Genomic DNA, 72,089 nt, shown 5'->3' with positions numbered 1-72,089 from the left:
TCATATGTGACTGATATCAGCCCCTCTTATAACGCTCCAGTACTGATATAACCCCAGACATTACACCACATGTGACTGATATCAGCCCCTCTTATAACGCTCCAGTACTGATATAACCCCCAGACATTACACCATATGTGACTGATATCAGCCCCTCTTATAACGCTCCAGTACTGATATAACCCCCAGACATTACACCATATGTGACTGATATCAGCCCCTCTTATAACGCTCCAGTACTGATATAACCCCAGACATTACACCATATGTGACTGATATCAGCCCCTCTTATAACGCTCCAGTACTGATATAACCCCAGACATTACACCATATGTGACTGATATCAGCCCCTCTTATAACGCTCCAGTACTGATATAACCCCCAGACATTACACCATATGTGACTGATATCAGCCCCTCTTATAACGCTCCAGTACTGATATAACCCCCAGACATTACACCATATGTGACTGATATCAGCCCCTCTTATAACGCTCCAGTACTGATATAACCCCAGACATTACACCATATGTGACTGATATCAGCCCCTCTTATAACGCTCCAGTACTGATATAACCTCCAGACATTACACCATATGTGACTGATATCAGCCCCTCTTATAACGCTCCAGTACTGATATAACCCCCAGACATTACATCATATGTGACTGATATCAGCCCCTCTTATAACGCTCCAGTACTGATATAACCCCCAGACATTACATCATATGTGACTGATATCAGCCCCTCTTATAACGCTCCAGTACTGATATAACCTCCAGACATTACATCATATGTGACTGATATCAGCCCCTCTTATAACGCTCCAGTACTGATATAACCCCAGACATTACACCATATGTGACTGATATCAGCCCCTCTTATAACGCTCCAGTAGTGATATAACCCCCAGACATTACACCATATGTGACTGATATCAGCCCCTCTTATAACGCTCCAGTACTGATATAACCCCCAGACATTACATCATATGTGACTGATATCAGCCCCTCTTATAACGCTCCAGTACTGATATAACCCCAGACATTACACCATATGTGACTGATATCAGCCCCTCTTATAACGCTCCAGTACTGATATAACCCCCAGACATTACATCATATGTGACTGATATCAGCCCCTCTTATAACGCTCCAGTACTGATATAACCCCCAGACATTACATCATATGTGACTAATATCAGCCCCTCTTATAACGCTCCAGTACTGATATAACCCCCAGACATTACACCATATGTGACTGATATCAGCCTCTCTTATAACGCTCCAGTACTGATATAACCCCCAGACATTACACCATATGTGACTGATATCAGCCCCTCTTATAACGCTCCAGTACCGATATAACCCCCAGACATTACACCATATGTGACTGATATCAGCCCCTCTTATAACGCTCCAGTACTGATATAACCCCCAGACATTACATCATATGTGACTGATATCAGCCCCTCTTATAACGCTCCAGTACTGATATAACCTCCAGACATTACACCATATGTGACTGATATCAGCCCCTCTTATAACGCTCCAGTACTGATATAACCTCCAGACATTACACCATATGTGACTGATATCAGCCCCTCTTATAACGCTCCAGTACTGATATAACCCCCAGACATTACATCATATGTGACTGATATCAGCCCCTCTTATAACGCTCCAGTACTGATATAACCCCAGACATTACACCACATGTGACTGATATCAGCCCCTCTTATAACGCTCCAGTACTGATATAACCCCCAGACATTACACCATATGTGACTGATATCAGCCCCTCTTATAACGCTCCAGTACTGATATAACCCCCAGACATTACACCATATGTGACTGATATCAGCCCCTCTTATAACGCTCCAGTACTGATATAACCCCAGACATTACACCATATGTGACTGATATCAGCCCCTCTTATAACGCTCCAGTACTGATATAACCCCAGACATTACACCATATGTGACTGATATCAGCCCCTCTTATAACGCTCCAGTACTGATATAACCCCCAGACATTACACCATATGTGACTGATATCAGCCCCTCTTATAACGCTCCAGTACTGATATAACCCCCAGACATTACACCATATGTGACTGATATCAGCCCCTCTTATAACGCTCCAGTACTGATATAACCCCAGACATTACACCATATGTGACTGATATCAGCCCCTCTTATAACGCTCCAGTACTGATATAACCTCCAGACATTACACCATATGTGACTGATATCAGCCCCTCTTATAACGCTCCAGTACTGATATAACCCCCAGACATTACATCATATGTGACTGATATCAGCCCCTCTTATAACGCTCCAGTACTGATATAACCCCCAGACATTACATCATATGTGACTGATATCAGCCCCTCTTATAACGCTCCAGTACTGATATAACCTCCAGACATTACATCATATGTGACTGATATCAGCCCCTCTTATAACGCTCCAGTACTGATATAACCCCAGACATTACACCATATGTGACTGATATCAGCCCCTCTTATAACGCTCCAGTAGTGATATAACCCCCAGACATTACACCATATGTGACTGATATCAGCCCCTCTTATAACGCTCCAGTACTGATATAACCCCCAGACATTACATCATATGTGACTGATATCAGCCCCTCTTATAACGCTCCAGTACTGATATAACCCCAGACATTACACCATATGTGACTGATATCAGCCCCTCTTATAACGCTCCAGTACTGATATAACCCCCAGACATTACATCATATGTGACTGATATCAGCCCCTCTTATAACGCTCCAGTACTGATATAACCCCCAGACATTACATCATATGTGACTAATATCAGCCCCTCTTATAACGCTCCAGTACTGATATAACCCCCAGACATTACACCATATGTGACTGATATCAGCCTCTCTTATAACGCTCCAGTACTGATATAACCCCCAGACATTACACCATATGTGACTGATATCAGCCCCTCTTATAACGCTCCAGTACTGATATAACCCCAGACATTACATCATACAGGTGCTGCTCACAAAATTAGAATATCATCAGAAAGTGACTTTATTTCAGTTCTTCATTACAAAAAGTGACTCTCCTATATTCTATAGAGTCATTACACAGAGTGATCTATTTCACGTGTTTATTTCTGTTAATGTTGATGATTATGGCTTACAGCCAATGAAAACCCAAAAGTGATTATCTCAGTAAATTAGAATACTTTATAACACCAGCTTGAAGAATGACTGTAAAATCTGAAATGTTCCCTACTGAAATGTATGATCAGTAAATGCCCTCAGTACTTGGTCGCGGCTCCTTTTGCATCAGTTACTGCATCAATGCGGCGTGGAGGCGATCAGCCTGTGGCACTGCTGAGGGGTTATGGAAGCCCAGGTTGCTTTGATAGCAGCCTTCAGCTCGTCTGCATTGTTGGGTCTGGTGTCTCATCTTCCTCTTGACAATACTCCATAGATTCTCTATGGGGTTAAGGTCAGGCGAGTTTGCTGCCAATCAAGCCCAGTGACACTGTTGTTTTTACACCAGGTACTGGTACTTTTGGCAGTGTGGACAGGGGCCAAGTCCTGCTGGAGAATGACATTTCCATCTCCATAAAGCTTGTGGGCAGAGGGAAGCATGAAGTGCTCTACAATGTCCTGGTAGACGGCTGCGCTGACTTTGGTCTTGATAAAGCACAGTGGACCTACACCAGCAGATGACATGGCTCCCCAAACCATCACTGATAGTGGAGACTTCACACCAGACCTCCAGCAGCTTGGATTGTAGCCTCTCCGGTCTTCCCCCAGACTCTGGGACCTTGGACCACTGACAACAGTCCGGTTCTTTTTCTCCTTGGCCCAGGTAAGACGCTTCTGGCGTTGTCTATTGGTCATGAGTGGCTGACACAAGGAATGTGACACTTGTAGCCCATGTCCTGGACACGTCTGTGTGTGGTGAAGCAATGACTCCAGCAGCAGTCCGCTCCTTGTGAATCTCCCCCACATTACTGAATGGCCTTTTCTTAACAATCCTTTCCAGGCTGCGGTTATCCCGGTTACTTGTGCACCTTTTTCTACCACACTTTTTCCTTCCACTCCACTTTCCATTAATATTCTTGGATACAGCACTGTGTGAACAGCCGGCTTCTTTACCAATGATCTTTTGTGGCTTCCCCTCCTTGTGGAGTGTGTCAATGACGTCTTCTGGACATCTGTCAGGTCAGCAGTCTTCCCCATGATTGTGGAGCTACTGGAACAGACTAAGGACCTTTATAAACGCTTGGGAGCCTCTACAGGTGTTTATTGTTGGTTATTCTAATTTACTGAGATAATGACTTTTGGGTTTTCATTGGCTGTAAGCCATAATCATCAACATTAACAGAAATAAACACGTGAAATAGATCACTGTGTGTAATGGCTCTATAGAATATAGGAGATTCACTTTTTGCATTGAAGAAATTGGAATAAATTGACCGTTTGATGATATTCCCATTTTGTGAGAAGCCCCTGTATGTGTGACTGATAGTGCAGCGCCCTAGGGTCCTGGTCGTTGCAGTAATGTCATTTTCCTCTAGGGGGGAGTGATGTTACGTTTGGAGGTAATGAAGGAGAACTCTTTGTCAGGTAACACAATGCATGCAACATGTTCACACTCCAGACCAGAAGGGGGAGCTCTAAGCCGGTTTAAGGTGAACTCCCCTATAAGAACATCCTGATCTGGAGGGAAAGGGTTCAGTTCCTGTCAGGAAGACAGAGGGAGAGGAGCCCTGTGGCATGAAGTGCTGCAGCTCATAGGAAACAGACAGATAGAAAGCAGAACATATTGCAGCAAGCGTGAAGGAAAGCAGAGCAAAGGAGAGGATATCTGAGGGAGATCAGCCAGGAGCAGGCTGCTTCCCTCTCAGGCGCAGAAATCCGGTAGCCAGAATACCGAGGGAGTAAGGATCTCTACACTTTACTTCAGAGACTGGCAGGACAGCTAATTGCAAGTTAGCTATCCACACCTATACCCAGGAGGCAAGGTGGCAACTCTCAGAGGCCGGGGCGTGCTAGAGTCCCTGTAAAAAGCCTCAGGCCACCAGTCATACGGGTTTGTCCTATTCATCAGGGGGACAGAGAGAGACATAACATCTACAAGTTGTGAGGACCTCACCGAGAAGCTCAGCAGGGAGGTACTACAACACCCAGGCGCTAGAGGAAGGCTATTGCATTCCACCTGATAAGGGGACTCTGGATTTGCCTTTGGACCGGCCGGACTCTGCCTGCCCTGTGATCTGCTGCTCTGGACTGTGGATGCTGAAACCTTCAGTAAGAGGTAAAGAGACTGCAACCTTGTGTCCTCGTTCTTCACTGCGCCTCACACCATCCACCATCTACACACTGGGAAGCCCTGGGGATACACTTCACCTGTGGGAAGGTATACCATCTAGCTGCCATCACATCACCCCTGACCGAATACCACAGGTGGCGTCACGAACACAAACTATCCCTTTAAAGACCTTTCCCCTTTAACACGAATGTCCCATGGACCGGGTCAGCCACCGTGACATTCCCCCTGTGAACCGAAGGACCCGGTACCGAGTTCCCCTAGCCCTTGGGGGCGCTCCAACTTTGGTGTCACAAACAGGATCTACTTAAGCCTGAAAATCGGGTCATGTGCGCCTAACGAACTGTGCCTAACTGTGATTTGTGCTAAAAGACTGTGCAATTTGCATTGCAAAACTGCCGCCAAAATCCGCCATTTCCGCGCCGCGTAGAGTACGAGGGGGAGGAGACTACCTTCATGGGCGGAGCTAGCCAAAAAGAGCGTGAATCAGGAAGAACGGGTGCCGCGTACAGCGGAGCCGAAAGAAGAGACGCTGCAAAGAGCGGAGCACCGGAGGAACCGCTGCTGATTCCAGAGAGGAGCCCCGACTTCCACCAGATTAGCGAGGGGGAAGAGTCAGGTCTAACTCGGGAGGAGAGTTGGCGGCAGTCGCAGCCGCAGAACTAATGGCACCCCCAGGCCTCGTCGAGGACGTGCTCGCAGGCCCCGCGATAGACGCAGCCGCAGAACCCATCGCTCCCCTCAGCCAGCCGAGCACCACCCCAGCTACAGCGGCCATCATGCCCCTCTCCATGCCGTACATACCTGGAGCAGCCTGGCTCCCGCAATATTATGGCGAATCGCATACGTTAGCTGTCTTCAATGAGAAACTCTGCAGCCTGCTTGAAGTTTAGCATCAGAAAGTTCATATGGTAACAGGCCAACTGCTTGGAGCGGCCCTGAGGGAGGTGAAATCCTGGCCAGCTGCGGATAAAGGGACTGTGCAGCAAATCTTTGACACCCGCACAGCTACAGAAATCAAATTGAAGTTTTATGGGTGCAAGCAGAGGCCGCAGGATAGCCTACGGGACTATGCCCTTAATCTCCAGGAGACACTGCGGGCAATCAAGCAGGTTGATCCAAACAGCATGCAAGATGAGGATAAACTCTTAAAGGAGCGGTTCATCGAGGGGCTCCTGTGCAATAACCAAAGGGCCCAACTGCACCTCCTGGCCATGCAGAATCCAGACCTAGCCTTTGTGGATCGCCCCCAAGGGCGGCGGGGAACTCGTTACCGGGCCCTTCGGTTCTCAAGGGGGATGTCACGGTGGCTGACCCGGTCTGTGGCCCTCGGGAGGTCCGTTGATAAAAGGGGAAAGGTCTTTAAAGGGGAAATGTTCGTGACGCCACCTGTGGTATTCGGTCAGGGTGACCGACGCTGCTTAGGGGTCCGCTGGGGTGATGTGATGGCAGCTAGATGGTATACTTTCCCACCGGTGAAGTATGTCCCCAGGGCTTCCCAGAGTGTAGATGGTGGAGTCCCCTTGTCCAGGTTGAAATTAGTAGCCTTCCTCTAGCACCTGAGTGTTGTAGTACCTCCCTGCTGAGCTTCTGAGTGTTGTAGTACCTCCCTGCTGAGCTTCTCAGTAAAGTCCTCACAACTGTTGTAGATGTTCTAGATATTATGTCTCTCTCTCTGTCCCCATGATAGTAAGGATAGGACAAACCCGTATGACTGGTGGCCTGAGGCTTTTTACAGGGACTCTATCACGCCCCGGCCCCCACAGTTGCCACCGTGCCTCCTGGGTATAGGGTCGGGCAACTAATATGGAACTAGCTGTCCTGCCGGTCTCTGGAGCAAGGCTTGGAGACGATGACTCCCTCGGTGTTCCGGCTACTGGATCCTGCGCCTCAGAAAGGAGGCAGCCTTTTGCAGGGCAGAACTCCTTCTGGTTTCTTCTCCTTGTGCTGTGACTTCGTTTCTCACCCTCTACAACACAATTCGCTGTTCTTGTCTCTTTCTTAGGATGCTGCTGCACGTGGGGCAGGCGCAGCTCCGTGGTCGTCTGTCTAGGCCTCTGACAGGATCCCACCCCTGTCAGGGACCAACTACCTGAGCGGAGCCCAGATAGCAGCTAACTGGGTGAAGTCCAGCTCGCTTCTGCCTAACTTCCTATCCAGACCACCAGTTTTACCTAATTGTGAAGAGTGCCCTAATAGATAGGAGCAAGGCTCCCCCTGGTGGACTGGAGTGTGAAGTGTGTTGTGTGGTTTGTGATATCTGGTAGGAGGATCTCCTTTATTGCCTTCAGGCGTAACATCACTCCCCCGGTGGAAGAATGATATTACTGCAACAACCAGGACCCTGGGGCGCTGCACTTGCGCAATTCAAATACAAGGCCATCCAGGTGCTACAGGAATGGCAGCTCAGCCGTGCAGTTCCCCCTAGGCGTCCAGCCCTCATGTACCACCAGGAGGTGACGCCAGATCCTCAAGTTTCTGCTGAGGCCGATGCTCAGATCCTGGAAGATGATTCTCCCGCAGGACTTTGCCTCCAGATGCAGGAGCTGACCAAGAACTTTGCTGCGTTAGCCCGGACCATGCAGTCCCTACAGGAGGCCCCCATGGAGAAGATCAAGCTGGCTTCCAGACCAGAGGATGTTCCCTGGCGATGACAGAGGAGGATCCCGCCGACCAGAGGAAGAGACGACGATCGCTATTGCAGCGCCCCAGAGTCCTGGTCGTTGCAGTACTGTGGCTCCGCCACTATGGGGAGCTATGGTGCGTCCGATGGCACTGAAGGAGTTCATCTGAGCAGGTATCACAGACACCAATACATTTCACAGCTGGGCCTCCGGGGGGAGCTAAGGGTACTATTCATTAGGCCACTCCCCACCATAGTGGGTAAACTGGGGGTCAGGCAGGAAGTTAGATCAGAAAGCTGACTGGATTGGACGAAGCAACACCTAGTGGCAGAGGGTGTTGTGGAGGAAGAGACAGTAGGGTCTCTGTCAGGGGTGGGATCCTGACAGAGGCTTGGCATTGAAAAGAACGTAACGGGTCCGCGCCAGCTCCGGGAAGCGGCGGGACCCAAGAAAGGACTAGAAGCGAGATAGATTGTGCTGAGTGAGAAACGAGATCAAGCAATAGGAGAATACCAGTAGGGGTCGTGCTGTAAGACCGGAGCAACATCCTACTGAGGCGCACTACCGGTGGCCGGAACGCCGAGGGAGTATTACAATAACCAGCTTCAAGCAATACTCTAAACAGCGGCAGGACAGTCAGTCTCAGGCGGGCTGTCTCACCTAAATCACCTATGAAGTCTTGGGAGGCAATTGCGGGAGAGGGGCGTCTCTAGGGTCCCGGAAGAACTCCAGGCCTATCCGACAAACGGGTGCCGTTCCAACCGTAACATCAGGGAGGGACGGAGGATTAGAAGAACATCATTTAATCGAGTTGTGAGGGAACACGAGAAACAGACACAACAGTTGTGGGGTACTTTCCGTAAGCACAGCAGGGAAGGACTACAACACATAGCACTAAGAAGGAAGGCACCGATTTCCACCTGTGAAGTGAACTCTGTAGGTGCCATTGGACCGGCCGGACTTGCGCAGCCTGGTGAACCGTATTCTGGACTGAGGACTCAGAGATCTCCAGTAAAAAGGTAAAGAGACTGCAACCTGGTGTCCTCGTTATTTACCGCGACCTGCACCCCACAACTGCACCGTTACAACACCACTTATTGCACCGGACGTCCCCCACTGACAGACAGGGCCACGGACCGGGTCTAGCCACCGTGACAACCCCAGAACTGATAACTCAGAGGCCCGGCTCCGGGTACCCCTCGGCCCTGCGGCGGTGTGGGGGCGCTCCACTATCATCAGGACGGACAACCCCTCTGCCGCCACTGCAATCAGGCAGGCCGAATTGCAAGGTACTGTCATTTAAACGAGCAACCCCTTGGGCAGAGGGCCAATCCCCAGGAGTAGGACGACCAGGCCCACAAAACTGGAGAGCCAAGTACATTGGAGGGCGACCTGTTCTCCTCATTGTGATCGACGGTATCCCCATGAACGCTCTGTTGGACACCGGTTCTCAGGTGACAACTATGCCTTACATCCTTTATAAACGTTATTGGGAGGACACCGACATTACTCGTGGCCCTGATGATGATTTCACCATAATAGCCAGTAATGGTCAGCCATTGCCACAAGTGGGATACAAAGAGGTCACCATTAAAGTTGGGCGGGTAGAGTTAAAATCCCAAGGGATTGTGATTGTTGATATTGACCGACGTGAACGTAACCCCATGATGACCATTGGTACTAATGTCATAGAAAATTGTCTTGCAGAGGTTATTGTCTTATTACAACAGGTCACAGAAACTGCTGGTTACAGTGAGCAACATGTTTTGCAGAAAGAAATCAGAGCTCTGGTACAGAGACAGCAGGTAGAACTGACTGGTGGAGAAATTGGTCGTGTCACAGTGAGTGATTCAAACCCCATTGCGATACCCCCCAGGAGTGAAATGTTAATATGGTGTCGGGCAGCAATAGGCCTCAGGGGTAAAGACTACCAGGCCCTGGTAGAACCTGTGTATTCAGATAGTAGGCCCACCCTCCTGACAGCCAGAGGGGTGGTTGAAGTCCGCAAGGGGAGGGTGCCAGTACGTGTACTTAACTGTGGAGAGAAAGAGGTCCACCTAACCAAATATGCCACACTTGCCAAACTGTTTACTGTTGATAACAATGTGATACAGGCGACAGAACCCTTGGTCCCGTCCAACCAGGCAGAGGACAATGTCTCTGCAGGACAAACGGAAGATTGGTGTCAGAAATTACACGTAGGCACTAACTCTACCCCATCGCACCAAAAACAAGGGGCTTACAGGGTGGTTCATGAGTATGAGCGGGTATTCAGCAAGCATCCCCTAGATTTTGGGCAGGTAAAAGGGATTCAACATCATATACCCACAGGAGTTCATCCACCCATTAAAGAGAGATACCGTCCTGTACCCCCAGCTCATTATCAGTGCGCCAAAGACATGTTGCGAGAGATGAAGGAGGCTGGGGTAGTGAGGGACAGTTGTAGCCCCTGGGCAGCTCCATTAGTCCTCGTCAGGAAGAAGGATGGCACGATGAGGATGTGTGTTGATTATAGGCAGTTAAATCGCATTACACATAAGGACGCATACCCACTGCCCAGGATAGAGGAGTCCCTGGCTGCCTTAAAATCTGCTAACTACTTCTCTACCTTAGATCTCACCAGTGGGTACTGGCAGGTTCCCGAAGCAGAGGCAGATAAGGAAAAGATGGCCTTCACCACACCGATGGGTCTCTGTGAGTTTAACTACATGCCGTTCGGACTGTGCAACACCCCAGGAACGTTTCAGAGGATGATAGAGTGCTGTTTTGGACACAAGAACTTTAAAACCGTCTTGCAGTATCTGGATGATGTCATCATCTTCTCCAAGACTTACGAGGACCATCTGGAGCACCTAGCCGAGGTGTTCGAAGCCCTGTCCAACTTTGGCCTAAAGGTAAAACCATCCAAATGCCATCTGTTAAAGCCCAAGGTGCAGTACCTGGGCCATGTAGTGAGTGCCGAAGGAGTGGCCCCAGATCCTGACAAGGTCACTGTGATCAGAGACTGGCCGAAGCCCAGCAACCTTCATGAAGTCCGGCAGTTCCTCGGGTTGGTAGGCTACTACAGGAGATTTATCAAAGACTTCACCAAGAAAGCCACGCCACTACAAGACCTGTTAGTGGGCCAATCCAAGAAAACCAAGGGTAAGAATACCCCATTTGACTGGGACGATGGACTGGAGAGATTCTTCACTCATTTGAAGTTGGCTCTGACGGGAGATGAGGTGCTGGCCTACCCTGAATATGACCAACCGTTTGTGCTGTATACGGACGCCAGCAACATGGGATTAGGAGCCGTGCTGTTCCAGGTCCAGAAAGGCAAAGAAAGGGTAATCGCCAACGCCAGCAGGAAACTTTGTCCCACTGAAAGGAACCCTGAAAACTACAGTTCCTTTAAGCTGGAGTTCCTCGCCATCGTCTGGGCAGTGACGGAGAGATTCAAGCACTACCTAGCCTCGGCAAGATTCACCGTCTTTATGGATAACAATCCACTGACACACTTGGACACAGCAAAACTTGGTGCCCTGGAGCAACGGTGGATGGCCCGGTTGTCCAATTATGATTTCACCATCAAGTACCAGGCAGGGCACAAGAATGCGAATGCCGATGCATTGTCCAGAATGCCCAACTTGCCAGAGTTGGGAGAAGATTCAGAAACACTCGAAGAAATAGAATTGCCAGCTTTCCATCGCCCCAAGAAAACTCAGTATTCTCATCATGTGAGGAACCGGCACCGAAACAAGCCAGCAGCCATGCTGAATCCCCTGCCCCACCATGGATGGGCAGAGACCCAGGACAGTGACCCCGCGGTCCGTCGGGTGAAAGAACTCCTGACGCAGGCAGGTACACGCCCTGGTCTGGATGATCCCCAAGAGACGCAACAACTGTGGAAGGAGAAAGGCAAACTATTTATCTACGATGGTAAGCTGTGCCGGAGAAACATCGACCCACACACTCATGAGTTGGTTTGGCAGATAGTGGTCCCAAGGCAAGATGTGCCAATGGTTCTGGAAGCATACCACGATGGAGCAGGACACTTTGGATGAAAGAAGATGGAGAGTCTACTTCGTGGAAGATTCTACTTGATTGGCATGAGAAAAGCCATTGAAAAGTGGAGCCGAGAGTGTGGCCAATGTAGCCTGCGCAGAAAGGACCGTGACAGTCAGAGGGCTCCTGTCATGATCTCTGCAGGCAGAGATCATAGCAAGCCTATAGAGGGACAAGCTCTCGGAAGATGGAACTATACTGACCATGAACTAAGCCTGCCGCGCAACTAGAAATAGCCAGGTAGCATTTCCTATTTATCGCTAGATGCCCAGCTCTGGCCTAAGACCTAAATAGCTAGCAGAGGGAAATATAAGACCTGGCTCACCTCTAGAGAAATATTCCAAAGAAGACAGTAGCCCCCCACATATAATGACGGTGAGTTCAGATGAAACTACAAACGCAGCAGGAAAATAGTCTTAGCAAATTTGAGGTCCGCTTACTAGATAGCAGAAGACAGATAGTATACTTTCATGGTCAGCAGAAAAACACTAACAAAACACCATCCAGAGATTACCTTAAACTCTGGCACTAACTCATAACGCCAGAGTAGCAATCCCTGATCAACGAGAGCTTTCCAGACACAGTAACAAAACTTCAGCTGTGAACTGGAACAAATAGGCAAAACAAAACATGGACAAAAGTCCAACTTATCTAGTAGTTGTCTAGAAGCAGGAACAAGCACTGAGAGGCATCAGATAACATTGTTGACCGGCAAGAAACCACCAGAGAAATGAGCTTAAATAGCGACACCCACTACTGATGGAACCAGGTGAAACAGGAAAGAGGATGACAAGTCCAATACCACAAGCGGCCACCGGGGGAGCCCAGAATCCAAATTCACAACAGTACCCCCCCCTCAAGGAGGGGGCACCGAACCCTCACCAGATCCACCAGGGCGACCAGGATGAGCCCTATGGAAGGCACGAACAAGATCAGAAGCATGAACATCAGATGCATTGACCCAAGAATTATCCTCCTGGCCGTAACCCTTCCAGTTGACCAGATACTGGAGTTTCCGTCTGGAAACACGAGAGTCCAAAATTTTCTCCACAACGTACTCCAACTCACCCTCAACCAACACCGGAGCAGGAGGCTCAACTGAAGGTACAACAGGTACCTCATACCTGCGCAATAACGACCGATGAAAAACGTTATGAATGGAAAAGGACGCAGGGAGGTCCAAACGGAAAGAAACAGGATTAAGAATCTCCAATATTCTATAAGGGCCGATGAACCGAGGTTTAAACTTAGGAGAAGAGACCCTCATAGGGACAAAACGAGAAGACAACCACACTAAATCTCCAACACAAAGCCGAGAACCAACACGACGATGACGGTTGGCAAAACGCTGAGTCTTCTCCTGGGACAACTTCAAATTGTCCATAACCTGCCCCCAGATGTGATGCAATCTCTCCACCACCGCATCCACTCCAGGACAATCCGAGGATTCCACCTGACCGGAGGAAAATCGAGGGTGAAACCCCGAATTACAGAAAAACGGGGACACCAAGGTGGAAGAACTGGCCCGATTATTGAGGGCGAACTCTGCCAACGGCAAAAAAGCAACCCAATCATCCTGGTCAGCAGAGACAAAACACCTCAGATATGTCTCAAGGGTCTGATTAGTCCGCTCGGTCTGGCCATTAGTCTGAGGGTGAAAAGCAGATGAAAAAGACAAATCTATGCCCATCCTAGCACAGAATGCCCGCCAAAATCTAGACACAAATTGGGTACCTCTGTCAGAAACAATATTCTCAGGAATACCGTGCAATCGGACAACATTCTGAAAAAACAGAGGAACCAACTCAGAAGAAGAAGGCAACTTGGGCAGAGGAACCAAATGGACCATTTTAGAGAAACGGTCACAGACCACCCAGATGACAGACATCTTCTGGGAAACAGGCAGATCTGAAATAAAATCCATCGAGATGTGTGTCCAAGGCCTCTTAGGAATAGGCAAGGGCAACAGCAGTCCGCTAGCCCGAGAACTACAAGACTTGGCCCGAGCACAAACGTCACATGACTGCACAAAGACTCGCACATCTCGTGACAGGGAAGGCCACCAGAAGGATCTTGCCACCAAATCCCTGGTACCAAAAATTCCGGGATGACCTGCCAATGCAGAAGAATGTACCTCAGAGATGACTCTGCTGGTCCAATCATCCGGAACAAACAGTCTATCAGGCGGACAACGATCCGGTCTATCCGCCTGAAACTCTTGCAAGGACCGCCGCAGATCAGGAGAAACGGCCGACAAAATTACTCCCTCCCTAAGGATACCTGTGGGTTCAGAATTACCAGGAGAGTCCGGGTCAAAACTCCTAGAAAGGGCATCTGCCTTAACATTCTTAGAACCCGGTAGGTATGACACCACAAAATTAAAGCGAGAAAAAAATAAAGACCAGCGCGCCTGTCTAGGATTCAGGCGTCTGGCAGTCTCAAGATAAATCAAATTTTTGTGGTCAGTCAATACCACCACCTGATGCCTAGCCCCCTCGAGCCAATGGCGCCACTCCTCAAACGCCCACTTCATGGCCAAAAGCTCCCGATTCCCAACATCATAATTCCGCTCTGCGGGCGAAAATTTGCGAGAAAAGAAGGCACAAGGCCTAATGACGGAGCAGTCGGAACCTTTCTGCGACAACACTGCCCCAGCTCCGATCTCCGAAGCGTCAACCTCAACCTGAAAAGGCAGATTCACATCAGGCTGACGCAACACAGGGGCAGAGGCAAAACGGCGCTTAAGCTCCTGAAAGGCCTCTACAGCATGAGGGGACCAATTAGCAACATCAGCGCCTTGTCTGGTCAAATCAGTCAGTGGTTTAACGACATCCGAAAAACCAGCAATAAATCGGCGGTAAAAGTTGGCAAAGCCCAAAAATCTCTGAAGACCCTTAAGAGAGGAGGGCTGAGTCCAGTCACAAATAGCTTGCACCTTGACGGGATCCATCTCAATGGAAGAGGGAGAAAAAATATACCCCAAAAAGGAAATTTTCTGGACCCCAAAAACGCACTTAGAGCCCTTCACACATAAAGAATTAGACCGCAGAACCTGAAAAACTCTCCTGACCTGCTGGACATGAGAGTCCCAGTCATCAGAAAAAATCAGAATATCATCCAGATATATTATCATAAATCTATCCAGAAAATCGCGGAAAATATCATGCATAAAAGACTGGAAAACTGAAGGGGCATTAGAAAGACCAAAAGGCATGACCAAATACTCAAAGTGGCCCTCGGGCGTATTAAATGCGGTCTTCCACTCATCCCCCTGCCTGATCCGCACCAAATTATACGCCCCACGAAGATCAATTTTAGAGAACCACTTAGCACCCTCTATACGAGCAAACAAATCAGTAAGCAATGGCAATGGGTATTGATACTTAACAGTGATCTTATTCAGAAGCCGATAATCAATACATGGTCTCAAAGAGCCGTCTTTTTTTGAGACAAAGAAAAACCCAGCTCCCAAGGGAGAAGAAGATGGACGAATATGTCCCTTTTCCAAAGACTCCTTTATATATTCCCGCATAGCAGCATGTTCCGGCACAGACAAATTAAACAAACGACCCTTTGGATATTTACAACCCGGTATCAAATCTATGGCACAATCGCACTCACGGTGCGGAGGTAACGACCCAAGCTTGGGTTCGTCAAAGACGTCTTGATAATCAGAGAGGAACTCAGGGACTTCAGAGGGAATGGACGACGAAATAGAAACCAAAGGTACGTCCCCATGAATACCCTTACATCCCCAGCTCAACACAGACATTGCTCTCCAGTCCAAGACTGGGTTGTGAGACTGCAACCATGGCAATCCCAGTACCAAATCGTCATGTAAATTATACAGCACCAGGAAATGAATAATCTCCTGGTGATCCGGATTGATACGCATGGTTACTTGTGTCCAGTATTGTGGTTTATTATTAGCCAATGGGGTGGAGTCAATCCCCTTCAGAGGAATAAGAGTCTCCAAAGGCTCTAAATTAAAACCACAACGATTGGCAAAGGACCAATCCATAAGACTCAGAGCGGCGCCAGAGTCAACATAGGCGTCCGTGGCAATGGATGACAAAGAGCAAATCAGGGTTACAGACAAAATAAACTTAGACTGAATGGTGCCAATGGAAACAGACTTATCAAGCTTCTTTGTACGCCTAGAGCATGCTGATATAACATGAGTAGAATCCCCACAATAGAAACACAATCCATTCTTCCGTCTAAAATTCTGTCGCTCGCTCCTGGACAGAATTCTATCACACTGCATACTTTCTGGCGTCTTTTCCATAGACACCGCCAGATGGTGCACCGGTTTGCGCTCCCGCAGACGCCTATCAATCTGAATAGCCATTGTCATGGACTCATTCAGACCTGCAGGCAAAGGGAACCCCACCATAACATCCTTAACGGCATCAGAGAGACCTTCTCTGAAAGTTGCCGCCAAAGCGCACTCATTCCACTGAGTAAGCACAGACCATTTACGGAATTTTTGGCAGAAAACTTCAGCTTCGTCTTGCCCCTGAGATAGTGCCATCAAAGTTTTTTCTGCCTGAAGTTCCAAATGAGGTTCCTCATAAAGCAAGCCCAAGGCCAGAAAAAACGCATCCACATCGCGTAACGCAGGATCCCCTGCTGGCAATGAGAAGGCCCAATCTTGAGGGTCACCCCTGAGCAAGGAAATCACAATCCTAACCTGCTGAGCAGGGTCTCCAGCTGAACGAGACTTCAGGGACAAATAAAGCTTACAATTATTTCGGAAATTCTGGAAGCTAGCTCTATTCCCTGTGAAGAACTCCGGCAAAGGAATTCTCGGCTCAGATACCGGAGCATGTACCACAAAATCTTGTAAATTTTGTACTTTCGTGATGAGATTATTCAAACCCGCAGTTACACTCTGGAGATCCATGATTGTCAGGTGCCCACAGAGCCATACAGAGATTAGGAGGAGAGAGAGAAAAAAGACTGCAGCAAGGCAGACTGGAGGAAAAAAAAAAAAAAAAATTCCAGCAGACTTCTTATAACTCTCCTTTCTCAACATGGGTCTTTAACACTTTATTGGCCGGTCAAACTGTCATGATCTCTGCAGGCAGAGATCATAGCAAGCCTATAGAGGGACAAGCTCTCGGAAGATGGAACTATACTGACCATGAACTAAGCCTGCCGCGCAACTAGAAATAGCCAGGTAGCATTTCCTATTTATCGCTAGATGCCCAGCTCTGGCCTAAGACCTAAATAGCTAGCAGAGGGAAATATAAGACCTGGCTCACCTCTAGAGAAATATTCCAAAGAAGACAGTAGCCCCCCACATATAATGACGGTGAGTTCAGATGAAACTACAAACGCAGCAGGAAAATAGTCTTAGCAAATTTGAGGTCCGCTTACTAGATAGCAGAAGACAGATAGTATACTTTCATGGTCAGCAGAAAAACACTAACAAAACACCATCCAGAGATTACCTTAAACTCTGGCACTAACTCATAACGCCAGAGTAGCAATCCCTGATCAACGAGAGCTTTCCAGACACAGTAACAAAACTTCAGCTGTGAACTGGAACAAATAGGCAAAACAAAACATGGACAAAAGTCCAACTTATCTAGTAGTTGTCTAGAAGCAGGAACAAGCACTGAGAGGCATCAGATAACATTGTTGACCGGCAAGAAACCACCAGAGAAATGAGCTTAAATAGCGACACCCACTACTGATGGAATCAGGTGAAACAGGAAAGAGGATGACAAGTCCAATTCCACAAGCGGCCACCGGGGGAGCCCAGAATCCAAATTCACAACAGGCTCCCCTACAGCCCATAGTCACCAAACAGCCACTTGAACTGGTGGCTTTAGACCACGTGAACCTAACACCAAGCCGGTCAGGCTATGTCTACGCTCTGACCATCGTGGATCACTACTCCAGATTCCTGGTAGTTGTACCTGTTAAGGATCTGATGGCAAGAACAGCAGCCAAGGCCTTCCAACAGCACTTCTGTAGACCACATGGATATCCTGAGAAGGTACTTACTGATCAAGGTTCAGCCTTTGAAGCGGAAGTGTTTAAAGAGTTCTGCAACCTGTATGGATGCAAAAAGATCAGAACAACACTGTACCACCCACAGACCAATGGAATGTGTGAGAAGATAAACCAAGTAGTGATTGACCTACTGAAAACCTTACCTATACAGGAAAGGAACTTATGGCCAGAAAAGTTGCCAGACTTGGCAGACTTGTACAATCACATTCCAGTGAATTCCACCAACTGCACTCCAGCATACCTGATGAGAGGAAGATCCAGCAAACTACCTGTTGATCTGGATATGAGAGTCCTAACCCTAGAAAATCCATCATCTAATGCAGATTGGGATACAGAAAGACAGCAAAAGTACCGTCAAGTACAAGAATGCGTTGAAAGGAGTCTATTTCAAGCCAGACAAAAACAAGAGAGAGACTTTAACCAACGTGCTCCTGCAATTCCCTTGTCACAGGTGAACAAGTGTTAAAGCGTAAAAGGAGAATGAACAAACTTGATGATCAGTGGAAAGCAGAGGCATGTACCATCTTACCGTCCAACTTTGACAATACCAAAGTCTGTATTAGCAAAGATGGAGGAGAAACTTCGACGGAAGTATCCAGAGATCATCTCAAGAAATGCCCTGATAAATTGAGGAACAGAGAAACAGATCCAGGAACATCTCCGCCTATGGAAGAGAAGATGATACACACTGTTCTTGGAGATTTTCCCCAGTCTTGGACTCAAGTACATCAGGCCATCGTGATTCCTGTCTTAACGTTTCCTCAGCTGGATACACCAGAACAAAATGTGACTCAGAACCCTCCAGAACCTGAAGAGACTCCGCACCAACAGGTTCAAGCAGCAATTGTCGCCCCAGCAGTGGAACCAGACAATCCACCCTCTGCTATTGGTGAAACTGTTAGACCCATGGAGAGTCTGAGACCACGCAGATGCTTACCAAGTATACCTACACATACATGCACTAGTGGGTACGCTACAACAGACACAGTAGATCAGGAACTACGCAGGTCTACACGTAGCACCAAGAGTCAAATCCCAGCTCGTTACAGGGATTAAAAGTGTTAACAATTGCTGTTACATGTTTGAATTGCTTGCTTATCTTTGTTACAGGTTTAAAAATGGACATTGCGATAATGGACAATGCTTACCCAAAAACTTTCTTTGTAAATAGTTTGGCACCTCCAAGGTGCACCATGGTTCTGCCCACTTTGCCGGCGTCGGTAGAGCCTTTCCTTGCTTCATCTGACCAAAGACAATAACAGATAAACTTTTACAAACTTGTTTTGCAACGTTCAAGTGTCCTCACCTCCCACAAAGGGAAGCCAAAGTTTTATAATTGTTCCAAAATGTTTTTCAAAATGTTTGCATTTATTTAACTTGTAAATTGTTTTTTTTTTATTTCCCAGTCCCGGAGTACTGGATTTAACAGGGGGGGAGTGCAGCGCCCCAGGGTCCTGGTCGTTGCAGTAGCGTGAAGGAAAGCAGAGCAAAGGAGAGGATATCTGAGGGAGAAAAGCCAGGAGCAGGCTGCCTCCTTCTCAGGCGTAGAAATTCGGTAGCCGGCACACCGAGGGAGTAGCAGGACAGCTAATTGCAAGTTAGCTATCCACACCTATACCCAGGAGGCAAGGTGGCAACTCTCAGAGGCCGGGGCGTGCTAGAGTCCCTGTAAAAAGCCTCAGGCCACCAGTCCTCCAGACCGGACAGACTCTGCCTGCCCTGTGGTCTGTACCCTGGACTGTGGATGCTGAAGTCTTCAGTAAAGGTAAAGAGACTGCAACCTTGTGTCCTCGTTATTCCTTGCGCCTCTCACCATCCACCATCTACACCCCGGGAAGCCCTGGGGATACACTTCACCTGTGGAAAGGTATAACATCTAGCTGCCATAACATCACCCCAGCGGACCCCTAAGCAGCGTCGGTCACCCTGACCCAATACCACAGGTGGCGTCACGAACACAAACTGTCCCTTTAAAGATCTTTCCCCTTTAACACGGACGTCCCATGGGCCACGGACAGGGTCAGCCACCGTGACATTCCCCCTGTGAACCGAAGGACCCAGTACCGAGTTCCCATAGCCCTTGGGGGTGCTCCAACTTCAGCCTCTTATAACGCTCCAGTACTGATATAACGTGGAGGAGATGACTGCAGACATGTCCGTTGTGAGTGGGGCGCCCCTCGTCGTGGTGGGGTGAGTATGTTACCTGCAGGATTATTATTATTTCCTTTCCTCGTTGTGTCCGGGGTTCTGCCTGTGACGAGTGCGCTGTGTGAACATGCTCTTACACACCGGATTCAAGTTAGTCTGCAGTTAGCTATTAGCTATTAGTTAGCTATTCGATTTTCCATGCATGGGGAATTATACATAGAGTGGATATTGTTTGGGTACAATTTTGATCAGGACTTTGAGATGTTTATTTTGACTACTTGTGGTCCTGGGTTATTCACATAAATCGCTTATGTCGCACATAATCAAATGCACTCAACCGTACATAAGTTCAATTTGAAAATAGGTACCCTGGACCACTAGCACTGAAAATGACCAGCTCAATGTCCTGAACAATATTTCCCAAAAAAAATATCAAGTCTATGTGTAGTTCAGAAGTTATTCACGTAAATCGCTTATGTCGCGAATAAACAAACGCACTCAATCGTACATAAGTTCAATTTGAAAACAGGTACCCTGGACCACTAGTACTCAAAATGAACATATCAATGTCCTGAACAATATTTCCCCCAAAAAATATCAACTCTATGTGTAGTTCAGAAGTTATTCACGTAAATCGCTTATGTCGCACATAATCAATCGTACTCAATCTAACAAATTTTTCCCCAAAAATGCAGAACTCTATGTATTTTAGAAGAATTATACAAAATATGCTAACTACACATGTGAAACATTTTATCGGTACCTCACTGTTTGCTATCACAACTTACTTGAAGTTTCCATAAGGGCTTAGCCCACTAATCTATGGTTAATTCAAGGGTTGTTGAACAGATGCTAAGTTTGTGTGTGAAATTACACTTAATAAAGTTTTATGTCATCAAATTATTTATATGTAATTGTATCGTCATTCTTAACCTTTTTGTAACTTTACATAGTGGTTCTTGTGTAGACATGGGGGTCAGTGGGTGCTCTCGTCCGCTTTCCCGACCGCCTTTACAAAGACAGCATGGACCATGGCTCATCCCAACTGAACGCCCGACCTCCTCAACAGTGGGTGGATCACTACTCATACAACACAGGGTGACGGAATCACAATATTAAGACTTTCTGGGATCTCCAAACAATTAATGGCATATATCACACAACCAGCAAAACACAAAATGTAACAGGCAACAGTTTCTCACCCTTCCACTGGCTCACCAGGGATTATAATATCCATTCATCAGAGCTTCCAGGGCTACTTACTCCAAGCCAGCAGCACCCCGCTTTCGGCGGGCGCCCACCGAGTATAATGCCAGATTTAGGAAGCTGACCGAGTACCGCAAATTCTGTAGTCAGGTGACTGGATTGTCCCAAGCTGGATACCATCCTTATGTAGTCTTTGATCTCTCATCCGAATCCTTGCATTCGATGCTGAAGTCCATGTAGTCTTATAATCCATGTTCGGTTATGGCCTGCCAATCGGATCCGCAGATCAAAAATTGGTACCATGCAGCAAGTGTGACTTGGTCACTGGACAGTCCTTCTATACCCCTGAGCTCTCAATTCAGACTTGGGGCTTCATGATTGGTGGAATAAGAGTGTGCTAGATTGGCTAGATTCCAAGCCGCAAACATAATATCCTTAGTACTAATGGTGTCTAATACAGATGAGATAGTCAGCTAATTTACATAGAATCGAGCAATACAATGAAAGGTTAGCATAATTGATTTATCCGAGTCTGTGACCTTCCCTGGCAAAGGTAATTACATGAGTCAACAGGAACTGTAAACCTAGACTCCTTAGGGTACTGTCTCACATAACGACTTACCAACGATCACGACCAGCGATACGACCTGGCCATGATCGTTGGTAAGTGGTTGTGTGGTCGCTGGGGAGCTGTCACACAGTCAGCTCTCTCCAGCGACCAACGATGCCGAAGGCCCCGGGTAACCAGGGTAAACATCGGGTTACTAAGCGCAGGGCCGCACTTAGTAACCCGATGTTTACCGTGGTTACCATCGTAAAAGTGAAAAAAAAACAAACAGTACATACTCACATTCCGGTGTCTGTCCCCCGGCGTTCTGCTTCTCTGCACTGTAACAACCTCACAAGAATCTAATATATAATTGCCTAGAATACTACTTCCTGCAATTTGTGCCAACTTCCGTGGCTTTGTCCGGAGCTAATGTCCAGAGCTAATGTCCGGAGCTAATGTCCGTAGCTAATGTCCGTAGCTAATGTCCGGAGATAAGTGACGTCACCAGTGTCCTACACCCAGGCAGAGCACAGTGGCCCCAGGCAGAGCACAGGGGCCCCAGGCAGAACATGGGGCCCCAGGCAGAGCACAGGGGCCCCAGGCAGAGCACAGGGCCCCAGGCAGAGCACAGTGGCCCCAGGCAGCATATGGGGCCCCAGGCAGAGCACAGAGGCCCCAGGCAGCATATGGGGCCCCAGGCAGAGCACAGTGGCCCCAGGCAGAGCACACACCAAATCGGAGGCCGAGGGGCCCCGCCAACCAAATCGGAGGCCGAGGGTCCCCGCCCACCAAATCGGAGGCCGAGGGGCCCCGCCAACCAAATCAGAGGCCGAGGGGCCCCGCCCACCAAATCGGAGGCCGAGGGTCCCCGCCCACCAAATCGGAGGCCGAGGGTCCCCGCCCACCAAATCGGAGGCCGAGGGGCCCCACCAACCAAATCGGAGGCCGAGGGGCCCCGCCCACCAAATCGGAGGCCGAGGATCCCTGCCCACCAAATCGGAGGCCGAGAGGCCCCGCCAACCAAATCGGAGGCCGAGGGGCCCCGCCCACCAAATTGGAGGCTGAGGGGCCCCGCCCACCAAATCGGAGGCCGAGGGTCCCCGCCCACCAAATCGGAGGATAAGGGGCCCCGCCCACCAAATCGGAGGCCGAGGGGCCCCACCAACCAAATCGGAGGCTGAGGAGCCCCGCCCACCAAATCGAAGGCCGAGCGGCCCCGCCCACCAAAGCGGAGGCAGAGGGACCCCGCCCACCAAATCGGAGGCCGTGGGGCCCTGCCAACCAAAGCGGAGGCCGAGGGTCCCCGCCCACCAAATCGGAGGCAGAGGGACCCCGCCCACCAAATCGGAGGCCGAGGGGCCCCGCCCACCAAAGCGGAGGCCGAGGGTCCCCGCCCACCAAATCGGAGGTCGAGGGTCCCCGCCCACCAAATCGGAGGCCGAGGGTCCCCGCCCACCAAATCGGAGGCCGGTCCCCGCCCACCAAATCGGAGGCCGAGGGTCCCCACCCACCAAATCGGAGGACGAGGGGCCCCACCAACCAAATCGGAGGCCGAGGAGCCCCGCCCACCAAAAGTAAGTGCGGCCCCAAAAGTAAGTGCGCCCCCGGGTGCAAAAGTAAGTGCGCCCCCGGGTGCAAAAGTAAGTGCGCCCCCGGGTGCAAAAGTAAGTGCGCCCCCGGGTGCAAAAGTAAGTGCGCCCCCGGGTGCAAAAGTAAGTGCGCCCCCGGGTGCAAAAGTAAGTGCGCCCCCGGGTGCAAAAGTGCGCCTCCGGGTGCAAAAGTAAGTGCGCCCCCGGGTGCAAAAGTAAGCGCGCCCCCGGCCCCGGGTGCAAAAGTAAGCGCGCCCCCCAGTCCCGTGTGTGAAAAGTGCTGCTGTAAAGCTGGTAGCGCTGTTCAAGCACCATGTATTTCCTTCAGGAAATGCCCATCTAATATATAATTGCCTAGAATACTACTTCCTGCAATTTGTGCCAACTTCCGTGGCTTTGTCCGGAGCTAATATCCGGAGATAATGTCCGGAGCTAATGTCCGGAGATAATGTCCGGAGCTAATGTCCGGAGCTAATGTCCGGAGATAAGTGACGTCACCAGTGTCCTACACCCAGGCAGAGCACAGGGGCCCCAGGCAGCATGTGGGGCCCCAGGCAGAGCACAGTGGCCCCAGGCAGAGTACAGGGGCCCCAGGCAGCATATGGGGCCCCAGGCAGAGCACAGTGGTCCCAGGCAGAGCACAGGGGCCCCAGGCAGCCTATGGGGCCCCAGGCAGAGCACAGTGGCCCCAGGCAGAGCACAGGGGCCCCAGGCAGCATATGGGGCCCCAGGCAGAGCACAGGGGCCCCAGGCAGCATATGGGGCCCCAGGCAGAGCACAGTGGCCCCAGGCAGAGCACAGGGGCCCCAGGCAGAACATGGGGCCCCAGGCAGAGCACAGGGGCCCCAGGCAGCATATTGGGCCCCAGGCAGAGCACAGGGGCCCCAGGCAAAGCACAGGGGCCCCAGGCAGCATATGGGGCCCCAGGCAGAGCACAGTGGCCCCAGGCAGAGCACAGGGGCCCCAGGCAGAACATGGGGCCCCAGGCAGAGCACAGGGGCCCCAGGCAGAGTACAGGGGCCCCAGGCACATATGGGGCCCCAGGCAGAGCACAGGGGCCCCAGGCAGCATATGGGGCCCCAGGCAGAGCACAGTGGCCCCAGGCAGCATATGGGGCCCCAGGCAGAGCACAGTGGCCCCAGGCAGAGCACAGGGGCCCCAGGCAGCATATGGGGCCCCAGGCAGAGCACAGTGGTCCCAGGCAGAGCACAAGGGCCCCAGGCAGCTTATGGGGCCCCAGGCAGAGCACAGTGGCCCCAGGCAGAACATGGGGCCCCAGGCAGAGCACAGTGGCCCCAGGCAGAGCACAGGGGCCCCAGGCAGAGCACAGGGGCCCCAGGCAGCATATGGGGCCCCAGGCAGAGCACAGGGGCCCCAGGCAGCATATGGGGCCCCAGGCAGAGCACAGTGGCCCCAGGCATAGCACAGGGGCCCCAGGCAGCATATGGGGCCCCAGGCAGAGCACAGTGGTCCCAGGCAGAGCACAGGGGCCCCAGGCAGAACATGGGGCCCCAGGCAGAGCACAGTGGCCCCAGGCAGAGCACAGGGGCCCCAGGCAGCATATGGGGCCCCAGGCAGAGCACAGTGGTCCCAGGTAGAGCACAGGGGCCCCAGGCAGCCTATGGGGCCCCAGGCAGAGCACAGGGGCCCCAGGCAGCATATGGGGCCCCAGGCAGAGCACAGGGGCCCCAGGCAGCATATGGGGCCCCAGGCAGAGCACAGTGGCCCCAGGCAGAGCACAGGGGCCCCAGGCAGAACATGGAGCCCCAGGCAGAGCACAGGGGCCCCAGGCAGAGCACAGGGGCCCCAGGCAGCATATGGGGCCCCAGGCAGAGCACAGGGGCCCCAGGCAGCATATGGGGCCCCAGGCAGAGCACAGTGGCCCCAGGCAGAGCACAGGGGCCCCAGGCAGAACATGGGGCCCCAGGCAGAGCACAGGGGCCCCAGGCAGCATATAGGGGCCCCAGGCAGCATATGGGGCCCCAGGCAGAGCACAGCGATATTTTGGACCACTGTGCGGTGTTTCAGACCCCCTGTGTGATGTCTGGGGCCCTGTTCTTAAGTATATTAAAGATTAAAGTAACGTATATTATAGATCAAATTTGACACGTTTATGAGCACCATTGAGTGATATACTCAAGAATGACATAATTTTTCAACATTTTATGGTTTCAAACTGTAAACACTCAGAGTTTTTTTTACTTCAACCAGAAAACCTTAACGGTTCATAAAAAACTTGACTGTTCAGGATATGATAAAAGTCATAGTATTCTGAATCTTTAACTTATAAAGATCCCTTTACATGGGGTGATTATTGGTTCCAGAGAGGCTTTCGGCCGATAATCGTACACATGGCTGGTGACAGGACAATACAATATAAACGTTCAAAGGTAAACACTGATAACATTAAAATCTAATATATAATTGCCTAGAATACTACTTCCGGCAATTTGTGCCAACTTCCGTGGCTTTGTCCGGAGATAATGTCCGGAGATAAGTGACGTCACCAGCGTCCTACACCCGCTCAGGGTGGACAAAGATATATGCCTTCGTGGTGCGCGGCACTTTTCTGATTGGTTGCCGCCTGCCGCGAGCGGCCAATCAGAAATGTGCCGTACTGTCAAGAATTGTCAAGAGCTGGTGAGTGCAGCCATTGTTTGTTCTTTCTTACTATTATTTATTAATTGTATTATTCTTACATTTGAATAAATAAAGTATATATGGATTCTAGACTCCCGATTCTTTAGAATCGGGCTGCCATCTAGTGAAGTATAAACAAGCTCAAAATAAATTTTATAAAAAACTAAAGTTTATTAAATACACTACTAAAATTACAACAACTTACAAATATTAATAAATAATAAAGTACTATAGAGTGCTTAAAGTATTGGGTACAGTTGCACCAAAAATACACGCAAGGTGTCACATTATGGAAAGAAGGAAGAAAATGGAGGGTATAGTCACATGAGTACTGATCTCAGTGAAAACCAATTTTGGCTCATATGACTGTTAGTCTTAATACAGAAACCCACCACTACACTATATTGCCAAAAACCCTATGCAACGGTCCAGTGACCAAAAAATTCTCCAAATGCAGGGGGGACAATTCATCTCCTACTTAAATCTTACCCTTTTCCTTCTCCATAATGACGACACACGCCCCTACGCGCGTTTCGCCCACTGCTTCGTCTGGGGGCCCGCATGGTGTCTGTGTCTCCCAATATCCTGCTTTTATATCACTCATCGCCACTAATTAGCGGCGCGTGCTGCTGACAAATCCGGGCGCCTATTGCCGCATCATCTCATGCGCCAACATGATGGTGCGGGTCACCGGGAAATCCCGGATGACATCAGTGGCCCGCACACGTCATTAATAGGCGCCGGAGAAAATGCCGCGGCCATTGCCCGTGTCAGGAGCATGCGCACTAGTGGCAGCCCCTTCATCTACAATGCCCAATGCTGCTGCTGCGGCGTGAATCTGTTCAACTACCCGGATCTATCCTATAGCCCTCACAATATCGATGGAATATCACCTATTGGGAGTTAAATACACTATAAGTATAGATATCTAACAAGGACTCATCCCAATAGATTAAATATTAAACCCAAAATAAGATTAGTGTAGTAGTAATAATTATTACAATTATTATAGTCCATACATATCTCAAATATAAAAAAATCAATCCATATGACAATACAATCTAGTGATAATTAATAATTAATAAGATGGACATGTATGTTCATCACATACATAACCCATAATATATAAAAAATGCCAATACATAGTGACAAAATTAAAGTGACAAAGTGCGAAATAGATACACACAAATAAGTGTTGCAACAATCAATACAATATAAGACATACAATACAATAGTGATTATTGTGATGAACATATATGTCCATCACATATAAAAGATATATATACCTATTACATAGTGAAAATATATATACACACATATATTAATAATAAAGTGACATGGTGCAAATTTAAAAAGTTCCATCCATTGATATGAGGGAAGAAGACTCCGGGATCCACATCCAGATGGAATTTTTTCGAAGAAGCGTATGAGTAACAATAATTCATAATTTATTATAATACTGAATAACTACAAAAAGAAACAAACAAGAGAAACAAGTTAAAAACAGGATAAAAATATATGTAAAAACAGTGATTCAGAATCCAGAGACGACCCAAAACTACAGAAATGATGAAAAACTTAATTGCTCATTCAGTCCAAATGGAACCATTGTATTAAGGTGTACTATCCATCTGCATTCCTTTTGCATAAGGATCCTTACAGCGTCACCACCTCTACTCCCCATGTAAACACAATCAATTCCCCAGACTTTCAATTCTTTAGAGTTGCAGTTATGTTTAAGCTTGAAATGTCTGGGGATTGTTTTAAGAGACTCCACGTCATCCTCATCACGAGCGGCCTCAATGTCTCTCACGTGTTCACGAGTTCTAACCCGTAACTCACGTGAGGTGAGTCCTATGTATATCAGGCCACAACTACACATGGCGTAATATACGACATGGGTAGTCGTGCACGTGATATATTCCCTGATTTCAAATGTCTTGAGGCCGCTCGATGATGCGAAGGACGTGGACCTCATATGGTTCTTACACGCTAAACAGTCTCCACAAGGAAAGAAACCTTTTCTCCTATCCTTGATACCAAAAAGGGGGGTAGATTTTGAAATATAGTGGCTTGACACAAGAATATCCCTTAAATTACGGCCTCTCCTAGCTGTCATAAGGGGTACCGGAGTCAGATGTTTATTCAAAACTGGGTCAGTTAGAAGGACCGACCAATGTTTCTTCAAGATGGTTCTCATAAGGTCCCATTGCTGGTTATAAGTAGAGATGATTCGTACACCCATATCTCCTACTTTTTTCTTCTTCTTCCCTACACTTCCTTCCTGAGGAGCCAAAAGGTCCGCTCTTTTAGTATTTTTGGCTCTTCCGTAGCCCTTCTTAATGCTCCTGTTGCTATAACCACGATCTCTAAACCTCTGCCCAAGGTCACTGGCCTGTCCCTCAAACAACGCATCTGTGGTGCAGATTCTACGAGCCCGGAGGAACTGACCGGTTGGTATAGCATTGATCGTGGAGCCCAGATGTGCAGAGGATGCATGTAATAAAGCATTTACAGATGTTTCCTTACGATACATACAAGTATGTATCGATCCATCCTCCTGCACTCTGAGCTCCACGTCAAGGAAGGAGACCTTTTTTTTGTCATATGTATACGTCAGTCTGATGTTGGATTCATTGCGATTCACACCCACCATGAATGTTTCTAAATCTGTAACAGAACCTTGCCAGATGAACAGGATGTCGTCAATAAAACGAAACCATCCAAGGACTTGGGGAGCGGCTTGCGCACCATCCCAAAACAAACCCCTCTCCCAAAAACCGAGAAAGAGGTTTGCATAGGAGGGCGCACAAGCCGCCCCCATCGCGGTCCCCCGTTTTTGCAGGAAGAACCGGTCCTTGAATGTAAAAAAGATTTCCCGGTGACCCGCACCGTCATGTTGGCGCATGAGATGATGCGGCAATAGGCGCCCGGATTTGTCAGCAGCACGCGCCGCTAATTAGTGGCGATGAGTGATATAAAAGCAGGATATTGGGAGACATAGAAACCATGCGGGCCCCCAGACGAAGCAGTGGGCGAAACGCGCGTAGGGGCGTGTGTCGTCATTATGGAGAAGGAAAAGGGTAAGATTTAAGTAGGAGATGAATTGTCCCCCCTGCATTTGGAGAATTTTTTGGTCACTGGACCGTTGCATAGGGTTTTTGGCAATATAGTGTAGTGGTGGGTTTCTGTATTAAGACTAACAGTCATATGAGCCAAAATTGGTTTTTACTGAGATCAGTACTCATGTGACTATACCCTCCATTTTCTTCCTTCTTTCCATAATGTGACACCTTGCGTGTATTTTTGGTGCAACTGTACCCAATACTTTAAGCACTCTATAGTACTTTATTATTTATTAATATTTGTAATTTGTTGTAATTTTAGTGGTGTATTTAATAAACTTTAGTTTTTTATAAAATTTCTTTTGAGCTTGTTTATACTTCATTCTTGTGAGGTTGTTACAGTGCAGAGAAGCAGAACGCCGGGGGACAGACACCGGAATGTGAGTATGTACTGTTTGTTTTTTTTTTACTTTTACGCTGGTAACCACGGTAAACATCGGGTTACTAAGTGCGGCCCTGCGCTTAGTAACCCGATGTTTACCCTGGTTACCCGGGGACTTCGGCATCGTTGGTCGCTGGAGAGAGCTGACTGTGTGACAGCTCCCCAGCGACCACACAACCACTTACCAACGATCATGGCCAGGTCGTATCGCAGGTCGTGATCGTTGGTAAGTCGTTATGTGAGACAGTACCCTAAGGAGTCTAGGTTTACAGTTCCTGTTGACTCATGTAATTACCTTTGCCAGGGAAGGTCAAGGCCCCGTCTCACATAGCGAGATCGCTGCTGAGTCACTAGTTTTGTGACGCAACAGCGACCTCCATAGCGATCTCGCTATGTGTGACACGTACCAGCGATCAGGCCCCTGCTGCGAGATCGCTGGTCGTGTCGGAATGGCCTGGACCTTTTTTTGGTCGTTGAGGCCCCGCTGACATCGCTGAATCGGTGTGTGTGACACCGATCCAGCGATGTCTTCACTGGTAACCAGGGTAAACATCGGGTTACTAAGCGCAGGGCCGCGCTTAGTAACCCGATGTTTACCCTGGTTACCAGCGTAAATGTAAAAAAAAACAAACAATACATACTCGCCTTCTGATGTCCGTCAGGTCCCTTGCCGTCTGCTTCCTGCTCTCACTGACTGCCGGCCGTACAGTGAGAAGTGAGAGCACAGCAGTGACGTCACCGCTGCGCTCTGCTCTCACTGTACGGCGGCTCAGTCAGAGCAGGAAGCAGACGCCAAGGGACCTGGACACCGAAAGGCGAGTATGTACTGTTTGTTTTTTTTGGTAACCAGGGTAAACATCGGGTTACTAAGCGCGGCCCTGCACTTAGTAACTCGATGTTTACCCTGGTTACCCGGGTGCTGCAGGGGGACTTCGGCATCGTTGAAGACAGTTTCAACGATGCCGAAGTCGTTCCCCTGATCGTTGGTCGCTGGAGAGAGCTGTCTGTGTGACAGCTCCCCAGCGACCACACAGCGACTTACCAACGATCACGGCCAGGTCGTATCGCTGGTCGTGATCGTTGGTAAATCGCTAAGTGAGACGGGGCCTTCACAGACTCGGATAAATCAATTATGCTAACCTTTCATTGTATTGCTCGATTCTATGTAAATTAGCTGACTATCTCATCTGTGTTAGACACCATTAGTACTAGGGATATTATGTTTGCGGCTTGGAATCTAGCCAATCTAGCACACTCTTATTCCACCAATCATGAAGCCCCAAGTCTGAATTGAGAGCTCAGGGGTATAGAAGGACTGTCCAGTGACCAAGTCACACTTGCTGCATGGTACCAATTTTTGATCTGCGGATCCGATTGGCAGGCCATAACCGAACATGGATTATAAGACTACATGGACTTCAGCATCGAATGCAAGGATTCGGATGAGAGATCAAAGACTACGTAAGGAATCGGATGGTATCCAGCTTGGGACAATCCAGTCACCTGACTACAGAATTTGCGGTACTCGGTCAGCTTCCTAAATCTGGCATTATACTTGGTGGGCGCCCGCCGAAAGCGGGGTGCTGCTGGCTTGGAGTAAGTAGCCCTGGAAGCTCTGATGAATGGATATTATAATCCCTGGTGAGCCAGTGGAAGGGTGAGAAACTGTTGCCTGTTACATTTTGTGTTTTGCTGGTTGTGTGATATATGCCATTAATTGTTTGGAGATCCCAGAAAGTCTTAATATTGTGATTCCGTCACCCTGTGTTGTATGAGTAGTGTTCCACCCACTGTTGAGGAGGTCGGGCGTTCAGTTGGGATGAGCCATGGTCCATGCTGTCTTTGTAAAGGCGGTCGGGAAAGCGGACGAGAGCACCCACTGACCCCCATGTCTACACAAGAACCACTATGTAAAGTTACAAAAAGGTTAAGAATGACGATACAATTACATATAAATAATTTGATGACATAAAACTTTATTAAGTGTAATTTCACACACAAACTTAGCATCTGTTCAACAACCCTTGAATTAACCATAGATTAGTGGGCTAAGCCCTTATGGAAACTTCAAGTAAGGGTACCGTCACACAGTGCAATTTTGATCGCTATGACGGCACGATTTGTGACGTCGCAGCGTCGTATGGTTATCGCTCCAGCGTCGTAGACTGCGGTCACACTTTGCAATCACGGCGCTGGAGCGATGCCGAAGTCCCCGGTAACCAGGGTAAACATCGGGTAACTAAGCGCAGGGCCGCGCTTAGTAACCCGATGTTTACCCTGGTTACCAGCGTAAAAGTAAAAAAAAACAAACCGTACATGCTCACCATGTGATGTCCGTCCGGTCCCTTGCAGTCTGCTTCCCGCTCTGACAGATCCGGCCGTACAGTGAGAGCAGAGTGCAGCAGTGACGTCACCGCTGTGCTCTGCTCTCACTTTCTGGCCGGCAGACAGTCAGAGCGGGAAGCGGACGGCAAGGGACCGGACGGACATCACATGGTGAGCATGTACGGTTTGTTTTTTTTTACTTTTACGCTGGTAACCAGGGTAAACATCGGGTTACTAAGCGCGGCCCTGCGCTTAGTTACCCGATGTTTACCCTGGTTACAAGTGAACGCATCGCTGGATCGCTGTCACACACAACGATCCAGCGATGACAGCGGGAGATCCAGCGACGAAAGAAAGTTCCAAACGATCTGCTACGACGTACGATTCTCAGCAGGGTCCCTGATCGCTGCTGCGTGTCAGACACTGCGATATCGTATGGATATCGCTGGAACGTCACGGATCGTACCGTCGTAGCGACAAAAGTGCCACTGTGTGACGGTACCCTTAGTTGTGATAGCAAACAGTGAGGTACCGATAAAATGTTTCACATGTGTAGTTAGCATATTTTGTATAATTCTTCTAAAATACATAGAGTTCTGCATTTTTGGGGAAAAATTTGTTAGATTGAGTACGATTGATTATGTGCGACATAAGCGATTTACGTGAATAACTTCTGAACTACACATAGACTTGATATTTTTTTTGGCAAATATTGTTCAGGACATTGAGCTGGTCATTTTCAGTGCTAGTGGTCCAGGGTACCTGTTTTCAAATTGAACTTATGTACGGTTGAGTGCGTTTGATTATGTGCGACATAAGGCTACGTTCACATTTGCGGTCAGCGCCGCAGCGTCGGGCGCCACAGCGGCGCCGCATGCGTCATGCGCCCCTATACTTAACATGGGGGCGCATGGACATGCGTTGTGCTGCGTTTTGCGCCGCATGGCCGCAAGCGTTGGACGCAAGAAACGCTTCAAGTTGCATTTTTTTTGCGTCCAACTTGCGGGCAAAAACGACGCATGCGGCGCAAAACGCAGCGTTTTAGCGTGCGTTTTGCCGCGTTTTTGTTTGCGTTGTGCGCTGCGGCGCACAACGCAAATGTGAACGTAGCCTATGCGATTTATGTGAATAACCCAGGACCACAAGTAGTCAAAATAAACATCTCAAAGTCCTGATCAAAATTGTACCCAAACAATATCCACTCTATGTATAATTCCCCATGCATGGAAAATCGAATAGCTAACTAATAGCTAATAGCTAACTGCAGGCTCTCTGACACACGTGTGCGCTCGCTTCCTTGGCTTTGTGCTGAGGCTGCGCCCACATATTGGGTTACTGGCCCTTTTAGAGATTAGCAGGTGAGGCTGCTGACGATCAGTTGGTCTTTGGCAGGTAACTCCGTGCACTTCGTACACCGGGGCCAATCTGCTGAGCGGCTGCACGGTGCGTTCCCACCTCGGGCATTGGAGGCAGAGAAGGAGACGCGGCCAAACGTGGTGAGCAACCGCAAAGAGCGCCCGGAACCAGGCGGCGACATGTGGAGACAAGTGCTGGAGAACGGCAGGTGAGGGGCTCCCCAATAACAGTGTACCCCCAGCCATGGGGCTTCTGGGGGCACCGAGGTCTGCGGCTCGGAAGGGGGGCACGGGAGCGACTGGCGAAGATCATGTGTAAATGTGCAGAGGTGGCCTGCAGATCTGTGGAGCCCAGCGGCGTAATAATCTGCAGGATCTATCACTATGTATCTGTCAGGAGGTGGAGGAGCGATGCTCTGCAGAGGTCAGTGGTGTAATAATCTGCAGGATCTATCACTATGTATCTGTCAGGAGGTGGAGGAGCGATGCTCTGCAGAGGTCAGTGGTGTAATAATCTGCAGGATCTATCACTATGTATCTGTCAGGAGGTGGAGGAGCGATGCTCTGCAGAGGTCAGTGGTGTAATAATCTGCAGGATATATCACTATGTATCTGTCAGGAGGTGGAGGAGCGATGCTCTGCAGAGAGGTCAGCGGTGTAATAATCTGCAGGATCTATCACTATGTATCTGTCGGGAGGTGGAGGAGCGATGCTCTGCAGAGGTCAGTGGTGTAATAATCTGCAGGATCTATCACTATGTATCTGTCGGGAGCTGGAGGAGCGATGCTCTGCAGAGGTCAGTGGTGTAATAATCTGCAGGATATATCACTATGTATCTGTCAGGAGGTGGAGGAGCGATGCTCTGCAGAGGTCAGTGGTGTAATAATCTGCAGGATCTATCACTATGTATCTGTCAGGAGGTGGAGGAGCGATGCTCTGCAGAGGCCAGTGGTGTAATAATCTGCAGGATCTATCACTATGTATCTGTCGGGAGGTGGAGGAGCGATGCTCTGCAGAGGTCAGTGGTGTAATAATCTGCAGGATATATCACTATGTATCTGTCAGGAGGTGGAGGAGCGATGCTCTGCAGAGGTCAGTGGTGTAATAATCTGCAGGATCTATCACTATGTATCTGTCGGGAGGTGGAGGAGCGATGCTCTGCAGAGGTCAGTGGTGTAATAATCTGCAGGATCTATCACTATGTATCTGTCGGGAGGTGGAGGAGCGATGCTCTGCAGAGGTCAGTGGTGTAATAATCTGCAGGATCTATCACTATGTATCTGTCAAGAGGTGGAGGAGCGATGCTCTGCAGAGGTCAGTGGTGTAATAATCTGCAGGATCTATCACTATGTATCTGTCAAGAGGTGGAGGAGCGATGCTCTGCAGAGGTCAGTGGTGTAATCTGCAGGATATATCACTATGTATCTGTCGGGAGGTGGAGGAGCGATGCTCTGCAGAGAGGTCAGTGGTGTAATAATCTGCAGGATATATCACTATGTATCTGTCAGGAGGTGGAGGAGCGATGTTCTGCAGAGAGGTCAGTGGTGTAATAATCTGCAGGACATATCACTATGTATCTGTCAGGAGGTGGAGCAGCGATGTTCTGCAGAGAGGTCAGTGGTGTAATAATGTGCAGGATATATCACTATGTATCTGTCAGGAGGAGGAGGAGCGATGCTCTGCAGAGAGGTCAGTGGTGTAATAATCCGCAGGATATATCACTATGTATCTGTGAGGAGGAGGAGGAGCGATGCTCTGCAGAGAGGTCAGTGGTGTAATAATCTGCAGGGTATATCACTATGTATCTGTCAGGAGGTGGAGGAGTGATGCTCTGCAGAGGTCAGCGGCGTAATAATCTGCAGGATATATCACTATGTATCTGTCAGGAGGTGGAGGAGCGATGCTCTGCAGAGAGGTCAGTGGTGTAATAATCTGCAGGATCTATCACTATGTATCTGTCGGGAGGTGGAGGAGCGATGCTCTGCAGAGGTCAGTGGTGTAATAATCTGCAGGATCTATCACTATGTATCTGTCAGGAGGTGGAGGAGCGATGCTCTGCAGAGGTCAGTGGTGTAATAATCTGCAGGATCTATCACTATGTATCTGTCAGGAGGTGGAGGAGCGATGCTCTGCAGAGGTCAGTGGTGTAATAATCTGCAGGATATATCACTATGTATCTGTCAGGAGGTGGAGGAGCGATGCTCTGCAGAGAGGTCAGCGGTGTAATAATCTGCAGGATATATCACTATGTATCTGTCAAGAGATGGAGGAGCGATGCTCTGCAGAGAGGTCAGTGGTGTAATAATCTGCAGGATATATCACTATGTATCTGTCGGGAGGTGGAGGAGCGATGCTCTGCAGAGAGGTCAGTGGTGTAATAATCTGCAGGATATATCACTATGTATCTGTCAGGAGGTGGAGGAGCGATGTTCTGCAGAGAGGTCAGTGGTGTAATAATCTGCAGGACATATCACTATGTATCTGTCAGGAGGTGGAGCAGCGATGTTCTGCAGAGAGGTCAGTGGTGTAATAATGTGCAGGATATATCACTATGTATCTGTCAGGAGGAGGAGGAGCGATGCTCTGCAGAGAGGTCAGTGGTGTAATAATCCGCAGGATATATCACTATGTATCTGTGAGGAGGAGGAGGAGCGATGCTCTGCAGAGAGGTCAGTGGTGTAATAATCTGCAGGGTATATCACTATGTATCTGTCAGGAGGTGGAGGAGTGATGCTCTGCAGAGGTCAGCGGCGTAATAATCTGCAGGATATATCACTATGTATCTGTCAGGAGGTGGAGGAGCGATGCTCTGCAGAGAGGTCAGTGGTGTAATAATCTGCAGGATCTATCACTATGTATCTGTCAAGAGATGGAGGAGCGATGCTCTGCAGAGAGGTCAGTGGTGTAATAATCTGCAGGATATATCACTATGTATCTGTCGGGAGGTGGAGGAGCGATGCTCTGCAGAGAGGTCAGTGGTGTAATAATCTGCAGGATATATCACTATGTATCTGTCAGGAGGTGGAGGAGCGATGTTCTGCAGAGAGGTCAGTGGTGTAATAATCTGCAGGACATATCACTATGTATCTGTCAGGAGGTGGAGCAGCGATGTTCTGCAGAGAGGTCAGTGGTGTAATAATGTGCAGGATATATCACTATGTATCTGTCAGGAGGTGGAGGAGCGATGCTCTGCAGAGAGGTCAGTGGTGTAATAATCTGCAGGATATATCACTGTATCTGTCAGGAGGAGGAGGAGCGATGCTCTGCAGAGAGGTCAGTGGTGTAATAATCCGCAGGATATATCACTATGTATCTGTGAGGAGGAGGAGGAGCGATGCTCTGCAGAGAGGTCAGTGGTGTAATAATCTGCAGGGTATATCACTATGTATCTGTCAGGAGGTGGAGGAGTGATGCTCTGCAGAGGTCAGCGGCGTAATAATCTGCAGGATATATCACTATGTATCTGTCAGGAGGTGGAGGAGCGATGCTCTGCAGAGAGGTCAGTGGTGTAATAATCTGCAGGATCTATCACTATGTATCTGTCGGGAGGTGGAGGAGCGATGCTCTGCAGAGGTCAGTGGTGTAATAATCTGCAGGATCTATCACTATGTATCTGTCGGGAGGTGGAGGAGCGATGCTCTGCAGAGGTCAGTGGTGTAATAATCTGCAGGATCTATCACTATGTATCTGTCAGGAGGTGGAGGAGCGATGCTCTGCAGAGGTCAGTGGTGTAATAATCTGCAGGATCTATCACTATGTATCTGTCAGGAGGTGGAGGAGCGATGCTCTGCAGAGGTCAGTGGTGTAATAATCTGCAGGATATATCACTATGTATCTGTCAGGAGGTGGAGGAGCGATGCTCTGCAGAGAGGTCAGCGGTGTAATAATCTGCAGGATATATCACTATGTATCTGTCAAGAGATGGAGGAGCGATGCTCTGCAGAGAGGTCAGTGGTGTAATAATCTGCAGGATATATCACTATGTATCTGTCGGGAGGTGGAGGAGCGATGCTCTGCAGAGAGGTCAGTGGTGTAATAATCTGCAGGATATATCACTATGTATCTGTCAGGAGGTGGAGGAGCGATGTTCTGCAGAGAGGTCAGTGGTGTAATAATCTGCAGGACATATCACTATGTATCTGTCAGGAGGTGGAGCAGCGATGTTCTGCAGAGAGGTCAGTGGTGTAATAATGTGCAGGATATATCACTATTTATCTGTCAGGAGGTGGAGGAGCGATGCTCTGCAGAGAGGTCAGTGGTGTAATAATCTGCAGGATATATCACTGTATCTGTCAGGAGGAGGAGGAGCGATGCTCTGCAGAGAGGTCAGTGGTGTAATAATCCGCAGGATATATCACTATGTATCTGTGAGGAGGAGGAGGAGCGATGCTCTGCAGAGAGGTCAGTGGTGTAATAATCTGCAGGGTATATCACTATGTATCTATCAGGAGGAGGAGGAGCGATGCTCTGCAGAGAGGTCAGTGGTGTAATAATCTGCAGGATCTATCACTATGTATCTGTCAGGAGGTGGAGGAGCGATGCTCTGCAGAGAGGTCAGTGGTGTAATAATCTGCAGGATCTATCACTATGTATCTGTCAGGAGGAGGAGGAGCGATGTTCTGCAGAGAGGTCAGTGGTGTAATAATGTGCAGGATATATCACTAGGTATCTGTCAGGAGGTGGAGGAGCGATGCTCTGCAGAGAGGTCAGTGGTGTAATAATCTGCAGGATATATCACTGTATCTGTCAGGAGGTGGAGGAGCGATGCTCTGCAGAGAGGTCAGTGGTGTAATAATCTGCAGGATATATCACTATGTATCTGTCAGGAGGTGGAGGAGCGATGCTCTGCAGAGAGGTCAGTGGTGTAATAATCTGCAGGATCTATCACTATGTATCTGTCAGGAGGTGGAGGAGCGATGCTCTGCAGAGAGGTCAGTGGTGTAATAATCTGCAGGATATATCACTATGTATCTATCAGGAGGTGGAGGAGCGATGCTCTGCAGAGAGGTCAGCGGTGTAATAATCTGCAGGATATATCACTATGTATCTGTCAGGAGGTGGAGGAGCGATGCTCTGCAGAGAGGTCAGTGGTGTAATAATCTGCAGGATATATCACTATGTATGTCAGGAGGTGGAGGAGCGATGCTCTGCAGAGAGGTCAGTGGTGTAATAATCTGCAGGATATATCACTATGTATCTGTCAGGAGGTGGAGGAGCGATGCTCTGCAGAGAGGTCAGTGGTGTAATAATCTGCAGGATCTATCACTATGTATCCCTCAGGAGGTGGAGGAGCGATGCTCTGCAGAGAGGTCAATGGTGTAATAATCTGCAAGATATATCACTATGTATCTGTCAGGAGGAGGAGGAGCGATGCTCTGCAGAGAGGTCAGTGGTGTAATAATCTGCAGGATATATCACTATGTATCTGTCAGGAGGTGGGGGAGCGATGCTCTGCAGAGGTCAGTGGTGTAATAATCTGAAGGATATATCACTATGTATCTGTCAGGAGGTGGAGGAGTGATGCTCTGCAGAGAGGTCGGTGGTGTAATAATCTGCAGGATATATCACTATGTATCTGTCAGGAGGTGGAGGAGCGATGCTCTGCAGAGAGGTCAGTGGTGTAATAATCTGCAGGATATATCATTATGTATCTGTCAGGAGGTGGAGGAGCTATGCTCTGCAGAGAGGTCAGTGGTGTAATAATCTGCAGGATATCACTATGTATCTGTCAGGAGGTGGAGGAGCGATGCTCTGCAGAGAGGTCATTGGTGTAATAATCTGCAAGATATATCACTATGTATCTGGCGGGAGGTGGAGGAGCGATGCTCTGCAGAGATGTCAGTGGTGTAATAATCTGCAGGATATATCACTATGTATCTGTCGGGAGGTGGAGGAGCGATGCTCTGCAGAGAGGTCAGTGGTGTAATAATCTGCAGGATATATCAATGTGTATCTGTCAGGAGGAGCGGTGCTCTGCAGAGAGGTCAGTGGTGTAATAATCTGCAGGATATATCACTATGTATCTGTCAGGAGGTGGAGGAGCGATGCTCTGCAGAGAGGTCAGTGGTGTAATAATCTGCAGGATATATCACTATGTATCTGTCAGGAGGTGGAGGAGCGACGCTCTGCAGAGAGGTCATTGGTGTAATAATCTGCAAGATATATCACTATGTATCTGGCGGGAGGTGGAGGAGCGATGCTCTGCAGAGATGTCAGTGGTGTAATAATCTGCAGGATATATCACTATGTATCTGTCGGGAGGTGGAGGAGCGATGCTCTGCAGAGAGGTCAGTGGTGTAATAATCTGCAGGATATATCAATGTGTATCTGTCAGGAGGAGCGATGCTCTGCAGAGAGGTCAGTGGTGTAATAATCTGCAGGATATATCACTATGTATCTGTCAGGAGGTGGAGGAGCGATGCTCTGCAGAGAGGTCAGTGGTGTAATAATCTGCAGGATATATCACTATGTATCTGTCAGGAGGTGGAGGAGCGACGCTCTGCAGAGAGGTCAGTGGTGTAATAATCTGCAGGATATATCACTATGTATCTGTCAGGAGGTGGAGGAGCGACGCTCTGCAGAGAGGTCAGTGGCGTAATAATCTGCAGGATATATCACTATGAATCTGTCAGGAGGTGGAGGAGCGATGCTCTGCAGAGAGGTCAGTGGCGTAATAATCTGCAGGATATATCACTGTGAATCTGTCAGGAGGTGGAGGAGCGATGCTCTGCAGAGGTCAGTGGTGTAATAATCTGCAGGATATATCACTGTATGTGAGGAGGTGGAGGAGCGATGCTCTGCAGAGGTCAGTGGTGTAATAATCTGCAGGATATATCACTGTATGTGAGGAGGTGGAGGAGCGATGCTCTGCAGAGAGGTCAGTGGTGTAATAATCTGCAGGATATATCACTGTATCTGTCAGGAGGAGGAGGAGCGATGCTCTGCAGAGAGGTCAGTGGTGTAATAATCTGCAGGATATATCACTATCTGTCAGGAGGTGGAGGAGCGATGCTCTGCAGAGGTCAGTGGTGTAATAATCTGCAGGATATATCACTATATCTGTCAGGAGGTGGAGGAGTGATGCTCTGCAGAGAGGTCAGTGGTGTAATAATCTGCAGGATATATCACTATGTGTCTGTTAGGAGGTGGAGGAGCGATGCTCTGCAGAGGTCAGTGGTGTAATAATCTGCAGGATATATCACTGTGTATCTGTCAGGAGGTGGATGAGCGATGCTCTGCAGAGAGGTCAGTGGTGTAATAATCTGCAGGATATATCACTATGTATCTGTCAGGAGGTGGAGGAGCGATGCTCTGCAGAGAGGTCAGCGGTGTAATAATCTGCAGGATATATCACTATGTATCTGTCAGGAGGTGGAGGAGCGGCGCTTTGCAGAGAGGTCAGTGGTGTAATAATCTGCAGGATATATAACTATGTATCTGTCAGGAGGTGGAGGAGCGATGCTCTGCAGAGAGGTCAGTGGTGTAATAATCTGCAGGATATATCACTATGTATCTGTCAGGAGGAGCGATGCTCTGCAGAGAGGTCAGTGGTGTAATAATCTACAGGATATATCACTGTGTATCTGTCAGGAGGTGGAGGAGCGATGCTCTGCAAAGAGGTCAGTGGTGTAATAATCTGCAGGATATATCACTATGTATCTGTCAGGAGGAGCGATGCTCTGCAGAGAGGTCAGTGGTGTAATAATCTGCAGGATATATCACTATGTATCTGTGAGGAGGGGGAGGAGCGATGCTCTGCAGAGAGGTCAGTGGTGTAATAATCTGCAGGATATATCACTGTATCTGTCAGGAGGAGGAGCGATGCTCTGCAGAGAGGTCAGCGGTGTAATAATCTGCAGGATATATCACTGTATGTCAGGAGGAGGAGGAGCGATGCTCTGCAGAGAGGTCAGTGGTGTAATAATCTGCAGGATATATCACTGTATCTGTCAGGAGGTGGAGGAGTGATGCTCTGCAGAGAGGTCAGTGGTGTAATAATCTGCAGGATATATCACTATCTGTCAGGAGGTGGAGGGGCGATGCTCTGCAGAGGGGTCAGTGGTGTAATAATCTACAGGATATATCACTATGTATCTGTGAGGAGGAGGAGCGATGCTCTGCAGAGAGGTCAGTGGTGTAATAATCTGCAGGATAGATCACTGTGTATCTGTCAGGAGGTGGAGGAGCGATGCTCTGCAGAGAGGTCAGTGGTGTAATAATCTGCAGGATCTATCACTATGTATCTGTCAGGAGGTGGAGGAGTGATGCTCTGCAGAGAGGTCAGTGGTGTAATAATCTGCAGGATATATCACTGTATCTGTCAGGAGGTGGAGGGGCGATGCTCTGCAGAGGGGTCAGTGGTGTAATCTGCAGGATATATTGATGTATCTGTCAGGAGGTGGAGGAGCGATGCTCTGCAGAGAGGTCAGTGGGGTAATAATCTGCAGGATATATCACTATGTATCTGTCAGGAGGTGGAGGAGCGATGCTCTGCAGAGAGGTCAGTGGTGTAATAATCTGCAGGATATATCACTATGTATCTGTCAGGAGGTGAAGGAGCGATGCTCTGCAGAGAGGTCAGTGGTGTAATAATCTGCAGGAGGTGGAGGAGCGATGCTCTGCAGAGAGGTCAGTGGGGTAATAATCTGCAGGATATATCACTATGTATCTGTCAGGAGGTGGAGGAGCGATGCTCTGCAGAGAGGTCAGTGGTGTAATAATCTGCAGGATATATCACTATGTATCTGTCAGGAGGTGAAGGAGCTGCTCTGCAGAGAGGTCAGTGGTGTAATAATCTGCAGGAGGTGGAGGAGCGATGCTCTGCAGAGAGGTCAGTGGTGTAATAATCTGCAGGATATATCACTATGTATCTGTCAGGAGGTGAAGGAGCGATGCTCTGCAGAGAGGTCAGTGGTGTAATAATCTGCAGGAGGTGGAGGAGCGATGCTCTGCAGAGAGGTCAGTGGTGTAATAATCTGCAGGATATATCACTATGTATCTGTCAGGAGGTGAAGGAGCGATGCTCTGCAGAGAGGTCAGTGGTGTAATAATCTGCAGGAGGTGGAGGAGCGATGCTCTGCAGAGAGGTCAGTGGTGTAATAATCTGCAGGATATATCACTATGTATCTGTCAGGAGGTGAAGGAGCGATGCTCTGCAGAGAGGTCAGTGGTGTAATAATCTGCAGGAGGTGGAGGAGCGATGCTCTGCAGAGAGGTCAGTGGTGTAATAATCTGCAGGATATATCACTATGTATCTGTCAGGAGGTGAAGGAGCGATGCTCTGCAGAGAGGTCAGTGGTGTAATAATCTGCAGGAGGTGGAGGAGCGATGCTCTGCAGAGAGGTCAGTGGTGTAATAATCTGCAGAGTAGATCTCCATCACGTGGCTCTTTTCTCCGCAGGGCGGCGTTCCACGATCACTGGCCGCACAGTGCGCTGGTTCCTGTCGGGGTTGGCGGCGCCGTACTCTGCTGGATGTTATGTGGGCGAAGAAAGAAAACCATAGAGATGGGGGATGGGTGGTGGGGTGCAGGGGCGAGACCCCAGAAGAATGAGGACACCAGTGTGAGGCCCTTCCGTATTGAGGCGTCTGAGGAGGATATTAAGGTACGGGGAGCTGGGGTGACGCTGGCATTCACTCTATAGCTATAGTATTCATATACCACAACACTGCTCACAGCTGGAGGTTTGTTACAATGTATCCAGTCTGATAATTCTCTGTGATATCCAGGACTCCAGACTGACACATTGTAGAGGACAAAGGAGAGGATTGTGCTGCTGACAGCCTGCTACATTGTAACAAGTCCCTCAGCTGTGTGACCAGGGCCGGATTTCATTAGTTTCCACATCATGATTTGCTCTGATGCCCCACCCCTGCTCCCATGCCCCACCCCTGCTCCCATGCCCCACCCCTGCTCCCATGCCCCACCCCTGCTCCCATGCCCCACCCCTGCTCCCATGCCCCACCCCTGCTCCCATGCCCCACCCCTGCTCCCATGCCCCACCCCTGCTCCCATGCCCCACCCCCGCCCTGCTCTCACACAAATCACTGATCTGCCTCTCGTGTGACCTCCAGGATCTCCATCACCGCTTGGATCAGAGCCGCTTTGTCTTCCCACTGGAGGACGCCCAGTTCCATTATGGTTTTAAAGGAACAGAGCTGCAGTTAGTCGTCTCCTACTGGAGGAACACGTTCAATTGGGGCAAGCAGGTGGAGATCATCAATAAATACCCGCACTACAAGACCAAGATCGAGGGTGAGTCCTCTGGGGAGCAGAGATGAGCTGGCTCCATGTATTATTACATTACCCCATATGATCATAGTCCTCAACGCTGAGACTACGGCACCGAGGAGAAGTGGTTCCTGATTTCCTTCCTCAGACGACCATTAATGACCTCAGTGACAGCAGCGGAGGCTGGAGGTGCCGGGATTTCGGCACCTTCTGAGGTTGTCATCTTGTTCTCATTTTTCTATCATTTGCAGATCAGTGACTTCTCTTCATCCTCCATTTCTCGCTCCCGGGGTTTGTCCAGGTGACTATTTTTGGTCAAACATCTGCTGCACTCAGACCAGTGTTATTCTAGGGCAGTGGTCCCCAACCTTTCTGACCTTGAGGCCATGTGCACACGTTCAGTATTTTTCGCGTTTTTTTGCTATAAAAACATGATCAAAACGCAAAAAAAATGCGAAAAAAACGCTTACATATGCCTCCCATTATTTTCAGTGTATTCCGCATTTTTTGTGCAAATGTTGCATTTTTTTCCGTGAAAAAATCGCATTGCGGAAAAAAAAGCAACATGTTCATTAAATTTGCGGAATTGCGGGGATTCCGCACAACTAGGAATGCATTGATCTGTATACTTTACGCACGGGGCTGTGCACACGATGCGGGAAGTAAGCAGATTATGTGCGGTTGGTACCCAGGGTGGAGGAGAGGAGACTCTCCTCCACGGTCTGGGCACCATATAATTGGTCAAAAAAAAAGAATTAAAATAAAAAATAGTGATATACTCACCTTCGATGGCCCCCGGAGTCTTCCCGCCTCTCAGGTGCACGCTGCCGCTTCGGTTCCTATAGCTGGAGTGTGTGAAGGACCTGCGATGACGTTGCGGTCTTGTGATTGGTCGCGAGACCGGTCATGTGACCGCGACGTCATCGAAGGTCCTGCACACACCATCAATAGGAACAGACGCCGCTGAGGAGATCGGCTGTCTGCAGGTGAGTATAAGCATTTTTTTTAAACATTCTATCTTTTACTATTGATGCTGCATAAGCTGCATCTATAGTAAAAAGTTGGTCACACTTGTCACGCACTATGTTTGACAAGTGTGACCAACCTGTCAGTTAGTTTTCCAAGCGATGCTACAGATCGCTTGGAAAACTTTAGCATTCTGCAAGCTAATTTCGCTTGCAAAATGCTAAAAAAAACGCGAAAAAAATGGGAAAAAAAACGCAAAAAAAAAAATGCGGATTTCTTGCAGAAAATTTCCGGTTTTCTTCAGGAAATTTCTGCAAGAAATCCTGACGTGTGCACATACCCTGAGAGACACATTCAGCACTGAGAGAGGGTCACGAGCCACATTCAGCTCCCGCCCCCTTCAAAGTAGTGTCAACCAAAGCCCCCATTACAGGTATAATGGTATCCAAAGCTTCTCCACAGTAATCACTCCCGAGCAGTGCACTGAGATCAGGGCCGGACTGGGACTACAATTCAGCCCTGGCATTTGAAGTTACACAGGCCCACTTGTCACACGGTGACTGTATAATATCTTTGTACACTTGTAGGCAGGGCCGGTTTTAGGCAAAGTGGGGGCCTAGGCAAAGTTTAAAGGGCACCTGTCACCCCGTTTTTTCCGTATGAGATAAAAATACTGTTAAATAGGGCCTGAGCTGTGCATTACAATAGTGTAGTTTGTGGACCCCGATTTCCCACCTATGCTGCCGAAATACGTTACCAAAGTAGTCGTTTTCGCCTGTCAATCAGGCTGGTCTGGTCAAAAGGGCGTGGTGTCTTCCCCCAGATTTTGCTTAGTTTTTCGTTGGTGGCGTAGTTGTGTGCGCGTGCCCAAGGTCCCGAATCCACTGCACAGGGGAGTGGAAAGAGCGCGATGTGCACGATTTCATTGGTGATGGGTGGGCGCGGCCATCTTCCTTTGGCCGCGCGTGCGCAGAAGCGGCGCTCTGCTGGCCGCGGCTTCAGGAAAATGGCCGCGGGATGCCGCGCGTGCGCAGATGGAGATCGTGGCGGCCATTTTCCTGAAGCAGAGTTCGCATCTCATAAAGCCCACACAGGGGTATATACAGCAGAGCCCACACAGGGGTATATACAGCAGAGCCCACACGGGGGTATATACAGCAGAGCCCACACGGGGGTATATACAGCAGAGCCCACACGGGGGTATATACAGCAGAGCCCACACGGGGGTGTATACAGCAGAGCCCACACGGGGGTGTATACAGCAGAGCCCACACGGGGGTGTATACAGCAGAGCCCACACGGGGGTGTATACAGCAGAGCCCACACGGGGGTGTATACAGCAGAGCCCACACGGGGGTGTATACAGCAGAGCCCACACGGGGGTGTATACAGCAGAGCCCACACGGGGGTGTATACAGCAGAGCCCACACGGGGGTGTATACAGCAGAGCCCACACGGGGGTGTATACAGCAGAGCCCACACGGGGGTGTATACAGCAGAGCCCACACGGGGGTGTATACAGCAGAGCCCACACGGGGGTGTATACAGCAGAGCCCACACGGGGGTGTATACAGCAGAGCCCACACGGGGGTGTATACAGCAGAGCCCACACGGGGGTGTATACAGCAGAGCCCACACGGGGGTGTATACAGCAGAGCCCACACGGGGGTGTATACAGCAGAGCCCACACGGGGGTGTATACAGCAGAGCCCACACGGGGGTGTATACAGCAGAGCCCACACGGGGGTGTATACAGCAGAGCCCACACGGGGGTGTATACAGCAGAGCCCACACGGGGGTGTATACAGCAGAGCCCACACGGGGGTGTATACAGCAGAGCCCACACGGGGGTGTATACAGCAGAGCCCACACGGGGGTGTATACAGCAGAGCCCACACGGGGGTGTATACAGCAGAGCCCACACGGGGGTGTATACAGCAGAGCCCACACGGGGGTGTATACAGCAGAGCCCACACAGTATACAGCAGATCCCACACGGGGGTGTATACAGCAGAGCCCACACAGTATACAGCAGATCCCACACGGGGGTGTATACAGCAGAGCCCACACAGTATACAGCAGATCCCACACGGGGGTATTTACAGCAGAGCCCACATCTCGTCACCCCCCCCCCCCCCCCCCCGATAATGGCCCCACAGTCCAGTTTAAAAAAAAAAAACACTCTCCTCACCTTTCCTTTTGCCCGCGCTTGCTCCTGGCTCCTGTCTCGGCGGCTGCAGTCTGCCCGGGACACAGCAGGTGTGCGATCATATGACGTCATCGCGCACCCGCAGTGTCAGAGGCAGAGCGGGGAATTATGGGAGAGGGAGCATCTGTAGACGCTCTCTCCTCCATCATTGCATTCAACTATACCGGCGTCATAGACGCCGGTATAGTTAAATGCGGCGGCGGCACTGGTGGGGGAGGGAGGGGGAGGAACAGTGCAGCGGCCCACTACTGGCACCGGCCCTTCTGGCATTTGCCAGAAGTGCCCGATGGCCAGTCCGGCCCTGACTGAGATCCAGGGGTTCCCACAACACCCCCCATTCAGTGTCCTCCCAACACTGTCACATCGAGCTTTGAACACCTCCTCTAACATGTAGTACCATCCTCCAGCGTACCATACCGAAAACATCCCTAAACCCCCAAGACCAGTAAATGTGCATCCAGATCTGCTCTTCTGTGCAGGGCTGCTCACAAAATTCACCATTTTCAGATGTGCTCTTCATACCTGTTTGCTAGACCTGGACCTAATGCACCAAGCTGGCAGACAGTCGCGAGCCACAATTCATGGGACCGCGAGCCACATGTGTCTCCCGAGCTACAGGTTGGGGACCCCTGCACTAGGGGTTTGTGCACAGGTTTCTTTTTCTTCAGACTGAGTGGTCGGGGGGAGAATTTGCTTCCAATAATCGAATGGCACCCGCTGATTCATATCTGTGGATCCGTAGAAAACATCGGCTGACAGAGTGCGGAGCAATTTTCATGGACTGAATGGAGAAATCTTTCTCCACATCCAAGAAGATGGGATCCCGCTCCGATCACTCTGAGTCTGACGACCGTTTTCCTCCAATGGAGAACAGAGTCTTCTGCCCCTGCCCTTCCAATATCGGGCAGTATGACACTACTGTGAGCGGTGTGTTAGATCACGCCGTACCTTATGTGACACCGTCTCCTTATAGCCTCCATTATTACATATCACACGTGGAGCCTCTAATCTGAGGTCCCTGGCTGGAGGCTGTTACACTCACCCGCTGCTGTCCTCACCTTCTATCAACGCCGCTCCGGTCGTCTCCAGCAGTTTGTGACCTGTCGGATGGCTCCAGTGTTTGCTGGACGAGCTAGAGGTCACTTCTCAATGCAAGTCTATGGGAGCCCAGCTCTGGCCTCGCTGTGGCCTCATCCTGGCCTTGCTGTGACCTCGCTCTGGCCTTGTACTGGTCTCGCTCTGGCCTCACACTGGTCTCATCCTAGCCTTGCTCTGGCCTTTTACTGCTCTCGCTGTGACCTCGCTCTGGCCTTGTATTGGTGTTGCTTTGGCCTCGCACTCGTCTTGCTCCGGCCTCATCCTAGCCTCGCTCTGGCCTCGCTGTGACCTCACTCTGGCCTTGTACTGGTCTCGCTCTGGCCTCATCCTAGCCTCACTCTGGCCTTGCTCCTGCCTCACCCTAGCCTCGCACTGGTCTCGCTCTGGCCTCATCCTAGCCTCGCTCTGGCCTTGTACTGGTCTCGCTGTGGCCTCGCTGTGACCTTGTACTGGTGTTGCTTTGGCCTCACACTGGTCTCGCTCCAGCCTCATCCTAGCCTCGCTCTGGCCTTGTATTGGTGTTGCTTTGGCCTCGCGCTCGTCTTGCTCCGGCCTCATCCTAGCCTCATCCTGGCGTCACACTGGTCTCGCACTGCTCTCACTCTGGCCTCATCCCAGCCTCGCTCTCTCCTTGCTCCCGCCTCATCCTAGCCTCGCTCTGGCCTCACTGTGGCCTCATCCTAGCCTCACTCTGGCCTCATCCTGGCCTTTCTGTGGCCTCATCCTGGCGTTGCACTGGTCTCGCTCTGGCCTCGCACTGCTCTCACTCTGGCCTCATCCCAGCCTCGCTCTGGCCTTGCTCTGGCCTCATCCTAGCCTCGCTCTGGCCTTGTATTGGTGTTGCTTTGGCCTCACGCTCGTCTTGCTCCGGCCTCACCCTAGCCTCGCTCTGGCCTCACTGTGGCCTCATCCTAGCCTCACTCTGGCCTCATCCTGGCGTCACACTGGTCTCGCTCTGGCCTCGCACTGCTCTCACTCTGGCCTCATCCCAGCCTCGCTCTGGCCTTGCTCCCGCCTCATCCTAGCCTCGCACTGGTCTCGCTACGGATCTCATAGACTTACATTGAGAGCTTGTAACGGTTACCTCCGACTTCCGGTCAGTCAGAAGTTGCGGGCACATGATGATGCCACAGAACCGGAGCGGCGCTGATAGATGATGGCGTCAGGTAAGAGGAAGACTACGGTCAGGGACCTCAGACTAGAAGGTCCACTCCAGTACTGAAAAAAAACTAAATTCTGGAGAGGAGCATTCAGGTCCCAGGTGACTATAGGGGTCCTCAATAAGAGTTTGCCCCACCATCCCCCATAATGACGGTGCAGTTTCTCAGAATACAAGACTAACTCTCTCCTTTGGCTGTTTTAGGTCTGGACGTCCATTTTGTCCATGTGAAGCCCCCAAACCTTAAGCCGGGACAGAAGGCCATCCCCCTGCTCATGGTTCATGGCTGGCCCGGGTCCTTTTATGAATTCTACCGTATCCTCCCTCTGCTGACAGACCCCGGGAAGCACGGACTGGACCCCAGTCTCACATTTGAGGTCGTCTGTCCGTCCATCCCAGGGTACGGATTCTCCGAAGCGCCACACAAGAAAGGTAAGTGGGGGAGGGGAAAGGGGCGGAGTAGCACCAGTGACCACGCCCTTACCTGCCACGGGGAGGAGTAGCACCAGTGACCGTTGATCTTCCTCCTGTGTCTGTATTACACACATCCCTGTGTCCTCCACAGTCTCTGTTGCCCTTAGCAACCAATCACAGCACAGCTTTCTTTTCAGCAGAACAATTTTTTAAATGCAAGCCGCACTGTGATTGGTTGCCATGGGAGATGGATGGTTTCTCTTTCTGATAATAGAGCAGCCGCACACAGCCCCATACAGACATGGAGGAGAGAACATGAGCGGCCGCACAGAGCCCCATACAGACATGGAGGAGAGAACATGAGCGGCCGTACAGAGCCCCATACAGACATGGAGGAGGAGAACATGAGCGGCCGCACAGAGCCCCATACAGACATGGAGGGGAGAACATGAGCGGCCGCACAGAGCCCCATACAGACATGGAGAGGAGAACATGAGCGGCCTCACAGAGCCCCATACAGACATGGAGAACATGAGCGGCCGCACAGAGCCCCATACAGACATGGAGGAGAGAACATGAGCGGCCGCACACAGCCCCATACAGACATGGAGGAGAGAACATGAGCGGCCGCACAGAGCCCCATACAGACATGGAGGAGAGAACATGAGCGGCCGCACAGAGCCCCATACAGACATGGAGGGAGAACATGAGCGGCCGCACAGAGCCCCATACAGACATGGAGGAGAGAACATGAGCGGCCGCACAGAGCCCCATACAGACATGGAGGAGAGAACATGAGCGGCCGCACAGAGCCCCATACAGACATGGAGGAGAGAACATGAGCGGCCGCACAGAGCCCCATACAGACATGGAGGAGAGAACATGAGCGGCCGCACAGAGCCCCATACAGACATGGAGGAGAGAACATGAGCGGCCGCACACAGCCCCATACAGACATGGAGGAGAGAACATGAGCGGCCGCACAGAGCCCCATACAGACATGGAGGGGAGAACATGAGTGGCCGCACAGAGCCCCATACAGACATGGAGGAGGGAGAACATGAGCGGCCGCACAGAGCCCCATACAGACATGGAGGGGAGAACATGAGCGGCCGCACAGAGCCCCATACAGACATGGAGGGGAGAACATGAGCGGCTGCACAGAGCCCCATACAGACATGGAGGAGAGAACATGAGCGGCCGCACAGAGCCCCATACAGACATGGAGGGGAGAACATGAGCGGCCGCACAGAGCCCCATACAGACATGGAGGAGAGAACATGAGCGGCCGCACAGAGCCCCATACAGACATGGAGGAGAGAACATGAGCGGCCGCACAGAGCCCCATACAGACATGGAGGAGAGAACATGAGCGGCCGCACAGAGCCCAGACCCTAGCACGATCCTAGATCTAATGGGGTTTCATCAGCAATGCCAGTAACAGAAGACATTTGTGATTGATGAATATAATATTAGGTGTTGGGGAACTTACATAAGTTTCAGTGCTGGAGTGCTGTCACTAAAAAACAACAACAAAAAAACAAAACGCTGGAGTGGTATAATGCTGTGCCCAATGGAAAGTCGGAGAAGGGAGGACCATGTACTGTCTGTTGATCTAGGCAGGTCCTAGTCTATCCCCAACCCAAGAGTTACTCCTGAAGGTGGAGATGCCTGGTTCTCATACTGCTCTATGCTCCTACGAAATGCTATGTAGCACTCACCCTCCCACCTGGGAGGAAAGGGGCAGGAGTAAGAGAGTAACACTGGGTGGAAAGACAAGGGGCAAATAAGGCACAATCAAGAAGAGGCATACAGGATAAACTGCAAAGGGTAAATGGGTGCACAGTAAAGAGGAATAAATACAACCTGAAAGACGCCAAGGTAGAGTTATTCACATCGAACCTCATGCAACAATCTCAGGCCGCCAGCAGCGACTCTCCAGAACACTTTCTCCAACGCAGCCAGGAACAGAATGAAGATTCTATAGCTGACATGGAGGGAAGCCGGACACCTGTTTATATACTGGAGGGGTGCGGCTCCAAAAAGCAGCACAGCCAATAGACCAGGAGGAACTGTAAACCCTTGCCATGAAACCTGTTAACTCATGAATGACTGTGTAGATTAAGAGGGCCTGTGCTCAACTACTCGCCGCAATCTTCTGATCTCAGATGTACCACAAGTCCCAGCAGAATGCGGCACATTCATGACAATATTACAGATGATCGTGCACATTATGATTTCTCGCCCCCAGGTTTTAGCTTTGTGGCGGCCGCCCGCGTCTTCTATAAGCTGATGCTCAGACTGGGGTTTAGCGAGTTTTACCTGCAGGGCGGCGACTGGGGCAGTGTGATCACCACCGCGCTGGCACAGATGAAACCCGAGTAAGTAGCCAGCAGCGACCTGCAGAGCGGCGCCACATGTCTACTATGTGGGATCACTTGCTGGGAGTTGTGGTACCTCACATTCATTTTAGAGCCTCACTTACATTCTCAGTTTACACTATGGCAGTAGTGCGGGGTCTCGCGTGCCGGGGTCTCCTGTATTGAGGACTGCTGTATTGGGGGTCTGCTGTGCTGGGGTCCAGGGTCGACAACCCTCCAGAAATTCCAGGACCTTCTGTAAGAAAACCGGTCATAAAAATAATGCTGTCAGTCAATGTGGCGACCACAGTGGGGTCTCGTGTCTGACGACTGCTGTAATGGGGTCTTTTATACTGTTGTATTCTGTTCTGGGGTCTCCTGTACTGGGGTGTCTAGCTCTGTGGTCTCCTGTACTGGGGTGTGCGGTTCTGGGGTCTCCTGTACTGGGGTGTGCGGTTCTGGGGTCTCCTGTACTGGGGTGTGCGGTTCTGGGGTCTCCTGTACTGGGGTGTCTAGCTCTGGGGTCTCCTGTACTGGGGTGTGTGGTTCTGGGGTCTCCTGTACTGGGGTGTGCGGTTCTGGGGTCTCCTGTACTGGGGTGTCTAGCTCTGGGGTCTCCTGTACTGGGGTGTGCGGTTCTGGGGTCTCCTGTACTGGGGTGTGCGGTTCTGGGGTCTCCTGTACTGGGGTGTGCGGTTCTGGGGTCTCCTGTACTGGGGTGTCTAGCTCTGGGGTCTCCTGTATTGGGGTGTGCAGTTCTGGGGTCTCCTGTACTGGGGTGTGCGGTTCTGGGGTCTCCTGTACTGGGGTGTGTGGTTCTGGGGTCTCCTGTACTAAGGTGTGTGGTTCTGGGGTCTCCTGTACTGGGGTGTGTGGTTCTGGGGTCTCCTGTACTAGGGTGTGCGGATCTGGGGTCTCCTGTTCTGGGGTGTGTGGTTCTGGGGTCTCCTGTACTGGGGTGTGTGGTTCTGGGGTCTCCTGTACTGGGGTGTGTGGTTCTGGGGTCTCCTGTACTGGGGTGTCTAGCTCTGGGGTCTCCTGTACTGGGGTGTGCGGATCTGGGGTCTCCTGTTCTGGGGTGTGTGGTTCTGGGGTCTCCTGTACTGGGGTGTGCGGTTCTGGGGTCTCCTGTACTGGGGTGTCTAGCTCTGGGGTCTCCTGTATTGGGGTGTGCGGTTCTGGGGTCTCCTGTACTGAGGTGTGTGGTTGTGGGGTCTCCTGTACTGGGGTGTGCGGTTCTGGGGTCTCCTGTACTGGGGTGTGCGGTTCTGGGGTCTCCTGTACTGGGGTGTCTAGCTCTGGGGTCTCCTGTATTGGGGTGTGCAGTTCTGGGGTCTCCTGTACTGGGGTGTGTGGTTCTGGGGTCTCCTGTACTGGGGTGTGCGGTTCTGGGGTCTCCTGTATTGGGGTGTCTAGCTCTGGGGTCTCCTGTATTGGGGTGTGCAGTTCTGGGGTCTCCTGTACTGGGGTGTGCGGTTCTGGGGTCTCCTGTACTGGGGTGTGCGGTTCTGGGGTCTCCTGTACTGGGGTGTGTGGTTCTGGGGTCTCCTGTACTGGGGTGTGTGGTTCTGGGGTCTCCTGTACTGGGGTGTGTGGTTCTGGGGTCTCCTGTACTGGGGTGTGTGGTTCTGGGGTCTCCTGTACTGGGGTGTGTGGTTCTGGGGTCTCCTGTACTGGGGTGTGCGGTTCTGGGGTCTCCTGTACTGGGGTGTGTGGTTCTGGGGTCTCCTGTACTGGGGTGTGTGGTTCTGGGGTCTCCTGTACTGGGGTGTGTGGTTCTGGGGTCTCCTGTACTGGGGTGTGCGGTTCTGGGGTCTCCTGTATTGGGGTGTCTAGCTCTGGGGTCTCCTGTATTGGGGTGTGCAGTTCTGGGGTCTCCTGTACTGGGGTGTGCGGTTCTGGGGTCTCCTGTACTGGGGTGTGCGGTTCTGGGGTCTCCTGTACTGGGGTGTGTGGTTCTGGGGTCTCCTGTACTGGGGTGTGTGGTTCTGGGGTCTCCTGTACTGGGGTGTGTGGTTCTGGGGTCTCCTGTACTGGGGTGTGTGGTTCTGGGGTCTCCTGTACTGGGGTGTGTGGTTCTGGGGTCTCCTGTACTGGGGTGTGCGGTTCTGGGGTCTCCTGTACTGGGGTGTCTAGCTCTGGGGTCTCCTGTATTGGGGTGTGCGGTTCTGGGGTCTCCTGTACTGAGGTGTGTGGTTGTGGGGTCTCCTGTACTGGGGTGTGTGGTTCTGGGGTCTCCTGTACTGGGGTGTGCGGTTCTGGGGTCTCCTGTACTGGGGTGTGCGGTTCTGGGGTCTCCTGTACTGGGGTGTGCGGTTTTGGGGTCTCCTGTGGCTCAGGCTCCTCCGTTCACATCTCTGAGGGTCTTACTTGATGTCTCTGCTCCTCAGGTCGGTGAAGGGTCTCCACGTGAATATGTTCATTATAACTAAGGGGGGGCTGAAGATGCTTCTGTGCCTGCTCCTCGGCCGCCATCTGCCCTGGCTTGTTGGCTTCACAAGGGAGGATGTGAAGCGCGTCTACCCGTACACGGAGAAGTCGGGGTACGCCATAATGCTGGAGTCGGGATACCTCCATATTCAATCCACCAAACCGGATACCGTTGGTAAGTTTATCACCTGCCCTGCTTATACAGCTGAGGATTTGTTACAGTGTAGACAATCCCGTGTGATCTGCAGATATCCGATTATTGTCCCGGCTGATGGCTCTTGCCTGCAGTGATACAATGTAACAAACCTGCAGCTGTGTCAGCAAGCAGCACCAGCACATAGAATTATTTAGAGACTGAAGGGTCCCTTTATGTCAGGGGTCTCCAACTGCTACAAAATTCCAACTTTCCGGCGTCCTGGGAGTTGTAGTCCTGCATGTTGGCACTAGTGTGGCTGTGATTCGCAGGAGACCCCCTTACCACCATGAATGAGTGGATAATATCCTCCTCCGTCCCCCCAGGCTCCGCTCTGAATGATTCCCCCGCTGGGTTGGCCGCCTACATCCTGGAGAAATTCTCTACGTGGACAAATCAGGAGTTCAGAAAACTAGAGGACGGAGGCCTGCAGAGGTGAGTTATAATCGGGCTCACTAGCCCGAGATATGCAGTTACCATACTGGCCACTAGATGTCAGCACAACGCCCACATCCAGTAAGCATTCTCCCTTTACAGCCTGCTGAAAAGCTGAATGTTATCTCATCAGTGGTAGGAGGAGAGGCCGAGGAGAGGCCGAGGACCTCCAGAGCCAGCGATAACATGTGTAAGGGCAGAAAAGTCACCACATTGTTCCGCTTGTATCACAGGAAATACACCATGGATGATCTTCTCACCAATGTGATGATCTACTGGGTGACAGGATCCATTACATCCTCCATGAGGTTCTACAAGGAGAATTTCACTCGAGACTTCCAGACATCTCCATCAATGAGGTAAATTATCAAAGAACCTACAAATACAGGAGCTTCTCACAAAATTAGAATATCATCAGAAAGTGACTCTCCTATATTCTATAGAGTCATTACAGAGTGATCTATGTCACGGGTTTATTTCTGTTAATGTTGATGATTATGGCTTACAGCCAATGAAAACCCAAAAGTCATTATCTCAGTAAATTAGAATACTTTATAACACCAGCTTGAAAAATGACTGTAAAATCTGGAATGTTCCCTCCTGAAATGTATGATCAGTAAATGCCCTCAGTACTTGGTCGGGATACTTGTTCATCAATTACTGCATCAATGCGGCATGGAGGCGATCAGCCTGTGGCGCTGCTGGGGGGCTATGGAAGCCCAGGTTGCTTTGATAGCAGCCTTCAGCTCGTCTGCATTGTTGGATCTGGTCTCTCATCTTCCTCTTGACAATACCCTCAGTCCTCCGCCCAAGCCATAGTCATCAGCATTTACCCCTTTCTGACATCGGACGGGATAGTACGTCCGAGGTCAGCTCCCCGCTTTGATGCAGGGCTCCGCGGTGAGCCCGCATCAAAGCCGGGACATGTCAGCTGTTTTGAACAGCTGACATGTGCCCGCAATAACGGCGGGTGAAATCGCGATTCACCCGGTGCTATTAACTAGTTAAATGCCGCTGTCAAACGCAGACAGCGGCATTTAACTAAAGCTTCCGGCCGGGCGGCCAGATATGACGTCATCGCCGACCCCCGTCACATGATCGGGGGACGGCGATACTTCAGTATTGTAACCATAGAGGTCCTTGAGACCTCTATGGTTACTGATCGCTGGTAGCTGTGAGCGCCCCCCTGTGGTCGGCGCTCATAGCACACCTGCATTTCTGCTGCACAGCAGCGATCTGGTGATCGCTGCTATGTAGCAGAGGCGATCGGGCTGTGCCTGCTTCTAGCCCCCCATGGAGGCTATTGAAGCATGGCAAAAGTTTAAAAAAAAAAGTAAAAAAAAAATGTGAAAAAAAAAATAAAAAAAAATAAAAGTTTAAATCACCCCCCTTTCGCCCCAATCAAAATAAATCAGTAAAAACAAAATCAAACCTACACATATTTGGTATCGCTGCGTTCAGAATCGCCCGATCTATCAATAAAAAAAAGCATTAACCTGATCGCTAAATGGCGTAGTGAGAAAAAAATTAGAAACTCCAGAATTACGTTTTTTTGGTCGCCGTGACATTGCATTAAAATGCAATAACGGGTGATCAAAAGAACGTATCTGCACCAAAATGGTATCATTAAAAACGCCAGCTCGACACGCAAAAAATAAGCTCTCACCTGACCCCAGATCATGAAAAATGGAGACGCTACGGGTATCGGAATATGGCACAATTTATTTTTTCTTTTTAGCAAAGTTTGGAATTTTTTTTCACCACTTAGATAAAAAATAACCTAGTAATGTTCGGTGTCTATGAACTCGTAATGACCTGGAGAATCATAATATCAGGTCAGTTTTAGCATTTGGTGAACCTAGCAAAAGAGCCAAGCAAAAAACAAGTGTGGGATTGCACTTTTTTTGCAATTTCACCGCACTTGGAATATTTTTCCCGTTTTCTAGTACACGACATGGTAAAACCAATGATGTCGTTCAAAAGTACAACTCGTCCCGCAAAAAATAAGCCCTCACATGGCCAAATTGACAGAAAAATAAAAAAGTTATGGCTCTGGGAAGGAGGGGAGCGAAAAACGAAAACGGAAAAACGGAAAATCCCAAGGTCATGAAGGGGTTAACAGAAATAAACCCGTGAAATAGATCACTCTGTGTAATGACTCTATAGAATAGAGGAGACTCACTGTTTTCATTGAAGAACTGAAATAAATTCTCTTTTTGATGATATTCTAATTTTGTGAAAAGCTCCTGTATGTATCAGAAAGTACCCAGGTTATACCAGCTGTACATATATAATTATATACAGGAGATGCCCAGGTTATACCAGCTGTACATATATAATAATATACAGGAGATGCCCAGGTTATACCGGCTGTACATATATAATTATATACAGGAGATACCCAGGTTATACCAGCTGTGCATATATAATTATATACAGGAGATGCCCAGGTTATACCAGCTGTACATATATAATTATATACAGGAGATGCCCAGGTTATACCGGCTGTACATATATAATTATATACAGGAGATGCCCAGGTTATACCGGCTGTACATATATCATTATATACAGGAGATGCCCAGGTTATACCGGCTGTACATATATCATTATATACAGGAGATGCCCAGGTTATACCGGCTGTACATATATAATTATATACAGGAGATGCCCAGGTTATACCGGCTGTACATATATAATTATATACAGGAGATGTCCAGGTTATACCGGCTGTACATATATAATTATATACAGGAGATGCCCAGGTTATACCGGCTGTACATATATAATTATATACAGGAGATACCCAGGTTATACCAGCTGTGCATATATAATTATATACAGGAGATGCCCAGGTTATACCAGCTGTACATATATAATTATATACAGGAGATGCCCAGGTTATACCGGCTGTACATATATAATTATATACAGGAGATGCCCAGGTTATACCGGCTGTACATATATCATTATATACAGGAGATGCCCAGGTTATACCGGCTGTACATATATCATTATATACAGGAGATGCCCAGGTTATACCGGCTGTACATATATAATTATATACAGGAGATGCCCAGGTTATACCGGCTGTACATATATAATTATATACAGGAGATGTCCAGGTTATACCGGCTGTACATATATAATTATATACAGGAGATGCCCAGGTTATACCGGCTGTACATATATAATAATATACAGGAGATGCCCAGGTTATACCGGCTGTACATATATAATAATATACAGGAGATGCCCAGGTTATACCGGCTGTACATATATAATAATATACAGGAGATGCCCATGTTATACCGGCTGTACATATATAATTATATACAGGAGATGCCCAGGTTATACCGGCTGTACATATATAATAATATACAGGAGATGCCCAGGTTATACCGGCTGTACATATATAATTATATACAGGAGATGCCCAGGTTATACCGGCTGTGCATATATAATTATATACAGGAGATGCCCAGGTTATACCGGCTGTGCATATATAATTATATACAGGAGATGCCCAGGTTATACCGGCTGTGCATATATAATTATATACAGGAGATGCCCAGGTTATACCGGCTGTGCATATATAATTATATACAGGAGATGCCCAGGTTATACCGGCTGTACATATATAATTATATACAGGAGATGCCCAGGTTATACCGGCTGTACATATATAATTATATACAGGAGATGCCCAGGTTATGCCGGATATATATATATATATATATATTTACATAGTTACATAGTTATTAAGGTTGAAAGAAGACTGTAAGTCCATCTAGTTCACCCCATAGCCTAACCTAACATGCCCTAACATGTTGATCCAGGGGAAGGCAAAAAACCCCATGTGGCAAAGAGTAACTCCACATTGGGGAAAAAATTCCTTCCCGACTCCACATACGGCAATCAGACTAGTTCCCTGGATCAACGCCTTATCAAGGAATCTAGTGTATATACCCTGTAACATTATACTTTTCCAGAAAGGTATCCAGTCCCCTCTTAAATGTAAGTCATGAATCACTGATTACAACATCATACGGCAGAGAGTTCCATAGTCTCACTGCTCTTACAGTAAAGAATCCGCGTCTGTTATTATGCTTAAACCTTCTTTCCTCCAGACGTAGAGGATGCCCCCTTGTCCCTGTCACCGGTCTATGAATAAAAAGATCATCAGAAAGGTCTTTGTACTGTCCCCTCATATATTTATACATTAACATAAGATCACCCCTTAGCCTTCGTTTTTCCAAACTAAATAGCCCCAAGTGTAATAACCTATCTTGGTATTGCAGACCCCTCAGTCCTCTAATAACCTTGGTCGCTCTTCTCTGCACCCGCTCCAGTTCAGCTATGTCTTTCTTATACACCGGAGACCAGAACTGTGCACAGTATTCTAAGTGTGGTCGAACTAGTGACTTGTATAGAGGTAAAATTATGTTCTCCTCATGAGCATCTATGCCTCTTTTAATGCATCCCATTATTTTATTTGCCTTTGTAGCAGCTGCCTGACACTGGCCACTGAATATGAGTCTGTCATCCACCCATACACCCAGGTCTTTTTCATTGACGGTTTTGCCCAGAGTTTTAGAATTAAGCACATAGTTATACATCTTATTACTTCTACCCAAGTGCATGACCTTACATTTATCCCCATTAAAGCTCATTTGCCATTTATCAGCCCAAGCTTCTAGTTTACATAAGTCATCCTGTAATATAAAATTATCCTCCCCTGTATTGATTACCCTGCAGAGTTTAGTGTCATCTGCAAATATTGAAATTCTACTCTGAATGCCCCCTACAAGGTCATTAATAAATATGTTAAAAAGAAGAGGGCCCAATACTGACCCCTGTGGTACCCCACTGCTAACCGCGACCCAGTCCGAGTGTGCTCCATTAATAACCACCCTTTGTTTCCTATCCCTGAGCCGGCTCTCAACCCACTTACACATATTTTCCCCTATCCCCATTACTCTCATTTTATGTAACAACCTTTTGTGTGGCACCGTATCAAAGCTTTGGAAAAGTCCATATATACTACGTCCACTGGGTTCCCTTGGTCCAGTCCGGAACTTACCTCTTCATAGAAGCTGATCAGATTAGTCTGACATGAACGGTCCCTAGTAAACCCGTGCTGATACTGGGTCAAGGTTATTCCTCTTCAGATACTCCAGCATAGCATCCCTTAGAATGCCCTCCAGGATTTTACCCACAGTAGAGGTTAAACTTACTGGCCTATAATTACCGAGTTCAGTTTTTGCCCCTTTTTTGAATATTGGCACCACATTTGCTATACGCCAGTCCTGTGGTACAGACCCTGTTATTATGGAGTCTTTAAAGATTAAAAATAATGGTCTATCAATGACTGTACTTAGTTCCTGCAGTACTCGGGGGTGGTTCCCATCCGGGCCCGGAGATTTGTCAATGTTTGTGATTTTTAGACGCCGCCATACTTCCTGCTGGGTTAAGCAGGCGACATTTAATGGGGAATTTTTGTTATCACTGATCATATTGTCTGCCATGGGATTTTCTTTTGTAAATACTGATGAAAAAAAGTCATTTAGCAGATTGGCTTTTTCCTCATCCACCATTTCACCCTGACTATTTTTAAGGGGGCCAACACTGTCATTTTTTAGTTTCTTACTATTTTTGGAGTTAAAGAATATTTTGGGATTATTTTTGCTCTCTCTGGCAATGAGTCTCTCGGTCTCAATCTTTGCTGCCTTGATTTGCTTTTTACAGAATTTATTTAATTTTCTGTATTTATTTAATGCCTCCTCACTACCTACTTCCTTTAATTCTCTAAATGCTTTCTTTTTGTCCCTTATTGCGCCCCTTACAGCTCTATTTAGCCATATTGGTTTCCTCCTATTTCTAGTATGTTTATTCCCATACGGTATATACTGTGCACAGGTCCTATCCAGGATGCTAATAAATGTCTCCCATTTTCTTTGTGTACTTTTATGTCTCAGGATATCGTCCCAGTTAATTGCACCAAGATCCTCTCTCATCCGTTGGAAATTTGCCCTCCTGAAGTTTAGTGTCCTTGTCACCCCTCTACTACACATCTTATTAAAGGATACACGAAAACTTATTATTTTGTGATCACTATTCCCCAAGTGGCCCCCAACCCTTATACTTGATATGCGGTCTGGCCTGTTGGTTAATATTAGGTCTAGCAGTGCCCCCCTCCTTGTTGGGTCCTGAACCAGTTGTGAAAGGTAATTGTCTCTCGTAGTTGTCAAAAACCGATTACCTTTACTGGAACTGCAGGTTTCTGTTCCCCAATCTATTTCAGGGTAGTTGAAGTCCCCCATAATAATGACTTCTCCTTGAGTCGCAGCTTCATCTATTTATCTATATAATTATATACAGGAGATGCCCAGGTTATACCGGCTGTACATATATAATTATATACAGGAGATGCCCCAGGTTATACCAGCTGTACACATATAATTATATACAGGAGATGTCCAGGTTATACCGGCTGTACATATATAATTATATACAGGAGATGCCCAGGTTATACCGGCTGTACATATATAATTATATACAGGAGATGCCCAGGTTATACCGGCTGTACATATATAATTATATACAGGAGATGCCCAGGTTATACCAGCTGTACATATATAATTATATACAGGAGATGCCCAGGTTATACCAGCTGTACATATATAATTATATACAGGAGATGCCCAGGTTATACCAGCTGTACATATATAATTATATACAGGAGATGCCCAGGTTATACCAGCTGTACATATATAATTATATACAGGAGATGCCCAGGTTATACCAGCTGTACATATATAATTATATACAGGAGATGCCCAGGTTATACCAGCTGTACATATATAATAATATACAGGAGATGCCCAGGTTATACCAGCTGTACATATATATACACACTGTGTTCCAAGTTATTCTGCACAAAGAGTTTAGGAGTGATAAGGTTAGAATTTTTTTGTTTGTCATGTAGACTCATTGATGGTGATGTGTGTCAGGGCTCTTTATATCACTGATGCAATTGCAGATACCTGTGCACATTAGTTTGGCCGGTGTGTCCAAATAAAGGCAAGACTACTTAAGAAGGCTGTTCCACATTATTAAGCAGCCTACATTTATTGCCAAAATGGGAAAGAAAAAGGATGTGTCGGCTTCTGAGCAGCAACAAATTGTGGAGTATTTAGGTCAAGGCATGACTACAATCAACATTGCCAAGACACTTCATCGTGATCATCGCACAATCAAGAAGTATGTAGCTGATTCCCAGCACACACATGTGCGTGCTGATAAGGAAAAATTGAGGACTCTTTCCAACAGGCAATTGCATAAGGTTAAAAGAGCAGCTGCAAAAATGCCTTGTCATGGCAGCCGACAAGTTTTTGAAGCTGCTGGTGCCTCCAACGTCCCCAGAACAACAAGATGCAGGGTCCTTCAGAGGTTTGCAGCTGTGCGTAAGCCATCCTGTCGACCACCTCTATCCACTGCACACAAGCAGAAACGGCTCCAGTGGGCCAAACGATACATGAAGACTGACTTCCAAACTGTTTTGTGCACCGATGAGTGCCGTGCAACGCTCGATGGTCCAGATGGATGGAGTGGAGGATGGCTGGTTGATGGACACCCCATGAAAACACGGCTAAGGCGCCAACAAGGAGGAGGTGGAGTAATGTTTTGGGCTGGAATCATGGGGAGAGAGATTGTCGGCCCCTTCATGATCCTTGAAGGGGTAAAGATGAACTCCATAATCTATGTGGAGTTTCTAAAAACACTTCCTGCCATGGTTCAAGAGGAAGAACCGTGCTTTCCGCAGCAAGATCATTTTCATGCATGATAATGCACCGTCTCATGCTGCAAAAAAACACATCTGCATCTCTGGCTGCTATGGGCATAAAAGAGGACAAACTTATGGTGTGGCCACCATCTTCCCCTGACCTCAACCCCATTGAGAACCTCTGGAGCATCATCAAAAGGAGTGTCTATGATGGCGGGAGGCAGTTCACATCTAAGCAACAGCTCTGGGGGGGGGATTCTGTCCACATGCAAAACAATTGGAGCAGAAACCATCCAAAAACTGACAAATTCAATGGACGAGAGAGTTCAGAAGCTTCTTTCCAACAAGGGGTCCTATGTGCTAATGTAACATCACCTAGAATAAAGGTTTCACTTGAAAACTGTTTGATTTCATTTTGTAATAAGCTGATAATGCTTATAACTTCACAATTGACCATTTTTTTTGTTCAAAATAAAAAAAAAAAAAAAAGGTTGAAAACTCTGCTGTGCATAATAATTTGGAACATGCATTTTGAGTGTTTATTTTTTTTTTTAAAAAGATCCTGTTTTCATAGGCAGTTTGTTCCAAAACATTGCAATTATACTAGAATAGTAGATGACTGGAAAATAACAATGACTGCAATTCAGATAGGTAATTTAGAGAAAATAGGAGGAAATAGTATTTGCATAATAATTTGGAACACAGTGTATGTACCGGAGATGCCCGGGTTATACCAGCTGTTCATATATAATTATATACAGGAGATGTCCAGGTTATACCAGCTGTTCATATATAATTATATACAGGAGATGTCCAGGTTATACCAGCTGTACACATAAAAAGATATAACCTTTAACCTTCTTTCTGTATTTTAGGACCCCTGTGTATGTTCCCACTGGTATCGCTGCTTTTCCCAATGAGGTCGCTCACGCTCCCAGGGTATTGGCTAAAGATAAGTACCGGAACATTGTGACTTACACCTTCATGCCTCGTGGAGGACATTTTGCCGCTTTCGAGGAGCCTGAACTTCTCGCCCGCGACATCCAGAAGTTTGTATCCACAGTGGAGAAGAAATAAAAGCTCCGTCCTCCGCCCTCAGTCCTCCGCCCTCTATCCTCTGACCTCAGTTCTCCTCCCTCCGCCCTCTGCTCTCTGTCCTCCACCCTCTATCCTCTGACCTCATTGCTCCTCTCTCCGCCCTCCACCCTCCGTCCTCCACAGAAGCTGTTTTCATAGTAATAAAGTTTCCAGTTCTTTACCGCTCTGACTCCTGTGCTGCGCTCGGTGAGGTCGCCAACCACTCTGAGGGCCTGCTGCATAATCTGTACTAGGACCCCAACCTACCACGCACCATTTTTACGGGGGTCCGCTTTGGTAGTCGTCATGCTCTTGTGCCCCCGCGGGTATCACTTTTTCTTAGCTGTATGTATTAGTGGAGCGCCCCCAGAGGGCTGTGGGGTACTTGGAGCCGGGCCCTTTGGTTCTCAGTGGGGATGTCACGGTGGCTGACCCGGTCCGTGGCCCTAGGGGAACGTCCATTGTAAAATAAGGGAAAGGTCTTTAAAGGGATAGTGTTCATGACGCCACCTGTGGTATTCGGTCAGGGTGACCGACGCTGCTTAGGGGTCCGCTGGGGTGATGTTATGGCAGCTAGATGGTATACCTTCCCACAGGTGAAGTGTATCCCCAGGGCTTCCCAGAGTGTAGATGGTGGATGGTGTGAGGCGCAGTGAAGAACGAGGACACAAGGGTGCAGTCTCTTTACCTTTACTGAAGACTTCAGGTATACTATCTACTATCTACTAAGTGCAAGTACCCTCTAAGGGTATACTATAAAACTTCAAAGTGCAAACCAATATGCTATTCTTACTCCTTCTACACATGCAGGACTATCTATCTACCCCCACGGGCTCACTGCATTTTTCTTCAATTTTATTCGCAGAAAACTTAAATTTTATTTAAAGTACATCATTTAACATTTTCTATTCCTAGCTACATACTATCATTATGTAAATATTATTACTATCTAACTACTTAAGGCAACATTATCATTCTTAAGGAAAGTGCAACAAACGAACATTCCCTTTAAGGGTAACTCAAGTCTCTCAATGAGGTAGTGCAAAATAACCACATCATCAGCATTCAAGTTTATTTAAAGGTGATATGACATAATGTGAGGGACCCGTGACGAACCCCGAACGTTGGTCTTGGGTGTGCTACAAGACGTGTAGTCCTGACCCGGAATTCTGCCGCACCAATGGGTTTTTCTTCAGGTCTGAAAGGCAAAGTTATTTTTACAGCATAATTAACAGCAGTTTCTGTTAGAGGCAGTCTCTGTAAAAGCCTCCTATGTAAAACCAGTAGAGAGCACCTTTTAAGAAGGTGCAAACTATTTACAAGAACAGTTTGTGACCATGCACAGTCCATGATTCTGCAGTTCTTTAAAAGCAATGATAACTTGTGCAAAACAGGTGCAGAACTTAGAATCCTCCTGAAACTGAGGACCCCTATAAGGCATAACCCTGGACGGGTTCAAAGGAAGGAAAGGAAAAGGCAACGTCTTTAAACTATTTACAGTCTTGTCGGTTTTTCGAGGTTTATTTGAATGGCTTCCAGGGCTTTACCTGGCACATAACCCTTCTTGGCCTGGGAAGGGTGGAATCCAGGGTTACACCCGGTGCTGGATAAACGTTGTTAGTCCATCTTTCATGTACGGTTAAGTCATGCGCAGCGATGGAGGTCTGCGTAGCTTGAGTATGGACATTTGCTGCAGCAGAGGTAGCGGCTGCTGCAAGATCAGTCACTGGAACGGAGTCAGCAGCTGTGGCACGAGCAGTCGCTGGAGCGCGGTCGGTCATCAGGGCAGGGTCGTTCTTCATACCTGCTTCAGATGCGGTCCCTCCAGTGCCGGTCTGCTCTGTCTCCGCTGGGGTCTGGAATGCTGGTTGCAGGGCATTGTGCTGCGGCATTGTCATCTCTGTTTGCAGCATCTCGCTTTCCGGCAGGGCCTTGCTTTCTGGCTTTGGAGCGCTGGAACTTCGTTCTTGCTCCGGACCAGACGAGGCTGCCGACAGACGTCTGGTGAGGCTCCCGATGAAGATCTTCCACCCGGCCACAGCTTCCAGCTCCTGGCACATGAGCTGACAGGTGCGTTCTTCCTCTTCTTTCCGCAGGAGGTCCGGATTCATCGTCAGTGAAGGGTGCAGTTCTTGCAGGCCCTGGCTGGGAGAGTCCTCGTGCTCCATCCCATGCTCTGGGGTCCGCTCACCTCCCTCCGCCATGTTGGTTTTCAGCACCTCCTCCTTCCTCACATCACAGTCTTGGCAGAGGGCGGGCATTTTTATTTTTTTGCGCCGCTCTGCTGGACCCGCCCACGATGGCACGCCCTTCCTCTCCTGCGCTCCTCGTGGTGCTATAATGGCGGCAGTTTTGGTGGGAATTTTGGCGGTGATGGCGATACACAAGGCAATCTCAGATCGGATGGGTACCTGACCTGACTGCCTAGTGTGAACACTTACCAAAAAAATAGTATTTTTTCTGACTTGAACGCCCCGCCCTTCACCATGCTGTGATGTTAATTACATCCAAACACAGTTGGTTCTGAGCTTCCTATATAAGCAGGCTTTACCATGTTATTAGCCATAGGTAATTGTTCACACTAGGCAGTCAGCTCAGTTACCCATCCGATCTGAGATCACCTTGAGGTTTGGTGGATGGGCTCACAACTTTTGGCCAAATCTTGTGCTAAGAATCTCATGTGTTTTTTCATAGATTTCACAAGCCATTATGCTATTCACATTTCATGTATCGCACATTTCCTTGCTTTACTACAGTTGAGTGCAGCCATTGATCTATTTGCTATGTAAGTCTTTTTTGGTTATGCACCAGTTCAGACTAGATTGCTGTTCAGTCAGTTTACCTATATTTAATATCCAGAAGACGTCTTTTTTTTGTTATTCCTTCTTCTAGGTGGATTATTCAATGTCTCAATACCAAATATTTTTAAAGGTGACATATTCCTGTTATGTATCGAAATAAAGCGATCGTCTGCTGAGGAAACGAGTCTGTGTGAATTCACATTACTCGTCATTTATACTTGTCACCTCCTGCACGTGCGGCCAGCGCAGAATCCGGACAGTGTGCCTGTGACTGTGCCTGTGACACTGTGTGCCTGTGACTGTGCCTGTGACACTGTGTGCCTGTGACTGTGCCTGTGACACTGTGTGCCTGTGACTGTGCCTGTGACACTGTGTGACTGTGCCTGTGACACTGTGTGCCTGACTGTGCCTGTGACACTGTGTGATTGTGCCTGTGTCTGTGCCTGTGACTGTGACTCTGTGACTGTGACACTGTGTGCCTGTGACTGTGCCTGTGATTGTGCCTGTGACACTGTGTGACTGTGACTCTGTGTGCCTGTGACAGTGTGCCTGTGACACTGTGTGCCTGTGACTGTGACTCTGTGTGCCTGTGACAGTGTGCCTGTGACACTGTGTGCCTGTGACTGTGCCTGTGACACTGTGTGATTGTGCCTGTGACACTGTGTGACTGTGACTCTGTCTCTGTGCCTGTGACTGTGCCTGTGATTGTGCCTGTGACACTGTGTGCCTGTGACTGTGACTGTGACACTGTGTGACTGTGCCTGTGACACTGTGTGCCTGTGACACTGTGTGCCTGTGACACTGTGTGCCTGTGACTGTGCCTGTGACACTGTGTGCCTGTGACTGTGCCTATGACTGTGCCTGTGACAGTGTGCCTGTGATTGTGACTGTGCCTGTGACTGTGACACTGTGTGACTGTGATTGTGCCTGTGCCTGTGACACTGTGTGACTGTGACTCTGTGTGACTGTGACACTGTGTGCCTGTGACTGTGACTGTGACAGTGTGCCTGTGACACTGTGTGCCTGTGACTGTGACTGTGCCTGTGACACTGTGTGCCTGTGACTGTGCCTGTGACACTGTGTGCCTGTGACTGTGCCTGTGACACTGTGTGATTGTGCCTGTGACACTGTGTGCCTGTGACTGTGCCTGTGATTGTGCCTGTGACACTGTGTGCCTGTGACTGTGCCTGTGACACTGTGTGACTGTGCCTGTGACACTGTGTGACTGTGCCTGTGACACTGTGTGACTGTGCCTGTGACACTGTGTGCCTGTGACACTGTGTGCCTGTGACTGTACCTATGCCTGTGACTGTGACACTGTGTGACTGTGCCTGTGACACTGTGTGCCTGTGACTGTGCCTGTGACACTGTGTGCCTGTGACTGTACCTATGCCTGTGACTGTGCCTGTGACACTGTGTGCCTGTGACTGTGCCTGTGACTGTGCCTATGACTGTGCCTGTGACAGTGTGCCTGTGATTGTGACTGTGACTGTGACACTGTGTGACTGTGATTGTGCCTGTGACACTGTGTGCCTGTGACACTGTGTGCCTGTGACTGTGCCTGTGACTGTGCCTATGACTGTGCCTGTGATTGTGACTGTGCCTGTGACTGTGACACTCTGTGACTGTGATTGTGCCTGTGACACTGTGTGCCTGTGACACTGTGTGCCTGTGCCTGTGACTGTGTGCCTGTGCCTGTGACTGTGTGCCTGTGACTGTGAGACTGTGCCTGTGATTGTGCCTGTGACACTGTGCCTGTGACACTGTGTGCCTGTGACTGTGTGCCTGTGACACTGTGCCTGTGACACTGTGCCTGTGACTGTGACTGTGTCACTGTGTGCCTGTGACTGTGCCTGTGACTGCCTGTGACACTGTGTGCCTGTGACTGTGTGCCTGTGACTGTGTGCCTGTGACTGTGACACTGTGCCTGTGACTGTGCCTGCCTGTGACTGTGACTGTGTGCCTGTGACTGTGACTGTGCCTGTGACTGTGTGACTGTGACTGTGACACTGTGTGCCTGTGACTGTGCCTGTGACACTGTGTGCCTGTGACTGTGTGCCTGTGACTGTGTGCCTGTGCCTGTGACACTGTGTGCCTGTGACACTGTGTGCCTGTGACTGTGCCTGTGACACTGACTGTGACTGTGACACTGTGTGCCTGTGACTGTGCCTGTGACTGTGACACTGTGTGCCTGTGACTGTGCCTGTGACTGTGTGCCTGTGACTGTGACACTGTGTGCCTGTGACTGTGCCTGTGACACTGTGTGACTGTGTGCCTGTGCCTGTGACTGTGACACTGTGTGCCTGTGACACTGTGTGCCTGTGACTGTGACACTGTGTGCCTGTGACTGTGCCTGTGACTGTGCCTGTGACACTGTGTGACTGTGACTGTGACTGTGTGCCTGTGACTGTGACACTGTGTGCCTGTGACTGTGCCTGTGACTGTGACACTGTGTGCCTGTGACTGTGCCACTGTGTGACTGTGACTGTGACACTGTGTGACTGTGACTGTGACACTGTGTGCCTGTGACTGTGCCTGTGACACTGTGTGCCTGTGACTGTGACACTGTGTGCCTGTGACACTGTGTGCCTGTGACTGTGACTGTGCCTGTGACACTGTGTGCCTGTGACTGTGACACTGTGTGCCTGTGACTGTGACTGTGCCTGTGACACTGTGTGCCTGTGACTGTGCCTGTGACTGCCTGTGACACTGTGTGCCTGTGATTGTGACTGTGACTGTGACACTGTGTGCCTGTGATTGTGCCTGTGACACTGTGTGCCTGTGACTGTGCCTGTGACTGTGTGCCTGTGACTGTGAGACTGTGCCTGTGACTGTGACTGTGTCACTGTGTGCCTGTGACTGTGCCTGTGCCTGTGTCACTGTGTGCCTGTGACTGTGCCTGTGCCTGTGACACTGTGTGCCTGTGACTGTGTGCCTGTGACTGTGCCTGTGACACTGTGTGCCTGTGACTGTGTGCCTGTGACTGTGCCTGTGACACTGTGTGCCTGTGACTGTGTGCCTGTGACTGTGCCTGTGACACTGTGTGACTGTGACTGTGACTGTGTGCCTGTGACTGTGACACTGTGTGCCTGTGACTGTGCCTGTGACTGTGACACTGTGTGCCTGTGACTGTGCCACTGTGTGACTGTGACTGTGACACTGTGTGACTGTGACTGTGACACTGTGTGCCTGTGACTGTGCCTGTGACACTGTGTGCCTGTGACTGTGACACTGTGTGCCTGTGACACTGTGTGCCTGTGACTGTGACTGTGCCTGTGACACTGTGTGCCTGTGACTGTGACACTGTGTGCCTGTGACTGTGACTGTGCCTGTGACACTGTGTGCCTGTGACTGTGACTGCCTGTGACACTGTGTGCCTGTGATTGTGACTGTGACTGTGACACTGTGTGCCTGTGATTGTGCCTGTGACACTGTGTGCCTGTGACTGTGCCTGTGACTGTGTGCCTGTGACTGTGAGACTGTGCCTGTGACTGTGACTGTGTCACTGTGTGCCTGTGACTGTGCCTGTGCCTGTGTCACTGTGTGCCTGTGACTGTGCCTGTGCCTGTGACACTGTGTGCCTGTGACTGTGTGCCTGTGACTGTGCCTGTGACACTGTGTGCCTGTGACTGTGTGCCTGTGACTGTGCCTGTGACACTGTGTGCCTGTGCCTGTGACTGTGACACTGTGTGCCTGTGACACTGTGTGCCTGTGCCTGTGACACTGTGTGCCTGTGCCTGTGACACTGTGTGCCTGTGCCTGTGACACTGTGTGCCTGTGACTGTGCCTGTGACTGTGTGCCTGTGACTGTGACACTGTGTGCCTGTGACACTGTGTGCCTGTGACACTGTGTGCCTGTGCCTGTGACACTGTGTGCCTGTGCCTGTGACACTGTGTGCCTGTGACTGTGCCTGTGACTGTGTGCCTGTGACTGTGACACTGTGTGCCTGTGACTGTGACACTGTGTGCCTGTGCCTGTGACTGTGCCTGTGACACTGTGAGCCTGTGACTGTGTGTCCTATCTGTGGCCGTGGTTAGGAGATCGGCTCTCACCCAGGCAGTTTTGTTCAAGCCCCAAAAAACATAATACAAATTGGTCACAAAATAATGTTTTTTATAACTGTGGAGCCGGAATTCACGCTCCTAGCAAAACCTTATTGATCTCCTCTGGGTCCAATCCATGTTCCATTAAACCGTTTATTAACGGCAGTTGTGATAATGTAGGACGTACAGTTACTGTGTCAGGAATACTACGCTGGCTGCACAGGCAGAAAACTACAAGTGCGCATAAGAGAACACGTAAATGACGGGTAACATGAGTGCGCACAGACGCATTTCATCAACAAGAACACTTCCACTTTAACCCCTTAATGACAGCCAATACGTCTTTTAACTGACCTGAGATATAAGAGAATAGCCTCCCCATACAGGTGACACTCCAGCAGCTGCCGACTGTACACTATAGCTGACAACTTGCTGTATCAGCCACGGTCAGTGTTTGCACCGTCCAAATCTGTTTAACCCCTTAGATGCTGCTGTCAATAGTGACTACATCATTATTAATGGTTAACAGAGTGTGAGGGCTTCCTATTTATCCAAACTGGTGCCCTCCGATCATGATTGTGTGGTCCTGATGTTTGCCATGGCAATTCACGACCAAATAGCGGCCTTAGAGTCTGACGGCTGTTGTAACCTGTTCAGAAGTTAGAGGCGTTTAGGTGGTAAAAATACACATTTTCATTCCTGTCATGCCACTCTGCATTAATTCCTGTAAAGCACCTGAAGGGTTAATAAACTACCTGACAGCAGCTTTCAATATGTCGCGGGTGCGGTTTCTAAAATGGTATCACATTTGGGGGTTTCCCAATATATGGGACCCCTAAAGTCACTTCACACCTGGATAGGTCCCTAAAAAATAAATTTTGTAAATTTCCTTGCAAAAATGAAAAATTGCTGCTATATTTTTAAACCTCCTAAAATGCTAACAAAATACAATAACATTTTACAAATCGAGCTGATGTAAAGCCGACATGTGGGAAATGTTATGTATTAATGGTTTGCTATGGTATGACTATCTGGATTAAAGGGATAATCATTCAAATTTTGAAAATTGCTAATTTTTTAACATTTTTCTCAAATTTCTGATATTTTTGATAAATAAACACAAAACATATCACCCTAAATTTACCATTATCATAAAGTATAATGTATCACGAATAGTGTTGAGCATTCCGATACTGCAAGTATCGGGTATCGGCCGATATTTGCTGTATCAGAATTCCGATACCGAGTTCCGATATTTTTGCGATATCGGAAATCGGAATCGGAAGTGTGCGGTGCGTATGGTTCCTAGGGTCTGGAGGAGAGGAGACTCTCCTTCAGGCCCTGGGATCCATATTCATGTAAAAAATAAATAAAAATAAAAAATATTGATATACTCACCCCTCCGGCGGCCCCTGCTCTTAGCGGTGCCTCCGTTCCTAAGAATGCAGGGAGTGAAGGACCCGCAATGACGTCGCGGCTTGTGATTGGTCGCGTGTGCGGTCACATGAGCGGTCACGCGACCAATCACAAGACCGCGACGTC

At 49.1% G+C, this 72,089-nt stretch overlaps 1 protein-coding gene across 1 annotated transcript; it reads left to right on the top strand.

Annotated features, from left to right (window-relative positions):
• The first annotated feature begins 33,344 nt into the window (after positions 1-33,344).
• On the top strand, positions 33,345-63,885 carry LOC143804162 (epoxide hydrolase 1-like). Its single transcript, XM_077281970.1, has 9 exons — positions 33,345-33,553; positions 42,745-42,949; positions 43,419-43,599; positions 49,212-49,439; positions 51,673-51,802; positions 54,172-54,386; positions 54,731-54,839; positions 55,073-55,198; positions 63,501-63,885. Exons 1-9 carry the CDS (start codon positions 33,525-33,527, stop codon positions 63,700-63,702), a joined length of 1,425 nt encoding a protein of 474 aa, XP_077138085.1. The 5' UTR covers positions 33,345-33,524; the 3' UTR covers positions 63,703-63,885.
• The last annotated feature ends 8,204 nt before the right edge of the window (positions 63,886-72,089 follow it).

Source organism: Ranitomeya variabilis, chromosome 2, assembly GCF_051348905.1.
Source record: "Ranitomeya variabilis isolate aRanVar5 chromosome 2, aRanVar5.hap1, whole genome shotgun sequence".
Classification (NCBI taxonomy): Eukaryota; Metazoa; Chordata; class Amphibia; order Anura; family Dendrobatidae; genus Ranitomeya; species Ranitomeya variabilis.
The sequence above is the reverse complement of the archived record's forward strand: the minus strand, read 5'-3'. Positions and strand labels throughout refer to the sequence as shown.

Coding starts and splice junctions, on each gene's coding strand:
- LOC143804162 (XM_077281970.1), top strand. CDS start 33,525: ATGTGGAGACAAGTGCTGGAGAACGGCAG. Junction 43,600..49,211: donor CTACAAGACCAAGATCGAGG/GTGAGTCCTCTG, acceptor TGGCTGTTTTAG/GTCTGGACGTCCATTTTGTC. Junction 55,199..63,500: donor CAGACATCTCCATCAATGAG/GTAAATTATCAA, acceptor TCTGTATTTTAG/GACCCCTGTGTATGTTCCCA.